The sequence below is a fragment of the Carassius carassius genome, chromosome 43, assembly GCF_963082965.1.
Source record: "Carassius carassius chromosome 43, fCarCar2.1, whole genome shotgun sequence".
Classification (NCBI taxonomy): domain Eukaryota; kingdom Metazoa; phylum Chordata; class Actinopteri; order Cypriniformes; family Cyprinidae; genus Carassius; species Carassius carassius.
The window spans coordinates 18,874,825-18,941,657 of NC_081797.1; the positions used below are offsets into that span (position 1 = coordinate 18,874,825).

The 66,833-nt window shown below is 39.7% G+C and overlaps 2 protein-coding genes across 2 annotated transcripts; both read right to left on the minus strand.

The window, feature by feature from the left end:
* Positions 1 to 28,619: 28,619 nt before the first annotated feature.
* LOC132125405 (insulin-like growth factor II) lies at positions 28,620 to 36,030 on the minus strand. Its single transcript, XM_059536788.1, has 4 exons — positions 35,820 to 36,030; positions 34,424 to 34,574; positions 32,368 to 32,549; positions 28,620 to 31,531 (listed from the first exon to the last, which is right to left on the minus strand). The coding sequence occupies exons 1-4, from the start codon at positions 35,886 to 35,888 to the stop codon at positions 31,310 to 31,312; spliced, it is 624 nt and encodes a 207-aa protein (XP_059392771.1). The 5' UTR covers positions 35,889 to 36,030; the 3' UTR covers positions 28,620 to 31,309.
* Positions 36,031 to 38,875: 2,845 nt separating this feature from the next.
* LOC132125261 (tyrosine 3-monooxygenase-like) lies at positions 38,876 to 47,886 on the minus strand. Its single transcript, XM_059536577.1, has 13 exons — positions 47,682 to 47,886; positions 46,689 to 46,892; positions 45,822 to 45,996; positions 44,246 to 44,334; positions 43,429 to 43,496; positions 43,290 to 43,340; positions 43,037 to 43,182; positions 41,797 to 41,932; positions 41,528 to 41,597; positions 41,394 to 41,450; positions 41,215 to 41,310; positions 40,991 to 41,124; positions 38,876 to 39,925 (listed from the first exon to the last, which is right to left on the minus strand). The coding sequence occupies exons 1-13, from the start codon at positions 47,763 to 47,765 to the stop codon at positions 39,766 to 39,768; spliced, it is 1,470 nt and encodes a 489-aa protein (XP_059392560.1). The 5' UTR covers positions 47,766 to 47,886; the 3' UTR covers positions 38,876 to 39,765.
* Between the last annotated feature and the right edge of the window lie 18,947 nt (positions 47,887 to 66,833).

The following is a 66,833-nucleotide window of genomic DNA, read 5'->3' on the forward strand; positions in this document are numbered from 1 at the left end:
CCCTAGTATTTTTTGTGTTTCTTGTTTTTGGACCACTTTTGTTAATATTGGCATCTTGCCTGTCTGGACTACGATTTTTGAATTCTCCCTAATAAACACTGCATATTGGATCTCTCTGTTTGTGTGTACGTTCGTGACACTACCACCACCAACAACCATGCCCACAATCATGCCATATAAATACAAACTGTCCATTACAGAGAAGCATAAACATGCAGTAGGGAATATAACCAAACTACAAGTTCCAGCAGCAAATAAGTTAATAAAGATTTATGGCTTACCGTTCCTTGATGTTATGTAACTGAAGAACAATGTTTCAAAGAACTTTTCGCCAACAAGCTAACGTTAAATAAAAAATTATAAATAAATAAATCTCTTGAACTGTAGGCATGTATGATGGTCATCATTCACTGTTTATTCAAGCATGTTGCGAAGAAAAAGAACTGCTTCTTGCAGACATGCTCAACACATGATGGGCGAGTCTTAACAACAAAGGAATGGTCTCATGTTAACTCCAAATCCCAGTTGTCATATTCTTTGCAGGTTGTAAGGTGGAGGTATTTGTGGACCTCATCCACAGCTGTGTCATCACCCTGGGTGACGTGATTCTTCCACTCCAATTCAAAGTCTGACAAAGCTCTATTTTTTGCTGCCAGTAAAGGAATATCTGATGTTACCTCTCTAGCTGACTCCTCAGTCGCATTTGCACCTGTTGATTGATAGCTCACAATCCAGCTCTTTGCATCTCTCAGTTTCACAGAACATCCGCAACTGGTTGAATTTTGGCCACAGAAATATTGCCAGTTTATGGAGTGGCTGAATGTGGACCTTGTGCCACAACAAGGTTCAAGGTTGGATATTGATCACCTTCCAACTCCTGCTGGGCTTCGTAGAAGGGTTGGAGAAAACTGACCAAAAAATCCAGAGCATCCAGGGACACATCAGCCATTCTCTGGACCGCTCCACAACTCTTTAGCTTTTCATGTAGTTCAGTATACACATCCTTGATAGACTTGAGCATGAGAACTACAGTGCTTTAACATGTTTCTCCCTTCTGCAAAACAGTCTTGGTTAATTGGTTTGCCAGACCACTTAGTTTCATGAACCGGACTACTTTCTTGACAGCCAGCTACGTTCCACCAACTTCTGGGACTGTTACTGACAGCTTGGTGATGCCCAAGGCATGTCGGAGGACCATGTTGTAGATGTGGTCCTGACAGTCCAAGCACCTATAAGGTCGAAATGCAGCAACAATATTTGAACCTTGGTCTGTTACCCATACCACCTTACTCATTACAGAGGCATCAAACTTGAGAACTGACACAAGCTTCTTCTGCAATTCCTTGCAAACAATTTCAGCTGTTTTGTCTTCATCGTGAGGGAACATTGCAGTGGTGAGTACATTACTCTTCAACTTGAAATCTGATGTTATGAAGTGGCATGTGATCGCCATGTAACTGACCTTTGCGGTAGTCATCAGTCCACATGTCTGTGGTCATCTCAACATTAACTAAATGCATCACCTCTGTTATCTCAGCAACAATTGCTTCTCTTTTTGTTGTTGCCTTTCCTTTTTCTGTCAGAAATAGTTGTGGGGTCAGGCAGCAACTTTTCAACAGACAGGCAACCAAAGGCTGCTCTGATGTTTATTAATTCCTGGGCTAACTTTATAAACCCTCCTCAGCCACTGTTTGGAATGGCTGTACGTCTTCGCAGCAGATATCCAGACACTTCAAGATGACTTGGGATCTGACATTAGGTGGCACTGGCTTCAACAAAAACTCGGACATTGATAACTGTCTGTTTGTGCTAGCAGAGAAGGTTGTAGCGCAGCCGTACTTGACATGCCATTGTAGATGAGATGTTCTTGTTTTTTTGCTGTCATGTGCAAGGATATGTTTGCAGATTCTGCACTGCACATGACCAATTGGCTCATTGTTTGTCATGGTAATCAAATCAAAACTCTTCCAAAATGCAGCTTACTCCCATCTGGTTCACGGCACCAATATAAACCCTCTGGTTCTAGCATTTCTGGCATGGGAGTCACGTGCAATAACAAGGACACTAAAGTATCAGTGGAACGAGGGTTACCTGTACAGTTCTTGCTAGTTTGCCTCTGTTACACTCCTAAATATGTAAATGCTACCTAAGTAAATCTCACTCCCATCTGGGTCACGGCACCATTGTAACCCCTCAGGTTCGACTCCACTTAATCGCTCCAAGCGGTATTAAAAATCTCAGTATCGATGGATTTAAAGTGACCACATATTTGCAGAGATCTAAACCTATAGTGACTGTTATTTTTATTTAACTATTAACTTCATTATTAAGCATTTAAGGGGTATGACCTGGTGAATTCATGTATCATATTATTCTACTCTAGACCTATTTATTACAAATTAATAACCATTACTGTTGAAAAAAAGTCAAATTCACAAAGGTTGAAATGCCAAGAGCCGAATATCAAAATGATTATTAATAGGCCTATATACAATAAGACTGTCATAATATCAGATTTTAATTTCATGAATTTTGCAGCCAAAAGAATTCATAATAACAATATTACAGCAGTTTTTTTGTTTATTTTGTATTTTCTCTCTCTTTTTTATTACTAATCAACTGCACTCAAAATATTAAAGTAGTGTGGCAACGAAAGCTATTATAGCCATAACTGTGCAAATGTGTACAAAAAGTACTTACCTTTCATCTTTAGAAGTGGTAAAGTGTTCACTTATGATTTTAATATTTTATTTAGCTGGACAGGTTACTTAATTGAGGTAAAAGAAAAACTGTCTGTAAGCAACATGGCTATATCTCTTATGGAGGTCAATCACCTTGAACTGAATAGCACTACCTTAAAAACCATAGCTCATATGGATTTTTAATTCCAAACCATAGATTCTTAAATCTTGAAATGGTTATTAAAGTGGTTTGAATGTCAAGAGACCCTGGAAAAAATGGGAACAAAAGAAAACCACAGACATGGTACAATAAAAGAGATGTGTGAGGTCTTGCACAAGTTTTTGGTTGCACCGAATATTATTAATGACTCATCCAGTGACCACATGTGTTTTGGTCTGACAATTTAAACTGAGCTGAAATATTTTCAAATACCATTAAACTACTCATTGCTATGGTGGGAAAGTAGAGGAACCATTCATAATACTTCTTAGAGTTTTGTTTGAAACATTATCAGACCTTGAACAGAAGTATGCAACTTCGGTGATTATTTTATATTTTTGCCTAAATAATGTAAAATGCTAAATAAAAATGCATTAAGAAAGTTATTAGATACTCCAAGGTTCTGTTCAGTGATAAAGATTGACTACCTTATCAACTTTAATTTGTCCACTCAAATAGTCAATATGCTGCCAACTGGCTTGAGGTTAAGTACACATCCAGAACAGATATCCCTCACTTTGGCACCTTTCACCACTCAAAAGGCATGTGATATTCAATCCAGTTTAATCTAGATTCATTTTAAACTGGGTACATAATACTAAACCTGATAGCTGATGAACTCCCATCAGCATCTTCCATGAGAAATTACTTCATTATCTCATTTGTTTCTCCAGAATACAAAGAAACCAACACTGCTCATTGAGCAACAGAAGAGATCTCAACTTTTCATATTATATTGAAATATGCCAAAGGTCTGCAAAAAAAAGCCAAATAATTAAAAAAAATAAAATAAAATAAATAAGTTCTTACTGTATGTCAACAAATTTCTCATTTGAGTTTAATTACTCAGATTTTACGAGAAACATCTGGACCAGTGTTCATACCTAAACACAACTGATAGCTCCATTAAGTCTCTGGAACTATAAAAGAGCAAACGCTAAACAATACAATATTCTCCTTGGGTCAGTTTGTGGGCACCAAAATGTAATTCATCAAATTGTCCAAGCCAACTGTGTGTCTAACCAAATGAAAATGAATGGCTTTTTAATCAGGCGATATCTAGTTCCCGCTTAAAGTTGCAAAACAATTCTTGAATTACAGTTGATCAATTTCAGTTGCACATTTTGTAGCTTAACACAATAACTCTATCAAGAAATCTACCCTTTTATCTCACCTGTTAATCAGCATAATGGTTAGACTATAAAGCAGTCAGTGATGTTTCATTGCATGTGTTAATCTGTGACCGCGGAGCCCTTCTGGCATCAAGCAACTGTATAATATCACCTTCAGTAGTTGCAGTTGAGTGAACTCGTAAACATCGCTAGCTCATATAGCTAGCTGTCACGCACACTGTAGGCATCTGCAAGAAATGTTGCAATTAAATGTTTTCGCGTCTGATGTTTTCATGCTAAGACGCCTGTCTTTATACTTCACTCCTCAGTTTTCCTTTTTCCAGAACCCATATAGATCCTTCATTCACGGCTGGTATTTTGATTGTGGTTAGTTTCATATTTCCACAGCATCATTTTTAATCATAGTGTTTTTGTGTTGATGGCCAGAACTATGGTTACTGTAAATATTTTGACCATGTTTGGCATGTTCACCTACATTTCGTTTCTCGTATCAAAACAATTCCCGGTTATTTAACCGCAGCATGGCAGGTAGACCGATAACTAATCTTGTGGTTGAATTTTAGGTCTGCGCTTGCTTAGCATCAGTGGCATGTCGTGGCCTTAAGGAAGGAGCAAAATCCACTTGAGGTCCATTTTTGTTTTATTTTTAAGATTAATCTAAATTCATGTTCCATATGGAACACCATTTAATCTTTACTTTTTAATTAACCAATGTTATCTGAGATATTATTTTTTTTTTTGCTATATTTTTTATTAGTTTTTATATTTATAGGTTATGGTGTTTTGTTATTTTTACAATTTTTTTTTCAGAAATACAGCCTATATAAGTTTTTTAATCATTTTAATTTTAGTTTTAGTTATCGTAGTACATTAAGCTAAACTAAATAAAAATGAAAAATACTGCCTTGGCAACTAGCTGAAATAAAATGAATAAATTTTTTCTATTTTATTTTTGATTTGGTTTCAGTTTCAGTAAACTAACCCTGCAACAAACAATCAACAATGCCATATTTCGTATATAATACACAAATATGTACAGATGATTGTTGGTTTTTATCAAATCTAAAGTACATTTTTTTTTACCAATAGCTATTTTTATTATTAAAATTATTAATTATACAAATCATGTTCAGACCATTAGTCATCAAATCCTAAAATAGCCTACTATAACAAATCCTTAAAAACTGGAAATTCAGTTTTGCTTCACAAGAATAAATAGCAATTTAAAATATATTCAAATAGACGGTATTCAAATAAATATATTCAAACAGGTAACAGATATTTTAAATTGAAATAATATTTCACAAAATTACAGTTTTTGCTGTATTTTTGATCGAACAAAGGCAGTCTTGGCAAGCATAAGAAACGTAACATTAAAGACGTTGTGTAATGATGCTAAAAATAACATTATTTTGTGTATTTGGTGTAATGCAAGGTGTTTACGTGATTTAAGGTTCAAGAAACACATTATTTTCCACATTATATTGTAGCTCCTCTCTGCCCCGCCTTTCTGAAATGTATTGATTTCTACAAAGCTCGAAGTTCTGAAAAGCATGGTGTGCTTTGATTGGCCAGCTATCCAGTGCATTGTGATTGGCCAAATGCCTCAAGCCTGTAATGGAAATGTTACACCCCTTACCATATGAAACACACAGCATTTGTTTACATAAACATTTGGGCAGTGTTATGCAAATCTACCAACACAGTGACAGATATGTGTTGGCATTTTAGGAAGGCATGGTAGAGCCTTAACTATTATAAAGAATATCTCTTTGGGTTTGAGACTTTAGTGTTTGTAACTTTATTTATCTTTTTTGTGCATGAACAGCTTGTAACACTCCAAAGACAAAGGAATACTTGAAATCGCATCATATGACCCCTTTAAAAAACGTTTAAAAGGAAGTTTGCTCAGTCAGGTTTGCAGTGTTTCAACCACTTTCTTGTTGGCTTGTTTTCACTTTTAGCTCTCGTATTTAAACGTCTGGGACATTTCTTTCCAATTTGTTCCTTTCCTACTCAATACGTATAGGTACACTAATTATACACTTTCTATAAGGACTCTGTGCTTCTCATCTGAGGAACTTGTCATTTGAACCTGCCATCACCTTTACATGCTGTAATTTACAATACTTGTGTTGCGTTGGGGATTGCTCGTCATCCACGCTATATTCATCGAGGCTCACGTCGAACTGTCAGTGTCTCTCACACCTCTGCTGACAACTTCATACTCTCTTTTTGGTCTTCCTTTCGTGTCTCTCTCACTAGTTCTAATGCTGGAACTGCAGCTAATTTCTGTAACCTAAAACCTGGAATGTTCACATGTCAGAATCGGCTGGGATCTCGGACTGCCCTGTTAAAATATGCTTTAATAAATGCTAGATTTCTGTATAACAAATCTTTTATTTTGAATGACTTTTTAACTTCACATGGATTGGATTTTTTTTATTTGTAAAAGAGACTTGGATCAACCATGGTGATTATTCAGCTCTGAAAGAACTTGCTCCTCCAGACTGCCTATTTAGTTATTCTCCAAGATTCGTTGGTCATGGAGGTAGACTGGCAACAATTTTCAAGAACTCCATTAAGTGATCAGTTTTTAAGACATTTTATCCATAAAATTGAGGGTATTCACTCAAATATTCAGTCTCAGAGATTTTCATCCAATGCCCCCTTGTGAAAGTGCTCGTTCACTTTTTCAACCTGTGTCGCCCTCACAGCATCATGATATTGTTTCTTGTATGAAATCTTCTGTTTGCTTTTCTGATGTTTTACCTACAAATATTTTTAAGTGTTTTCAGCTATGAATCCAGTTGTGACCACCATAGTTAATAGTTAATTGGTGAATGGGGTGGTACCTACTAATTTCAAACATGTTACAGTACAGCCCTTGTTAAAAAAAAAATAAAATAAAAAAAATAATCAAAAAGTCACTTGGATCAGCATGACTTGAACAACTATAGACCCATCTCTAAACTGTCTTTCATTTTCAAAGTTCTAGAAAAAGTCGTTTACCATCATATATCTTCATACCTGAGTGATTTTAGTATTTTTGACAAATTTAAGTCTGTGTCATTGTTCATGAATTCGCTGTCTCTCTCTCGGCTTGTTTAGTGTGCAGGTGTGTGTCTGTGGGTGTGGTCCTTGATCACGAATGATTAACAGCACCACCTGCGTCCCATTGTGTGCAGTAACTGGTGTCTCATGTTGTCAAATCATTGTGGTTTTTCCCTGTGTTCTGTTCTCCTGGCTGTGTTGGACTGTGGATTCCTCCTTCTTTCTTCGTCAAATCTTCTTGTTCCCTTCACTGGAATCACTAGCAACTTCACTGGGATATACAGCAGTGGATCACCGAGGATCATCACTGTTGTCCACCGAGGTCCGTGCGTCATCCACCATCAGAGCTGATGGTCCACTGGAGGAATGGTGACATTGGTTAGATGGCTCAGGGGGTCATTTTATTCCCTTGCCTAAATTACCCTCCGCCAAGGAGACAGTGGTAACTGTTTTAGATCACGTCATTCATTTACATGGCCTCCCGACAGATGTGGTTTCTGACAGGGGTTTGTGTCCAAATTTTGTAAATTACTGGGGGCGAGTGTCAGTTTATCTTAGGGGGTTTCATCCCCAAAGCAATGGACAACGTGAGAGAGCCAACCACGATTTGGAGAGAGTGTTGTGATGTTTGGTTTCCAAGAATCCTTCCTCTTGGAGTCAACAACTCTCGATGGTGGAGTACACCCAGAATTCGTTACCAGTGTCATCCACGGGCCTTTCTCCATTTGAATGTAGTTTAGGTTTAGAAGAGCCCATGAGACTCTGCTCCAGGTGCGGGCGTGCACCAAGGCCAAGTCCGATCGCCACCGGTCAAAGCCTCCCGTATATGTCGTTGGTCAAAAAGTGTGGCTTTCTACTAAGAACATTCCGCTCCGATCCGTATCTAATAAATTGGCTCCTAAATTTATTGGACCGTTCACTGTCACCAAAATCATTAGTCCAGTGGCAGTCTGCCTCAAACTTCCTCCTACGTACAGAAGAATTCATCCCGCATTCCATGTGTCAGAAATAATACCTGGGTTTCATTCACATATTAACCCGCCGGTCCTTGTTCCTCCCCCGCCACATCTCGTAGATGGGGAACCCACTTATTCGGTTAACCGGAATATGGATTCTGTACTGAAGGGGTACTGTCACAGTTCATGAATTCGCTGTCTCTCTCTCAGCTTGTTCAGTGTGCAGGTGTGTGTCTGTGGGCGTGGTCCTTGATCACTAGGGATGCACCGAATATTCGGCCACCGAAAATCTTCGGCCGAAAATGGCCCAAAAGAGCATTTTCGGTTTTCGACCGATAGACTTTTATCACCGAAACAACACGGCCGAAATGTTGTTGAAACAGAAACCGCGACCTGCACGTGCACCTGCATAGCACAGACCACGAGCTCCCCGCGACATTCACTTCACACCAGTGAGAACATTCTCTCTCTTCTTTTTCCTTTATTCGCAGCACTAAAGAGTCTCCTAACAAAGAGATTGAGACGGACCACGAAGTGAAAACAAAGAAAAGTACAGTCTTCTAGAGTCTGTTAGCACACGTCTCACTGAGATCTTTTCGGATCCTCTGCACTTCATCGTGAATGTGCTTGATCCACGTTATAAAGACCATTACTTTGATGCAGAAATAAGGCAGCGCGCACGAGAAATGATCCAGGCCGCGCTGGATGCGGAGAACCCACGTGGAGACCAAGAAGCGCCAAGCGCAGGAGACAGATCAGAGCGCACAAAAAAAGACTCGTCTCTGCACCAGATGAGGGGCATGCACCCTCGTTGTCTGATATGTTCAGTGGAATTCTGCAAGAAAGTGTCTCAAATAATAATAATACGTTGGCTATTTTGTTCTTAGGCTACTATATATGTGACATTTTATATATATATATATATATATATACACAAACACACACACACACATATACATACATAATATCAGATTGTAGCCATATTTCTGCTAGATTTTCTGCTAGATTTCTGCTTTAATTTGATAAAAAATGTTTATTTATGCCCTGGCCCTATTTAAATACACTCTCTCAAATATTTCTCAAATGTCAGGCAGATGACAAGCTCAACTGCTCAACAGCTAGATGGTTATCTGTCTGAAATCCCCATCCCCAGAAGTGATAACCCTCTAGCCTATACTGGAGAAGTAATGCACTTTCTAGTCCTACAGAGAAAAATTTCAAATGCACTTTTTTTTTATGAGAGAACAGTTCATTTTAAAACCTTTCTGCAGGCCAGTAGGCCTGTACATTATTATTTAATATTCACATGAGTGGGATACATTTTTAGTTTGAATTTTATTTTATACTGTGCATTGTTGCAATGTGCTTAATAAATATTTGCATAATTTGTAATTATGTATTTTTATGGGTTTTTTTTTAATTTATGTAATTGTAATTATCTTTGAAACTTTAATATTAATTTATGCAATTGCAATGTCTTAATTTTAGTAAAGTTAGTACACGGTCATAGCAATAAATGCAATGGTACTAATAATTGGCATAAGTTCTTTCGGTTTTGGTTTTCGGCCTTGGTTTTCTCTTTTTCGGTTTTCGGTTTCGGCCAAGAATTTTCATTTCGGTGCATCCCTATTGATCACGACTGATTAACAGCACCACCTGCGTCCCATTGTGTGTCTATTTAAGTGCAGTAACTGGTGTCTCATGTTGTCAGATCATTGTGGTTTTTCCCTGTGTTCTGTTCTCCTGGCTGTGTTGGACTGTGGATTCCTCCTTCGTTCTTCGTCGAAGCTTCTTGTTCCCTTCACTGGAATCACTAGCACCTTCACTGGGATATACAGCAGTGGATCACCGAGGATCATCACTGTTGTCCACCGAGGTCCCTGCGTCATCCACCATCAGAGTGTCACGGCCGGGATCCAATGAGGCACGGAGATAGAACCAATAGAACCAATAGCAGAAAAGAAAAAAATGGGGAACAGGCACCAGAATGTAAACACAACACAGAAAGACCAGGAGGGAGGAGGACCGGAGGAGGTTCAGGGGGAGGGACAGAGGGCCAGACTAACAGAAAGGAACAGGGACAGACATTAACACAAAAACAAAAGGAAAAAACAACATGAAGCCCCCCAGGGCGGAGCAGAAGACCACCACACCCTTGTGGTCAAGGCCAGAGTCCTCCAGGGCGGAGCGGAAGACCATCACAACCGTGTAGTCAGGGCAAGCGCCCCCCAGGGCAGAGCAGAAGACCACCATGTCCGTGTGGTCAGAGCGGATGCCCCCCAGGGCAGAGCAGAAGACCACCACGTCCGTGTGGTCAGAGCGGAAGCCCCCCAGGGCGGAGCAGAAGACCACCACAACCTTGTGGTCGAGACCAGAGTTCCCCAGGGCGGAGCAGAAGACCCCCACCACCATGTGGTCAGGGCGGAAGGCCCCCAGGACGGAGCAGAAGACCACCACCCCCCTGTGGTCAAAGCGGAAGCCCTCCAGGGCGGAGCAGAAGACCACCACATCCCTGTGGTCGATGCACAAAGCCCCCAGGGCGGATCAGAAGCCCACTACTTCCGTGCGGCCGGATCAATGGGAGGACGAGACTCTGGTAATTCCATGGTGTCTCTACTGGACTCCAGAAGATGCTGGCCTGACACTGCTCATGAAGATCATTGGTGACTTGCATTTGCTCATGAAGATCAATGGTGACTTGCCTTTGTTCATGAAGATCAGAGGTGACTTGCCTTTGTTCATGAAGATCAGAGGTGACTTGACTCAGTCCTTGAAGATCACCGGTGACTTGACTCAGTCCTTGAAGATCACGGGTGACTTGACTTGACTCTGAAAGGTCAACGGTGACTTGACTTGACTCTGAAAGGTCAACGGTGACTTGACTTGACTCTGAAAGGTCAACGGTGACTAGCCCTGACTCTGGAAGGTCATCGGTGACTAGCCCTGACTCTGTAAGGTCATCGGTGACTAGCCCTGACTCTGGAGGGTCATCGGTGACTAGCCCTGACTCTGGAGGGTCATCGGTGACTAGCCCTGACTCTGGAGGGTCATCGGTGACTAGCCCTGACTCTGGAGGGTCATCGGTGACTAGCCCTGACTCTGGAGGGTCATCGGTGACTAGCCCTGACTCTGGAGGGTCATCGGTGACTTGCCCTGACTCTGGAAGGTCATCGGTGACTAGCCCTGACTCCGGAGGGTCATCGGTGACTAGCCCTGACTCCGGAGGGTCATCGGTGACTAGCCCTGACTCCGGAGGGTCATCGGTGACTAGCCCTGACTCCGGAGGGTCATCGGTGACTAGCCCTGGCTCCGGATGGTCATCGGTGACTAGCCCTGAATCTGGAAGGTCATCAGTGATAAGCCCTGACTCTGGAGAGTTCCCTGGCAAATGACTCGACTCTGGAGAGTTCCCTGGCACCTGACTCGACTCTGGAGAGTTCCCTGGCATCTGACTCGACTCTGGAGAGTTCCCTGGCACCTGACTCGACTCACAGGCACCTGACTCGACTCTGGAGAGTTCCCTGGCACCTGACTCGACTCTGGGGAGTCCCTGGCACCTGACTCGACTCTGGGGAGTTCACAGGCACCTGACTCGACTCTGGGGAGTTCACAGGCACCTGACTCGACTCTGGGGAGTTCACAGGCACCTGACTCGACTCTGGGGAGTTCACAGGCACCTGACTCGACTCTGGGGAGTTCACAGGCACCTGACTCGACTCTGGAGGGTCAGCTGAGACTCTCATCCTGTGCAGCGGCGCTGGGCAAGCAGCCATCTTGGGCCATGACTCTGGACAGGCGGCCATTTTGTACTGTGGTGCTGGGCTGGCGGCCATCTGGGGTTGTGGCGCTGGACTGGTGGCCATCTTGTACTGTGGCGCTGGACAAGTGGCCAATTTGGCCATTGGCGCTGGGTTAGCGGCCATCTTGTGCAGTTGTGCTGGACTGACGGCCATCTTGTGCTGTGGCGCTGGACTGACGGCCATCTGGTGCTGTGGCGCTAGGCTGACGGCCATCTTGGGTTGTGGAGCTGAACCGGTGGCCAATTTGGGCATTGGCGCTGGGCTGGCGGCCATCTTGGGCTGTGGCGCTGGAACGGTGGCAAATTTGGGCATTGGCGCTGGGTTAGCGGCCATCTTGTGCTGTGGCGCTTGGCTGGTAGCCATCCTGGGCAGTGGTGCTGGGCTGACGACCACCCCGCTGGAAGAGACAGAAGTGGCTGGGGCATCCCACCGAAGCCGAATTCCCAGAATTCCAGTGTCTCTAACTGCGCCATCTCCTCCTGAGACACTGGATCATCCAGCCCGCCATTAAAATAGTCCTTGAGGGCCGCATCGTTGTAGCCCATGCCCTCGGCCAGGGACCAGAACACCTGAGCCAGGGCACCCACTTCATTGCCCTCTTGGCGGAGGGCGATCAACCGAAGGTACTTGGTTCGCCGCTCCGCCATCTTGGCTGGGGAATGGAAAAATGACATACCAGTGGTTCCTAGTGTGACGGAGTCGTTCTGTCATGGCCGGGATCCAATGAGGCACGGAGATAGAACCAATAGCAGGTAAATCATTTATTAAAGGGTAATCCACAGGGGTAAACAGTCCAGGCAGGGTCAAAACCAGAATATCCAAACAAAACATAAACTAAACAAGAAGACAAGGCAAGGGCACGAACTGACGGACATGAATAAACAACGACTCCATGACACATACTAAGACAGACCGGGTTATATACACAAAAGGATAAGGGGGAAACAGGAGACAGGTGGGGAACAATCAATTAACTAAACAAGGAGGAAGGTGACCAAATAAGGAGACAGGAAGTGATAATATGATAAACACCGTGGGAACTGAGGACACCTAGTGGAAACCCAGGGAACACAACCCAGACACTGTGACACAGAGCTTGTAATCGTCGCTACTCTCCTTCTGTGTTTTAAGCTTCATTGTCTGTTTGTCTGACCATATATATATATAATATATATAATATTATATATATATCTTGTCATTAAATCGCCTTGCACTTGCATCAAGTCTCGGAGTCGTGATTGTCTGGTTTCAGGGAGCTACATATTACTGAATCAGCTTTGTTGAATGTTTTAAATAGCATCTTACTCACTCTGGATGCTGGTTCTGGCTGTATTTTAGTTTTGCTTAATTTAAGTGCAGCATTAAAAAGTAGTTAAAAGTAGTTTCTTTCAGCTAAGATCTATTGCCAAAATCAAGATGATGCTCTCTAAGAAAGATCTTGAAACCGTTATTTGTGCTTTTATTACCTCAAAGTTGGATTATTGCAACTTTTTATAGAGAATGGGCAACTACGTCATCGCGCAGTAGCAGCGGCCATCTTTTAGGACACGGCTGTGGTAACTCCAAGTCTCTTGAGGCCCATCACCAGTTTACTAATGGTTGGGTTCAGGACCTGGAGATTTACAAACTCAACGACCAGAAAATCGTCAATAAAGGTAGGTAATCACCACGCACCAGACACACCTCACTGTCACCATACTAAACGTAACAACAACACTGCAAGTTAAATTCTGCGTCGTAAAGTTATATATTTTCATTTTTTTACTTAGGAAACATTTTGGTTAAGTTGTTTACTTTTATTTAATGTAATTTCCAGGCGAAACGCTTTTGTTGTCGTCGTTGTTGTTGTTTTTGCACTGTTCTAGACTAGTTTCTGTACTAAATCAGAATCAGGTTTATTATATAAACACAAATAAAGAACTAGTAAAGAGATCAAAAATACATGTCTACAAAAAATACACTGGAGATTTGACTATGAATTTACAACTGTGTTTGACTATAAATTTTTCACTGGTGTGTAAATGTAAAGTGAAGGCTATTTTAATATATATATATATATATATATATATATATATATATATATATATATATATAATATACATATAATTCATTTTATGCTTATCAGTGTTATTTATGTCTTAGGTGCAACAGTGGAGAGAGCACAATGCCAGGGATACAGACTCGTATGGCTGCACAAGTTCGTGTGGACACACAACAACACTTTCAGACTTGTCACCTCTACTTGAAATTTTACATAATAAAAGTAAGGCTGTTTGCCTTTCTGGAATGGAGGGCTACTACCAAAATTATGCAGACCCTGTTAAGCCTTGTGTAGTCCCAAAGTCCCTACAGCACCTTTGTGACCCGGGGAAGGATGGATCTGAACTGTCTGTCCTGCAGCAGCATTGTGAGGGCCTCACAAACATGGCAGCAGTAACAGAGGCACAGGTGGTTGCGGTGGAAGCTCTGACAAGACGGCAGCATCGATCCCCTGCCTGGTACTCATCAAGAGCAGGAAGAATAACAGCTTCCAACATCCATGCCGTTGTGTCCACCAGTGTTGCCAGACCAGCTTTGTCAACTGTGAGGAGGGTGTGCTGCCCCAGAAAAACAGCATCCACAGCTGCCATCAGATGGGGGATAGACCACGAGGAAGAAGCAAGGCAGACCTATGACACAATGACAGCTTCCCAGCATGATAACCAGAAAGTGGAGCAATGTGGGTTTATCATAAATGCCACTACACCTGAGCAGCCTCCTGGGAAGTCGTGGCCTAATGGTTAGAGAGTCGGACTCCCAATCGAAAGGTTGTGAGTTCGAGTCCCGGGCCGGCAGGAATTGTGGGTGGGGAGAGTGCATGTACAGTTCTCTCTCCACCTTCAATACCATGACTTAGGTGCCCTTGAGCAAGGCATTGAACCCCCAACTGCTCCCCGGGCGCCGCAGCATAAATGGCTGCCCACTGCTCTGGGTGTGTGCTCACAGTGTGTGTGTGTGTGTTCACTGCTCTGTGTGTGTGCATTTCGGATGGGTTAAATGCAGAGCACAAATTCTGAGTATGGGTCACCATACTTGGCTGAATGTCACTTCACTCACTCACTCACAACTCTGCATCCTTCAACCGTATTACAGCAAGCTCACACAAAAAGGGCAAGAACACAGACAGTGCGGAATACAAACCAACTCTGGTGCGTTTGCAGAGGCCCTGAAGACCAGGACGACATGGTGGCTTGCGACAATGAAAACTGCAATAAAGTGGTTCCACCTCAGCTGTGTCGGACTCAGTCAGGCCCCTTCAGCTAGTGAGCCGTGGCTCTGTGCCTCATGCACACAGAACTGATTGAATACTGAACAAACACTTCGTTGTTCAATAGATTGTGAATAGTTTGTAGTACATAGTGCCTTTTCTATTATGACATGTTTTCATTTCTTGAATGTTATATACTGTTATATTTGCACTACATTGTTACTGTGCAGGTCCTGTTATAATTACTTTTTTACTTACCATATTTACTTCAACATTGCACTAAGTTCAAGTTGTTATTTATTTTACCTGTTATATTTGCAAAGCACTACATTGTTACTGTGCAGGTCCTGTTATTTATTTTACCTGTTATATTTGTACTACATTGTTACTGTGCAGGTCCTGTTATTTATTTTACCTGTTATATTTGTACTACATTGTTACTGTGCAGGTCCTGTTATAAGTGCCTGTTATTTATTTTACCTGTTATATTTGCACTACATTGTTACTGTGCAGGTCCTGTTATAATTACTTATTTACTTACCATATTTACTTCAGCATTGCACTAAGTTCATGTTATGTGACACAAATAAAAAGATTTATAATTGACATAGTTTTCCATCATTTATAATAATAATAGTAATAATACATTTTATTTGTGGGTGCCTTTCATAGCACTCAAGGACACCTTACAGATTAAAACAGTTAGAATACATTTCAAGGAGGCAATACAATAAAAAAACAAGACAATGTAAAGAATAAGAAAAAATAAAATAGAGAAAAAAGAAGCAGTTAAACATGAAGCTGTTTGAAGGTGAAGTTATGTGGGGTAGGCTAAATAACTCTATTAACTTTAAGAACACATGGTTAACTTTAACACATGGTATGCAACATATGCAGTTCATAAGGTTTATGGCAAAGCTGAAAAATACTCCATTTGTTGTACGTTTTCCACGCCGATCGTGAGAACGATTATGACAGTTTACAATGCAACATGCGTTCACCATTCTGTCGTTTTTCTAAACTGAATTAGCCTACTTCTAAAATATACCAATATACTACCGCAAATACTAATATTACTGCTACTCTACGCTTCTCCCGTAACCTCCGTGTCCTAAAATCCCACAATGCCTTGCGTTACTGTTATCCGCTCACGTCACGATCCCGAGCTCTATACCCGGGTTTACCTAATTCAACTGAAAATCATCTGCAGCTAGTTCAAAATGCAGCAGCCAGGCTTATGACTGGGACTAAAAATTGTCAGCACATAACTCCTGTACTTGCCTCTCTCTACTGGTTACCAGTTAGGTCCCGGATTGATTTTGTTCATAAAGCTTTACAATGTCTTGCCCCTCAGTGTATCAGTGATCTTCTTGTCCCATACAAGTGCTTCAAGATCGTTACGTTCTTCCAATAAGCTACTTCTCTCTGTTCCTCGTTCACATTACAAAACTGAAGGTGACTGGGCCTTCTCAGTGGCTGCTCCCAGACTCTGGAACCGTCTCCCTCTCTACAGTATATTAGATATTCCCCTTCGGTTTCTTCTTTTAAACCTTCATTAAAAACTTATCTGTATTTATGTTTTGAATGATGGTTTTTATATTTTAAGGTTTTGATCCAATGTGTTAATTCTGTTTCAGTATTGTTTAAAAAAAATTAATACCCCTGTATAGCACTTTGGTTGAAACTTGTTGTTTACAAATGTGCTCTATAAATTAATAAACTAAACTAGTGTGCACTCACTGAAAACTAATGTTCAAGAGTTGTTTACATTATCATTAGTTCATCCACCAGTTTGAAAAACTCAGAATGTCTGCAAACATCACAGGCCAACATTATCACATTAGCAGCGAGATCACAGCTCAAAAATGGAGGAACCACTTTACGTTCGATTGGACCGTATAAGATTTTTCTCATCCAAATTTTCTTTTCACAAGCCACAACCTCTCTTGCCTCTGGAGAAATACGCCTCTGCTCAGCATGTTCTTTCTGGTTGCACCTTACAGCACATTTTGACTCAAAACTGCTGATTAGGTTACTAGAAGTGTTACACACCTGTTTATCACAGGTGCATACTATGCTCAGGGTACCTGTGAAAGTGACACATCCCCACATAGGCCCTAATGGCCCATAGTGTCTGTTGCTCATCTTATTTGGAAAGTGTCCTTCACATAGAAAAGTTGCACAGATTCTTTGTGTTAAAAACAAACGGTCACTAATGAACACATGTGGGCAGCCTGAACCACTGTAGTTTCTTTCAGCATGAGAGTCTAGCCTCTGATAAGACTTGGCCAAAGTGCAGACTCTGAGAAACATTACTCGTGGTTGGTCGGATGCACGGGATGCATTGGAGTCCCAGCCAACTATTGAAAGCAGATTGGCAACATCTGACGAGTTTTGGCAAGGCCAGAAAGGCCACCGTTGGTTTTCTTGGTTAAGAGCGTGGCCAGGCATTCCTGTACTAGCAACAGCTCCTCTAATTACTCCTGTCTGAAAGGAACCAAAAGGGGGTCACTTCCTTGAACTGAGTAAACTCTACAAGCTTCCATGTTTGTTTTATGCTCTTCCGCTTTGTTTAAACATTAAAGCATCTAAATTTCATGGTTTTGTTTCTGCTTCACTTTTTCTAAAGGGCCTGATTTCATAATGAAATCAATTTCACTCCACATCCCAGCCAATGCTGTGTTTGTTATAGCAGGAGCAGCACATAAAGACGAGATTGTATTTCTTCTGTGCTCAACAAAGCGATCTAATTGTCTGCTCCTAATCAACCAGTTTTGTGAGGAAGCCTTTCTAATTATGTAACCATAGTTTCTGACTTGTAAACAATAGATGGACATTCTGTATTTATGAATTATCTTTAAGACATGGGGTGTGACATTAATGAAAGTAGTTGATATGGTGCCTTCTTTACGGGTCATGCCCTTGTAAATGATACAATTGGTTAAATACAACAGGCTAACTGTAAGTTAAGTACAACAGGCTTACTATAAGACCAGTATATTTAAAACACCAGCCTTTTACCTGAACCAGTGGTCAGCAACCTTTTGGGCATGAAGTACCATTTTTAATTTTTCCGGTTTACCACTGTGCCAACAACCCCAACAGCCCCACCCTTTTCAATGCATGCTTTATTTATACAATGCACATGCATTTTTAAATGTTCAGATAAAAATCAATATTTGATTATCTTGCGAATAGTTTGATGCATTTTTCATATTTTTTTTCAAAAGTTTTTATATTCATTATCATTATTATTTTTTATTAGACTTCGAATAACAAATTTACAGTGTGACCATACTGAACACCACTGTATTTGTGTGTGACAAGGTCAATGGGCTCTATATGCATGGGACATAACTTGCGTATTTCCGGTTTAATCTCAGGCCGCTTAATAGCTTCCGGTCCATATTCAGCCATAGCGTGAATGCGTTGCCAGCTGCAATCTATTGTCAGTGAACAATTAATATCAACTATTATATTTATATTTATATTTATAAATATTTATAAATTGTATTTTTGAGTATATAACACAGTAAGTATGCCACAGTAATACAGGATAATGCAAAACTTATTTAAGGAAAATTCCATAAAGTTTAAAGTTTTTCCCACTATTGCTTGCTTTGTCCCAGCAATATCCCTGGATCAAGAAAATCACAATAAGTGGTTCTACATTGGGTAAGACCTAATAATTGACTATATTACCGAACACACTGTATGCCTATTGTGAGCAGGGTCGCTGTGGTTGCCTGTTTATTTAAAACATCTTTTGTGGGTCTGGGCAATTCATGTTAACTAGTTAGTAGATGAAGAACTAATTAGTAGAAAAGTATATGAAAAAATTACTATTTACATGTCAATACATACATTTTTAAAGAAACCTTCAGGTTCAGTGTAGACAAGCTAACCTGCATTGTTATTAGATTTTTTTGGTGTGTATTTTCTAAAAACATGTCTCGCATCCGATCTAGATTTGTGATTTTCACCCAGTGGACTTGATTTGGTGAACCTTCATGCCACAACATGGTTCATGTCACTAGAATAGGGAGTGCATTTGGAATAACAAGTAATTCTTGGTAAATATTGATATTGTATTGTTTGTGACAGAGATAGAATATAACTTTTATTTACAATTATTTCTCTCTCTTGATGCAAACATTACATGCATTGTTATTACACAACACACTTTGTGTTTTTATTTGTACAAACTGTTACATAAAGTATCAATTGAAATTATATATATATATATATATATATATATATATATATATATATATATATATATATATATAATATTATTTCAATTGATATTTTAGCATCCCCTAAAATCAATCAATTCAAGTAGCACTGCAAATTGTAATATTTGCAAAGCCAAAGATCCAAGAGGTGGAAGTAGTGTTTTGTCTTCCAATATGACAAATTTAATCAAGCATCTTCAGTAGCATCATACAAAAGAACACAAGGAGTTCATGCAAATCAATTAGAAAAAGGATCAATCATTGCAGCTAATCTTGACAGATCCATTTCAGATGCAAGATAAACTTTCAAATCAGAACCCTAGCTCTAAAAATAACAGAAAAGATCCTGAATTCATTGTTATAGATAATCACCCCCTCTCTGTTGTCGAAAACACTGGTTTCCGTCACCTCATGGAACATCTGGATACGCGATATAGTTTGCCATCTAGAACATACATTTCCAAGACCGCTTTTCCACCAGTATTTCAATCCAAGATGGCTGCGCAGTCAGTCGCAGCGGCTGCTCAGGGTCCTAAAAACTGTGTTTTAATGTCAGTTAGACTTGTCTCCTCATCCTCAGAACCATAGAAAAAAAACTGCACTGCAATATTTTTATGATCGCCAGCTTCTACTGGAAATCAGTAGTGCATGTAACTATCACCCATCACCAGTGACAATGGAGAAGCTGAAGCCTTTGTTTACTGTGGAAGCCAGACCCTGAGACAGCGGACTCGCCTACTGCTGATACCCACACAAGGAGGTGCCGCAAGCAGTGTGAGAGGGGATGCTAACGCGACAAGTGCGGAGCCATACGAGCTTGGCTAACCCTTACGAAAATTAACCATGATTAAATTATAGTAAAACTGTAGTAACCATGTTTTTTTGGCGTGTTGACCATTGTGATTTGTATAACCACAAATTTACTACAAATACCATGGTTAAACTATGGTTAATATAGCAAAACCATGGTTAATTTGTGGTTGCCATGGTTTAACTAGAGTAACCATGGTTTTTTGGTTTTATTTGTAGTAAAACCATGGTTAATTTTCATAAGGGAATGGCTAACCCCACAAGACCAGCTCTCCCAATCTTGAATGGCTAACCCCACAAGACCAGCTCTCCCAATCTTGCTGTCAAACGTATGCTCACTAGAAAATAAACTGGAACTAATTAAACTCTACACAGACTACAGTGCTTCGTGTTTGTTTTTACCGAAACGTGGCTAAACAACAACAGACTTGGCTATTCAGCTGCATGGGCTAACCTGCTACTGAGTGGACAGAGATACAGCACTGTCTGCTAAGACTTGTAGAGGCAGCTTGTGTGTGTTTAAAAAACTGCTGATCTACTGTGATTTTCACGCACAACCATTTCTAGGGTTTACAGAGAATAGTCCAAAAAAGATAAAATATCCTGTGAGTGGCAGTTGTGTTGACGAAAATGCCATGTTGATGTCAGAAGTCAGAGGAGAATGGGCAGACTGGTTAGAGATGATAGAAAGGCAACATTAACTCAAATAACCACTCGTTACAACCAAGGTATGCAGAATACCATCTCTGAATGCACAACACGTTGAACCCTGAAGCAGATGGGCTACAGCAGCAGAAGACCACACCGGGTGCTGCTCCTGTCTGCTAAGAACAGGAAATGGAGGCTACAATTCACACAGGCTCACCAAAATTGGACAAAAGAAGATTGGAGAACTGTTGCCTGGTCTGATGAGTCTCAATTTCTCCTGCGATAATCAGATGGTAGGGTCAGAATTTGGTGTAAAGAACACGAAAGCATGGATCCATCCTGCCTTGTCTCAATGATTCAGGCTGGTTGTGGTGGTGTAATGGTGTGGGGGATATTTTCTTGGCACCTTAGTACCAATTGAGCATCGTTTAAACACCACAGCCTACCTGAGTATTGTTGATGACCATGTCCATCACTTTATAACTACAGTGTACCCATCAGGGTGATAAAGCTCAAAACATCTCAGACTGGTTTCATGAACATGACAGTGAGTTCACTTTAATCAAATGGCCTCCATCATGTCAGTATGGACCAAAATCTCTGAGGAATGTTTCCAACACCTTGTTGAATCTATGCTACGAAAAATTAAGGCAGTACTGAAGGCAAAAGGGTGTCCAACCCGGTACTAACAAGGTGTATCTAATAAAGTGGCCAGTGAGTGTATCTGTATTTGTGTTTGTTTTTTTTTTTATTATGAAGATGTTTTTTTAAGTGACTTGATGACAGATAACGACCACTTATAATTGTATTATATATGATCAAATTTGACCTTTTATATGAAATTATTTATTTGTAATTGTTTGTAATTGCATATTTGTAATTTCTATTCATTATGTCTGACCTATATATGAAAAGAGTCTGTGGTTTTGAGACATCAAATAAGGCTTTACTTATTCAGAAAAATAGGTAATTATTTTGTTATCTTTACTTTTCTTTTTATTAGTTGCTGAACAATAATTTAAGATAAAAAAATATTATCAGAATGCATCTGTAAACATTTCACTAACAGATGCACTTTAATCGCAAAACAAAAATAAATACATTCATTTTTAATTGCAAATTTAAGAAACAAATCCTAAAATGTATTTGAATATACATATAACGTGACGAGTGGGGCGGGGCCGAGAGCTGTGGGAACGGAGCGAGGCTGGTGGATTAATTGGAAAAGAGCGACACCTAGACCACTCACCAGTCTAGAAGTCCACCGGAGGAGCTCCGGAAGGATAAAAAGAGGAGTTATGACAGTGAAGGACGGGAGAAGAACAGGGACGGGTTTTATTTTGTGTTTTGGTTTTAATTGTGCGTGGCAGTCGTCCGCAAGGGGCTGTCGCACTGTTTTGTGTTTATTTTATCATTAAAATTTTATTTGAATGTTTACTGGTTCCCGCCTCCTTCTTCCTGTGATTACGAATGTCTTTACATTGTTACATACATATACATATATATATGTATATATGGATAAAGATAAATTATGTTTGATAGGTATGATAGATAGGTTATCTTATTTCCATTACAACAGACAACTGGCAACTTTGAGATAGAATTTCCATGTAACGTTTGTATAAAATAGGCTATTTATTCTGCATGTTTTGTCTCAGATCCTTTTCAAATGCCGACGCTGCCAGGCATGCAAAAAATGCCCTGGTACAAGAGGTCGAGAAGATGGACTGAAGAGGTCAACTAAAACTATTGCCAACTATTGCAGAAAAGGTTTCTCATGCAGAAGCAAGTGGGTCAAGCGGACACACAAGCAAGTCCACCTTTATGATGATGTTCGATGAGAAGCAAGAAGCAAGAAGAACCAAGAGTGCTCTTCTTCAAATACTAACGTATATGACAGAGAAAATTATCCCTTGGTCTGAAAACCCATTGCATTACTGGGCAGTGAACAAGCTTTGTTTTCCTGCTACTGCATCAGCCTTTCTCTCTGGCCCCCATACCAGTATTGAGAGTGAAAGACTTTTTACCACTGCCTCCAACATTCTAGATGAAAGAAGGAACAGACTAAAAGCAGTGAAAAAAAATACCCCAACAACTTCATAGCAACACCTTGCAATCACCTTCATATTCACCACCCAGTTTATATCTCAAAATTGCAACCAAAAACTCAGAATTGCAAGGAACAATTCAGAATTTTGAGATTACAGCACACATGATTCAGAAGAAAAAAAGTCAGGATTGCAAGATGTAAACTTAAAATTTCTATATAATTGAATTGATATGTTTTATTGATGTCAGCCTGATGGAATATAATGAGAAATGTATTACCGGCCATTCGCAAAAGTTCACTGAGTGCACGTGATCGTGATAAACCTTTGGAAATATTCATTCATGTTGAAAAGACACTGTTCTCCAATTGAAACCTATTGTAGGGAAATGGAAGTGGCTGTTAATATTTAAACCCCCACACTGCGTTAAATTAAGCAAGCAGGTTAACGTCTTGCAACATTTAACATTTCTCTCATCCTCTATTGACATTCTCATTGAGACTTGAGGTGATTTATCGACTGCTGCCATCATTATAGCATGTTATAGATGAAAATACTCACAAACACACGCCAGGTTGCCTACCACCATAGTTCACTAGTTGATTGGTCACACACTAGTGCTCTGTGCATTAATGTTCAGCCTCTATGTGCAGCTAAAAGGAAAGTAAAAGGCTTCAAGAAAGAGCTAGTACTCCTTAGTCAGCTGTTCTGGACAGTAAACGGCCGACCGCAGAGAAGTGCCACGCAAAGAGATGGCAGAATTACATGAATGAAAGCAGATTCATCTTTAAGGTTTATTGCACATTAAAAATGACCGTTTTTCATGTCACTTCTGCTTCTCTTACTAATTAATAAGTTTACAAGCAAGTCATTTAAAAGTCATTTAAATGTAAATAAGTAAATAATAATGAAGTGAAATAAAGAGTGGCCATTCCACATCCTAAAGGGGTAAGGGACGTCGGCAGTGGGTAAATAGTGGAACAGAGAAGGTGGACCAGGTGCCCTTGGCGAGGGGAGGGGGTGCCCATAATGATATACTGATAATCTATAACATTAATATGGCAATATTAAATGGATATATAGTATGCTACTAGGAATAATATTGGCAAGACTCAATTTTACCACTGTAAAAATGTTAAATGTTCCTTATTTGTCTAGCAGCTTGTGCCATGCCATGTTGGATGTCCCCCTATCAAAAAGGAAAATGATTTGGTCTTTTAGTTTGAGAATGTCAGATGCAGAAAAGGAGTCTTACACTGAAAAACATGAAGCCTAAATCAGGTTGAAAAAAAGAGTGGAGAGAAAGGGAAAGAAAGCTGCAAACGGGTAAACAACTTTTGACTAAATATTTTTATTGTTAGAGTATTGAGATCCTTGTGAAAGCCTGCTTATCCATACATTACCCATGGTGACCCACTTAGTGATGGTTTTTTTCCCTTCATCACTAACATCACTAAGTGGTCTTCAACGAAACCCCCCAGCCAAGTTGATGCCTCAAAATCCACCCAAGACAAGTACCAGACTTGATCATTTGGGATTGCAACATCTAGTCCTATTATATAAGTTAAGTTTTCACCTCAATGTCATACTGTTTTTTACATTATTTTTTCTGTGGCACACAAAAGTGTAAAACATCCAGCTATTTCAAGGGGAATCCATCATATCTGGAATTTCATCAAACAATTTCCGCATACATATTTCACATAAGGATCAGTTGGTTTTAACAGTTTGAAAGTAACTCCTTTGTGAGTTGCACTTTATACATCTCTACACTATTAACAATAGATAATGGACCTTTTGTGCTTGTGAAATTTCACCTCAGTTTCCCTAATGTGACCACTTTTTATTAACACATTTTCCAGAAGTTTATAGCATTCAAGCTTGTGTTCAGTTTATAGGTGATTGTGATTTCACCATGCGCAAAATGTTTCTGGGTCAAAATTCTTGTTGATCCTGGAACAACATTCCAAGCAACCATTTAGAATTGAGGGACAAGTTTACAGGAAATGTCAGTTTTAGCCTTAGAAACAGAGTTAGGTGCTTCTATATCCTTGTTATTCAACTATAATTTCCCTCTGATTTTAGGGATATATTATGAACCTAACCTAAAACCGTTACACTGCTAATTAAGATTTTTATCAGAATGCATCGGTAAACTGTTTACTTAAAGTTGCACTTTCATAGCAAAACAAAATAAATACATTAATTTTTAATTGCAAGTTTATGAAACAATTCATAAAATGTATGTATATATATATATATATATATATATATATATATATATATATGTGTGTGTGTGTGTGTGTGTGTGTGTGTGCGTGTGTGCGTGTGTGTGTGTGTGTGTGTATAAAGATAACTGATGTTTGATAGTTTAGGGGTAGGGATAAGGTTAGGTCTAAGGTTAGGTCTATGTCTATGTCTTACTTGGCAAAATCATGGTGACCCAGTTTAAATTGTGCTGTATTATGCTGTAATGACAAAGTGGAATTGGTTTGGTGTCATAACCAGCATGGATATTATGAAATGTATTTCCATGTTTGTGTTGCATGGAAAAATAAAAGCATATGGGTTTGGAACGACACATGAGGGTGAGTAAGTAATGACAGAACTGTCTGTCTCAGGTTAAATGGTCTTTTAAAAGATTACATTTGGTGTAATAAATGATTTTGTGTAATTAATAAGTCACACGCTGTGTCGGAAGGAATGACGGAGACTTGAATGACAGAACAATCTTTAATAGAATCCAATATGCAGGGTTAGGCTGAAGGCTAGTGAAAGGCTGTTGACACACGAACATGACGTTTAGACCAGAGAAAGACAGACAGCACAGACCGGGACTTAAATACATAACTAAATGAGGGTAATTGACAAGACACACCTGCACCAAATTACTAATCAACAAGAGGGAGAAACTGGGTCACAGGGAGCACATGGGGAGAAAGTCCATAAGCGTGACATATCACCCCCCAACCCCGTAAGGCACATCCTTATGCTATAGGCTCAGGAGGAGGATGGGCACCCGAGAGGGGACCAACAGATAGAGCCATGGTGGAGCTGACAGAGGTGGAGCCAGGATGGACAAGATAGAGACAGGAGGGGCTTGAAGCAGGCAGAGCCAGGTGGGATCCAGGCCACATACGTAAAGATGACCCATGTTGGAGCCGATGGAGGGAGGAGTCATGGTGGAGGATGGGCTGCCAACTCCTGGGGGGCGACCGAAGGAGGTGGATCAGGTAGCGGGGGAGCCCGAGGAGGAGATGGAGAGCTGACGAGCCAGGGCATTGGGGAGGATCCAGAGGGCCAAGGCAGAGCATATGGCTCAGGCAGTGGAGGCAGGGTTCCCGAAGGCTACAGTGGAGCTGGAGCGATAGAGGACTGAGGTGGAGCTGAAGGGAAGGAGGAGCCTGACAGGGACAGAAGGATGAGGTACAGCCGGATGAGTTGAGTCCTGCTGGCGATGGATAGTTAACAATAGACCAAGGCGGAGCCAGAAGGACAAGGGAGCCCAGCAGAGCCAGTGAACTAATGGGGAGAAAAAGGAGCTAGGAGCCATAGTGGGGGCTGCTGGGTCGACGTGCCGAGGCGGAGTCTGGGACTCAGAGACTGGAGCCAGAGGCAAGTAGTGCACCCACGTGCTTGCTTTCAAACAGATCGTGGGCTGAGGGTGAGCAGAGGGTCTGCCATATGACAGCGGTGGAAGTGGCAGGAGTGAGAGGGTGGGTGGGAATTTTTGAGCCTCCAGGGTCTCAGGAGCAAACGCCCTCCCTGAGGCGAACTTGGGAATGGAAGCCCTTCTGTGCTTGACTCAGGGACACGAGCCCTCTCAGGCCTAAACTCAGGAAGAGAAGCCCTCTCTGGGACTATTTCAGTAACAAGCACTCTCTGGGCCAATCTTGGAAATGGAAGCCCTTTCCGGGCCAAAATGGGGAACAGGAGCTCTCTTTTGGCTGAACTCGGGAACAGAGTCTCTTTCTGGGCTGGACGGACGAACAGGGGCCCTTCTTGGGCTAGACTCGGGATCTGTCGCCCTCCCTGGGCCAGACATGGGAACAGCAGACCTTTCTGTGCTGGATGTGGAAACAGGAGCCCTCCCTGGGCTAAATTCGGGATCTGTGGCCCTCCCTGGGCCATACAAAAGAACCGCAGCCCTCTCTGATTTGGATGTGGAAACAGGAACAGAACCCCTTTCTGGGCTGGAATTGGCAACAGAAGTGAAAGAGGGCTCAGATGAAGGAGAGAGGAAAATGGCCATGTCCAATTATATATCTCCCAGTCTATTAGGTCCCCTTCAAAGTCCAGCAGTCCCAGAAACACAATAAGCTCACCCTCAGCCATGGTGCAGTGTGCAGAGCTCCTCTCTGCGATTTCTTTCCATGGCTCTTTTCCTCATAGCGGACGTTGTAGCTGGCTCTTGCACCTGGTCTGACATTACTTGCAGCCCTGGGATGATCCTCAGCTCTATCGATCCGTTCGACGATTGCCTGTCTTGCCAATCTCTTGATTGGTTTTCTTCTCTAGTCACGTTTGATCTCGCGAGTGTCTGTGAGATCACGTGTCACTGTGAAATCATTCCTTCAGTCATCAAGTGTGTGGTCTCGTGGTCTGGTCAAATTGTCTAGTGTGTGCGTTCAGAGGATTATAAAGCTAAAAATCGGTAGAATTTTTTTCTTGTCTGTGGTCTCCCATGGTTTTAAAATCTGTAAAGATAAAAAAAATCATCTAGTGCGCTAGATTAAGCATGACAAAAGATCTATTAAAGCTGCTTTCTACAATTGCTTATCTTTGATTATTGCACCTTTGCAGGATGAGGTCATGATCGGTCATGTCTAGAAAGTAACCATCATTCAGTTACATTCAGATACTGTTTACTTGGAGTCCAACAGCAACACTAGCCTACACTTAACATTTGCAAATCTAAAGAAAGAGGCTTGTCATATAAACACCACGTCATGATCATCTTTATTTAGGTAGGCAAATATAGTAGAGGCCCAACATTTGAGTTCTGGGATTCTACTAGTCTACTAAACATGAAATGAATTACATGAATTACAAACCATTATTATAATGTAAGAATAAAAATATATATTTAGGTCACTATTAGATCAAATGAGCACATTTGTAGCAAATAAGTACAAGATGCTCTTTTGAACATGATAACATCAATCATCAGATTCTCCACAAACTTGGATATCAAAGATGATGATGCATCTGCCAAAAAGAATGGAAAAGCTCTGACATCTCAACACAGAAAACATTTTATTCATCAATAAGAGTGTGTGACATCAGAGAGATGTTGACAAATCATTATTTCATGTGAAAGTGGAGATGTTAACGTGAAGGCTGCTATTTACAAGGTTTACAAGAGTTTGAGTTAAACCCCATACTTTCAGAAAAAAGGTACAAAAGCTGTCACTGTGGTAGTAATATTTCAAAAGGTAATAACATACCATTTAGGTACTAATAAGTACAATTTATTTATATATTTGAGGTCCAAAAATGCATCTTTTAGAATACAAAAGTGTGTCTTTTGAAAAGGTACAGCCTCAGTGACAGCTTTTGTCAGTTTTTTCTCAAAGTGTAGTGTGTGACGCTGTTGTGCATCTGCTCCCAAGTGTTTGCTCACATTTTAGTGCATTTTATTTTCCGTTGGAACACTTTTAACGCAGATCGGCCAATGCAAGAAAAGATGCTAAAAGCATCAGGGAAATTCTGTGTAAGCCTTAACATCTACTAAATGATTTACAATCCAACCAGGCAATAAAAAAACACACTTGCACATGACTGAAACATGTTTGATAAAATGTTTTTTATTGATATTAAAAATGAAAGTACATGAATTGTGCATTTCGGATGTCCTAGCGTGCAGAGGTTAAATAAATTAAAATACACAAAGGCTGCATGGGCTACTGATATTAAACCCTTACCAATGAAAGACAAAAGATCCCTTCATTTTTAGTGCAAAAGGATATGTTTTCCTTACACACCTTTTTCACATGGAAAGTTAAGTAACTAGCAAAGAACAATAGTGGATGCACTGGATAACAACAGAAAAAATGGCAATGTCTTCAGAAATAAGGGATGTTTGAATAATAAAAATAATTATAGTAATTATAATAATTGCACTGCTTCATCACACCTGATATGAATCAGATAAATATAAGATTATCAAGGCAGAGGGATGCACTGCAGGCACTTAGACCTTTAAGTTTCAAGGTACTAAGTGATACTATAGTATCATTTTATGACCTTAAAGTTGGGACACATAGAATAATCAATACTGACTTCTTGTGCTTGGCTATGAAACTGCAAAAAAAAAAAGGCCTTGTATAGAGTTTTCACATAAATCCGCTGATATTTCCTGAGTATTAGGGTAACTAAGTACGGTAGCCCTTCAACAACTGAGATGAAGATATATGGAGGACTTGAAAAAACACCCCAACCGAAAGGAAATAAGAGGATTTAGGACACTTGTTGTAAGACGGCAAGATCAAGGGGATGTATAAACAGTCCACCCTTTGTGACATCATAATGGATCTTGGTGACATCATATTGGTTTTGTTTTTTACTTTGATTTAATGCTGCAGTTCAATTACTCAGCAACAATAGAAAACATTAAACAAGGGACAACAACTTACCATCTTCCTTCAGGCTATTCTCGACCCCAAAAACATGGGTTTCTTTTGTGGATGACCTTAGAGAAGCCAAAAAATTACGATATGGCTATGAAAATGGCACTAAAGTGGCTAAAACTGTAGTGGGTTGTGTACAATCATGGCATATAGAGATCGGGTTATCCAGATCCTTTAAGTTAAATACAAGTTTAGTTTTTTTGTAGTTGTTATTGTTTTTTATAAACAGAAATCCATTTGGCAGATTAAAAAGCCATGCGGGAGGGAGAGAAAGAGAGAGTCTTCCGAGTATGTGCCTATTTTTGTATTACAACATGCCTAAAAGATCCAGGCTACAGCTGCTGTTAAAATATTGATTTTAAAATAGCTCTGTGGCGAACCAAAAGGAAAAAAAAAAAGAATTTTTTTTTTTTGGTACAAAGCATCTACAAAAAGCATTTACATGTAAAATGGGTAAAATAAGAGAGAATATAAAATAAAATCCATCAGTTGAGCATCAGTGCTATGTATATTACTGTATTTGGACCGATTTTAATATATCATTCTATAACAAAATAAATAATGCCTTTATACAGTGCCCATATTTGTACTTAAACAAACAAACAAAAAGAAGCTTGGCGGCTCATTACGCAAGATACAGCTCAGACTAAAAGAATATTACATGATGTCCCTGGAAACTAATTATAATATATATTTTCTTATTTTTTTATATATATATTTATATATATATTCAAGTATTTGTTTTCAGGCAAAAGCATGTGAATACTACGAATAAAAGTTAAAAATATATGTTAGTTGACATTATTGCGTTTTTTCCCTTTGAATTTATAGTTGTGCCTTTTTTTTCAGAACTGTAAAATAACGTACAAAACACAAAGCCTATTTTGCAACCACAAGAATGTCACGGTACCAGAAACCAAACTGAGCTTTTTTTTCTCCTTTTTTTCACTCACGAAAAAGAACACAGAAAATACAAACATCCCACTTTTTCAAGGTCACAATGTCTTCCTGCAGTGCAAAGCAGGGGTTTTGTGCAGCCATGCTCGAAAAGAGACAAGTTCTTCACCTCCAGGGATTTGAACATGATCCCTTCAGTTTCCCCACACTGGCCCTTCCTTTATTGCGACAGCAGAGCTGGGACCCAATGCATACTTCGCATCTTAAGTACACGTCTGCATGCAGCAATATCCCTCGTGCTCTTGTTTTCTCTTTCCTTAAAACGGAAAGTATAATAAAGTTTCAATGAAAAAAAAAAACGTGCTTTTCAACCCCTTCTTCTTTGAGGCCATTCCCAAAGCTAGCACCATGACATTTTTTGAGCTACGCGTTCATAGTCCATAAAAAATAGTGCCTTTTATTTACTTAACAAGAACTTTGACGTAATCCGTGGCGATGTGCAATTCGCAGACTCTTCTCTGCTTTTCATTTGTGATTACAAGGTGCTGGAACAGGAATCTAATTTTTCAACAATTCCTTACAGTGTGGATGTCCCTTTATAGTTACAGGTGCAAACTAATATGTAAAATGACTAAAAGAGAAATACTTTTGTCTCGAAAAAATGCGGTGGAATGGGTTCTTTCATGCTAGCCCAAGCTGTTCCTAGCGCTTCAATGTCCTCCGAACCAGCGAAACATTTAGCGCTCCGCGGCTTCTTCGTTCTTTCCTTTGCTTCTTCACCTGAATTGTGTTCCTCTCATTTGTGATGTGCCTTTTTGTTGGTGAACAAACTGCAAGAATAGAAACTGGAAGAGCGTTCGAGCATGTCTGGTGGGGAAGGAAGAAGGGTTGCTGAGGACTGCCACAGATATGACGTCAGAGAGAAAAAGCTTTGATCCCCTAGTCTTTTTTTCATCGACTCTGTGCAAAAAGGATGGGCGGAAGCTTGCTGGGAAGCGTGATGAGAGGCCTGTGGTGGTGCAGTTGCTCTTGGGCCCTGATTCTCTCCACCTGCCGCCTAAAGTTCTTGGCCCGCAGGATTGCGGGGACGCCCCTCCGTAGCCTCTGGGCGGCCTTTCGTTGCCACATGTCGTATTTGGAATATTTCACTGTCACATGTTTTCTTGGGACCTCCTGTTACAAGAATAACAATAATGTTAGGAACTGACTATAGAGAAAAGTCAGAGTTCTCACAGATTCTACTGTATGATCTCTAAAAATGAGATTCAAAACCCTATAAAACTCAAACTTCTCAACTAAAACCGTAAATGACTTTGCAGATATTTAGTCAAAAATGGCCAAAAATCCTTCAACCACCAAGACAACTTCAGCATCCACTTGAATTTCTCTTGCCCAGTTATCATATTCTTTAGAGAGTTCTTTCATCAGTTACTCACCCTCACCTTTTTAATCCGTACAGTGAAACTCAGTGGGGTTCATTGTTGTTTTGGACCCCATTGACTTTCTTTGTATGGACAAAAAATGCATTAAAATACCTTCTTTTGTTCTCCACAGAAGAATGTCATAAAGGTTTGGAAGAACATGATGGTGAGGAAATGATTAATTTTGGGCAAACAATTTCTTAAGCATCTATTAACCATACTAACATAGAGCAAAACTGGAGAATGAGAAGTAGGGGGATTAAGGCAGTTCCATTTGTCCCCAGTGTACAACCATCTAGTCAACATCCAGGCCATTTTGAGAGACTGGTTTTGTAACCCAATCCAAGTGTGTGATGTCAAATCAACAGGAAAATGTCAAACTATGTATAAGACTTCTTCTATCATATCATTTTCCACTTGGTCAGCAGTTCTGGAGCAATACTTGCTTACTAGTTCCTTATTCTGGCTCACTGTTTTCTTTAACCCACATGCCAGTATGCACAAGTTCAGCAGAAAGAACAGGACGATCAAGATGGTGAGCGTCAGAAAGTGCTGGAGAGTTTTTGTTGTTTCTCACGACCAACTTACATGTTTAAATGCGGGCATCACCGGGATGACCTGCAGGGTTGTGGCTGAAACATCCCTCTCTGACTTGGCTGGTTTAGCGCAGTACTGTTCTAGAAGAGCTAGGTTACAACTGTTAAAACAACACTCCTCCACAATCCCACGATTTTGAGAACGTCGACTGTTCGACCTGCTAGTTGGTCGACCTGCAGAGATACAAATGAAGATCATGAGTTCAAGACACTTTAGTATTGTTCTGGTTACATTTCAGACAAAATCACTCAATTCTGTCATTATTTACTCACTCTCAATTCTAAACATTTTTTGTCCAGGCAATGAAAGTCACTATTGACACCATTGACTTTTGTTGCAAGGACAGTTCCTCTTTTCCTCAAAGTATCTTGATCTTCAGAAGAAAAAAAAGATATGCAGTTTTGGAAGGATATGAGGGTGAGTAAATGTTGACAGATTTTTCTTCTTTTGAGTGAACTATCCTTTAAACTGTATTGCTTGTCTCAGTTTGCTGGTGATGGTTTAGATGGACAAGTCAGATGATGGTTATGTTGGGTTTGGGGCTTTTGTCAAGATGGGAGGACAGCTGACAGACCAGCTAACTCTACTGGAAAGGCTTATTAAACAAGCCTAAGCAGGTTTGCTAGTCTTAAATCTACAAGCCTGGCCAAGTTAATCTGGGTGTCCAACTAGTCATCTAGCCTGACTAGCTGAAAAGCAAAAAAAACAAAAATAAAAACATCTAATACCAGCTAACCACCATAAAAGCCATGCTGGAAGACCATCTGACCATCTTAAACCAGTTGAGACTAGCAAACCAGCTAGTCTGAACCATCATCGCAAGAAAGAGATTTGGCTTAAACTGTCTAAACAGCCACCATCAAACATGCAAACACATTCAACAACCCTACTAACAAGTCAATGTAAATCAAGCTACAGTGGCCTGATTCTATTGTGAAAGTAGATTCATTGTGTTTTGACTGGGACGCATCTGCTGTGTATAATAAAGCCAAAATCATTGGCATAAAATGGAGTCTGTTTATTTGTTTTCTCGTCCGGACTGATCTTGTTATACCATCTAATTGAGCTGTTCGAAATCGGTTTCGAACAATTTGCCGGCAGCACGGTACCAGGAACGGAAGATCGAAAGCCTACAAATAAGCCAGTGAACGATTTGAAGGGCAAAAGTCTTTGCTTATGTTTGGATTAGTAAATGGTGGATATCCTTTGACCTTGTCCTTTGCCAGCTCAGCAGAGATAAAGAGAGCATGAAAGAGAGGAAGGGGGAGGGGTGGAAGAACAGACTTGGCATAAAAGAGTGAAGATACAGGACACAGTAATGGAGGAGAGACAGCTGGTCCGGGAAAAGGAAGGAACTATTGATTTTCAGTCAAATATTATGCGAACGATTTGTGCTTCTCACAGCTGAGTTCTTGATTGTAGGATGGGAAACACTGAACAAGAGTGGATCTGGTGGATAGAGGGAGAAAAAAATCTGTGCTGGCCCAAATTGGATAATGATCTTTCGGGGTAGTTAGACTTCTGCGGCCAAAAGAACACAAAGGCCTTGTCTGTTTGTCAGTGCTAGCGTGAGGAAGATGTCAAATATTTAAAAAATTGTGCTCTCGACCCCCTCCATGCATGCGAGAGGTGTACAACCAGCAAATGTGTATCTGATGTATCCCATTAAATGTATTGGTTAATATCTGTTACAAAAAAAAACAAGTAATGAAGCTGTCTCAATCCATCCAGCCTTGTAAGAGGACAAACAACTCTTTTTTTTTTTTTTTTTATTGAGTGTAGCCTGGGAACATTTCTGGAGAGGTGAATGGAATGCCACTTGGGTACTATTACTTTCCCTGGCGGAATGTGCAAGTAAACAACCAGGCCATTGTGGCTCATTTAGCATCCCTTTCATATGCAAGCACAGATATCGTGATAGAATGCGCCCAGTCAGCACAAAATGCCGAGACTTCACTCGTAACTCTGGTCATTCGTGACATACAATTGGCAGGCTTTCCAACTCCTAAGCAAAAGCAAAGAAAATACAAAGTGTAAATGTACATACTGAAATAGAATCCTCTGTCTTCACACACAAACTGTAGTGCATCCACCAGCTCTCCGCCACATAATGTTTCAGCTGAAGCCACTTCGAAGGCAGACAGGGTTAAAAAAAGTATGCATATGGGCATTCGTATGGACCAGTACATCTTTATGACCTGTGGAGATAACATGTTTTAGTTAGTTTAGACAGTTTTAACTTGTGCACATCATTTCAATATATAAAGCTGCTGGGTTGTTTTTTGTTTTTTTTTTGTTTTTAATGAAGATCCCATGTATACCTGAACTCAATAGGCTACTGAACGTTTTCCTTAAGTAACTATTATTAGCTTCCTCAAGGCATTGAATTCAGTATGCAATCCTTCAGTGTGTGCATGCATGGCCATCGATTTTTCAATGATATGCTTGATTACATGCTCAAAATGTTTGTCAATGTACAGTATGGAAAAGCATGTCTTCCTGACCTGGAAAGCATGCATTATAGTTCACAACAGGCATTTTGTCAAAGTAGGCTATAAAATGCACTATTTGTGCAATATAATGCAAGAGTAAGAGCTATATATCTGCTGATCAATAATACTAAACATTTTCAACAACATTGCAGTGTTGTTGGTCAGATCTTGAGGAACTGTAATTTGTTTCTACAATGCACTGATCTCTCCTATGCAGTTCTTAATACATTCTGAGAATTTGTATGTATGCATGACCTTCAGCTTTTTCAATTATGCATGTCATTTTAAACCGTAAACATGATGCTTTAAGGTAAACCTGCAGATCAGTTATCCTCAACATCGTCCGCGGGTATCTGTCATTTGTTCATCCAATGCATCAAATTCGCAAATGCAATTCTTCAGATACACTGGAATTCAACATGCATGCATCGACTTTTTGATTATCTGCTTAACGTTTGAAGATGAATTGTTATCCAGGAGCTTGTATCTCATCCTTTACACTCTTACACAACGTTCAACAAGTTGAAAGACTGCTCAAAGTACCCAGTTTATTCCTCACAGCTCAGCATATCATTTCCTTAAATCCAGCTCATCTAAACTGCTGTCGCCCCCTTGTGTAATTCCTTTCTCCTGTGCGCGTATCCAGAATAAAGTGCCAAGTCAGTTTTTATTTGGAAAGCGCTTTCCAAAATACACACTTGTTGCAAAGCAGCTTTGCAGAAATGCATAGGATCAATGTTTACAATGCCTTATAGACCTTCTTTAGAAGTTCAGCGCTGTCAAACTGTAATCAATCTAGAGTGACAAAAATATTTCCAATGCATTACGCGAACCGCTCGCGCAAGAGAAAATGCGTCTAAAAATCTTAGCGTTTCCGATCATGTCAGTTTCTGATTTACGATTCTTTTTTTTTTAGGATTCCGTGAAGGTTGTAAATTTGACGTTCTTTACCTTATTTGTGACACTGTTTGTTCTCAAGCAAGTATGGCAAAAAGAATTATGTTTTAGATGGTCCTCCATGTCAACCTAAAAAAAAAAAAAAAAAAAAAAAGAAAAGAAAATGCTGTGCTGTTTTATTTGGTTAAGAAGGTCGGTTTAGTTTCCACAGTTGGTGCTAAGATGGTGTGTGGAGCTGTCCAAAAAATCAGGCGACAGGCAAAAGTTCTCTGAGAGAAGTATTATATACCCAAACCCGCCCCTTGACACCCCCTCCACCCCCCGCCCCTCAGGCGCGCATGTCCGCGAGAGGTAACACTCGACGCGGTCAGTCAACCTCCAGCAGTCCGGACGAGTTCCCTGCTGCTGTTTTCCAAGAATTCAAGATCACAAAAAGGTGAATGAGCATTACAGAATATGTCATAACACCCTATTTAAAATGTGCAACATGTTCTGTGCGTTTCTAAACTGTTACCACGTCAAGCAAGTAGTAATTCCTTAAATGATTTGAACAATGTAGACTAGAGTATTCAACCCAAATAAATAAATAAATAAATAAATACATGTGCGATTAAAACAGGAAATAAACAGGAAAATAAGTAATACTGTAAAATAAAACGAATGGAATTAAGTAAAAAGTGAAATATTTCAGAAATGCACACTTCATCAATATCAGTGCATTATCAGCGTGTGTGGGCTAACTAGCAGAGTTCCTGACAGGACAGTCGATGTGTAAAATGTTAGAATGGAAAGTGCCCCAGATGATAAGAAGAGAAGATTAAACGCTTCCTGCCGTCATTTCCGCTGATATCCACCTGCCTTATCGATCCTGACGCGAATGGTGGCTGTAATGATGCTAATTCACTTTACAGGCTGGACGTTCAGAGCACTGAGAGGATAATGAAGAATTAGCTGGACTTGAATTGAACTTAACCGTTTTGATTGAATTACTTGGAAATGTTATCCATCACCTGGCAAAGCAATAAGGGCCATTATTTGATGCAGATGTTATTCTTCATGGACAATAGTCTCCATCTGATATGAAATGCAGGGCCAGAATGTCTACTACTGCCTTACTAGAACACCTCTTACAATTGTTTTAAATCAGCATTATCATGTGATCAATTAATGCATGCATATATATATATATATATATATATATATATATATATATATATATATATAGGCTACAGTCAATTAAATTGTTAGTCGTTTTGAATGCCATTGCATTAAAATTTCATTGGCTGTTTTTAAGATATGCATTTTATTAAAACATGTGCTTGGATCTACAATGAATATTTGATGAAAACTCATTTTAGGACTAGAAATCTGAAATAAAATGACATTTTTAATGGATTAGCAGCTCCTTTTTCCAAACCAAAGCTGGTTTTGCTGCTAAATAGCGTGAAGTCTGTGAGAAATTACAGAATTTGCAAAAGTGTGACTCCTTTTTTGTGAAAATGGCGCCTCTGCTGGTAAAAAAAAAAAGGGTCCTGCTGCTGGCATGAATTATCAATGCACTCTGTTACTGGAAGCACCATTATAAAGGTGCATTAAACCCCTCTTCCTCTGTCTCCTATTATCCATCAGATGAGGGAAGCAGGAAACCCAAAAGATCTGTAGGGCCTTGCAATAAATCATTCACAGCATTTTCATCTTAGTCACATTGCCACGTACAATAATGGATAGAATTGCCCGTGATACAGGACCAAACAGTCCAGCACAAGTCATTACAGGCCATCGATAAAATGCTCAGGAGACTTTGTGAAGGCTAGAGCCGGCATTATCTAATAATTAGCATGAATAGCTTTTTGTTTTAAACTCAAGTGACCTCAGTTCAATGGTTAAAATGATGTAAACTACAATCATCAGGAATATCTCAGTCTTAGTTAGAGGAATATCCTACACCTACTGATTTACTACGTGACGTATTCCACTGTGGGATTCTTTCCGTTGTCGTAAAATGTATTTAGTGGTCGGTTGCGTATTCGAATGGCAGATCTTTCCCACTAACTAGATCCAAAATCTGAATCCTTATCCCATTCCTAACCTCATGACATGACCCTTACAAAAGCCCTAGTCATTATGCCGTCCTGTCCGCTCACCCAGAAAGTGCTGGTGTTGAATGCCTCATGCTTAGACTACCATCTGGTGGTGGTTGTTTTCTTTCAAATAAACCATTTGTAGTTTCAGTCAGATGAGTTCATTCACAATAGCCATCTAGTTTTCTGAACCCAACATTCTCAGACTTATTTTTCATGTAAAATGAATTAATGGAAGGGGCGCCTGAACTTAACATCAGAAAGTCAACCACAAGTACAGTTTGGGATATTTTTAAAAACATTTCTTTATATTGGCACATTAGAGCCACTTTAAACACAGTTTTCTTTTTTCTTATTTACGCTTAAATAATAAAAATTTAATTTCCATTCTTACACCATTGTTTGCAGAGATGGAATAACATGCAAATTAAATTTTGTGTCTGTAGGCCTGTATTATTTCATGAATGACTCACTATATTCAGTATTAATTAAGTATTTTTACCATCTGTAAGAGAATACATCAGCTCAATGCGTTGATGTATTATTTTAAGAATATATTTGAAATATTGATACATTCAGATTTTTTATTGATAATACATATTTAATTATATATTGTACATATTTTTTTATTTATTTTAGTGTAGCGCTTCATCTAGTGGTATTTCATAAATAACTTCTGGCTTCAATAGCTTTAATGACTTGATTTACACTGGGTAAGATCTATCAAAAAAATTAAATCATAATAATATGTCGTATTAACACAGTTTTTTTTATTCACAGAGTGATCCATCAATCCTGCCAAACGATAGTTCAGTAAAAATGAAAAAACAAAAAGTTTCAGTTTCCATTGACCTCCATTTATTTATTTAATATATATATATATATATATATATATATATATATATATATATATACAGTATATTTGTCCAACCAAAGGCATTTGATAACTTTTTTTTACATGTGCCCAAAAGATAGTTTGAAGAATGTTGGCAACTAAACAGATTTGGTTCCCATTGACTTCCAATTTATTTATTTATTTATTTACTTATTTATTTGTCCATATGCTAAAATTAAAAGAGAATAAAAACTGTTTGGTTACCAACATTTAAAATATTTTCTTGGTAGATATTTTGAAAGGCGTCGGTAACTAAACTGTTCGGTTTCCATTGACTTCCATTATATTGTTTGTATATAAAATGTAAGTCAATACATGATAACCAGAATTGTTTGGTTACCAACATTTAAAATATCTACCAAGAAAATATTTTGAAGAATGTTGGCAACTAAATAATTTTAGTTACTATTGTTTTTTGTCTATAAAATGCCAATGGGTCAACAAGAACTGTTTGGTTACCAACATATAATATATCTGCCAAGAACATATTTTGAGTAATGTTGATAACTAAACAGTATCGACTACCATTGACTTTCAGTGTGTTTTGGAATATAGAATGGGAACCAGAACTGTTTGGTTACCAACACATAATATATCTACTTAAGACTGTCTCTCTTCTGTTGAACTTGAAAGAACATATTCTAAAGAATATTTGTACCCAAGCAGTCTTGGTTACCATTGACTTCCATTATATGGACGAAAAACCCCCAAACAATGGAAGTCAACAGGAGCCCGAACTCTTTAGTTACCAGAATTCTTCAAAATATCTTCTTCCATGTTCCACAGAAAGTCATACAGCTTTGAAATAACATGTGGAGGTGAATAAATGATGACAGAATTTTCATTTTTGGGTGAACTATCCCTTTAAGGTTTCTGGAATCAACTAGTGATGTGAGGTTTTGAGGTTGGTACTCAAGCGTTTTAAAAGCAACAATGTCTGTAGCAGCAGATGTAGACATAAACGCACAGCATAGCGATGAGACTGTCACATATGAAGCACAGAGAAACAGGACAACTGACAGAATCAAGCCAGCACATTCAGGGCATCCGTGAGATTCTTCAATTCATCTTTAATGGTCTCCAGCCCCTGCTGGATCTTCAGTGGGTTATCCAGCACTTCTATGCTGTCTGTGTACGGGTCAAACCGCACAGAAAATGGTCTCTTGATGCAGGTCACGTATGTTCTGTTTTAAAAGCAAATGAATATAATTATTGTCATACAAACAACTGTAATAATTTCTCTTCAAACAATTAAGACAAATAAAAATGTATAAAATGCATAAATCCTTTTTATTTTATCTTTGCGAAATACGTATAGAAAGTTTTAATAAAATAATAAGTAAAGTAAGTTTATGTAGTCATGTAAGAAGAAGAAGAAGCCACATTACAAGGCAATTTAAAATTAATCTAAAATATACCACTTTCTCTATATATCCATAAAAATGTGAGCAAAAGTCTTTAATTAAAAAGAATCGTTAATTAAAAAAAAAAATTAATGGACATGTTATGCAAAAAAAATTTTTGGTAGTTATTTGATTGCAAACAAAGAAGTAAATGCAAATGTATTTAATAAATATAATTTAACACCTTTTATATATATATATATATATATATATATATATATATATATATATATTTTTTTTTTTTTTTTTTTTTTTTTTTATTATTTGTGCTTTATATGTTTTAATCATCATGTATTACATAAGACCATTAATCTTTTATTATATATATATATATATATATATATATATATATATATATATATATATATATATATATATATATATATATGAGCACCTTTTATAAATAAATAAAGTTGTAATTATTACATTTCAAATAATTATCATAATTTGTTTTATGGAGTATTATAATCATTTCCAAATATATTTAGACCCAAATTAATACATATTGTGACACGTGTTACAATATATATATACACACAGATACATTTTTTTGAGAATAATTGTAATTATAATTGTGCACTGTTATGTTTAAAAATAATTTGTTAAAAATAATGCTTTATCACCATACATTACATATAAATCACTTACAGTACTTTTATTTTATTATTATATTTTTTTACCACCTTTTATATATGAATTCATAAATAACAGCATTTGTTTTATGAAGCATGTTAATCCTAGCCAATGTTTCAAAAACAATTTTTAACATTTATTTTCACTGATAGCTATTTATATGATGGCCGAACCCACAGTACTGACAGCAAAAGATTATTAGTTGCAGCTCACCTCAGTTTCTCTGTAGCATCTGAGAAGCTTTCAGACACAAAATAGACGGGCTGGTAAGTCTGATCCTGGTATGGCTGAACAGCTACAATGTCCGGGTCAAATTCCCGTCGCTCTGGCTCATCTGAGAGAGAATGCTGAGAAAATGGATGACCGTAAATGTCAAATGCTTTTACCATAAAAATCAGCAAAATAATTGATTTAAAAAATGACTGCCTGCCACTCACCACCAGCTCGCCATAAGACGAGAGCAGTCCTGCTCCATATGCTTTGACCGTCCCTGCCTGCTTACACAGTCCAAACTCCACTGTGAACCAGTACAGCTAAAAACACACAGCAGGACAGACTCACACAGTGCTGTGACTAGAGCAGCGTTTCAGAAAGATGTGGGATGTTTCATACTTACTGTTGACAGTTTCTCGATATCTTCATCAGAAGCTCCAAGAGAGGCCAGACCAATACTCTGAGAGAACAGAATTCGCAATACAGTTCGAAATTGTACGGAAATATGAGATATGTAAATACACTTCACATTTTTACCTGAGAAAACTGTGCAAATGTTCTGTCAGCCAATATCGGCACATGTCCAAGAAGTTCATGGACACAATCCCTGGAGAGGAAAGCATTCACTTATTGTGATTATTTGTGACCGCTGTGCCATTGTTTTCATAAAGTGAACATTACTTTACTAAGCAGATAGCCGATGTCTGGATGTAAATCAAATGCATAATAAACAGTTGTCATAAACGTAGACAGTGTGACAGGAAGTGTCTTCATAAACGTAGACATTGTGACAGGAAGTGTCTTACGGTTCAGGCGAGTGCATGGGGGAGGAAGCGTGCCGTATGTATTGTGTGCACTGGAACACACGGAACGCCAGACTGGCCAGAAAATCCCGAGCGGAGAGTAGACCTGCCACTGGACGCAGCTGAAACCCTGTGCGCTCTTCATACAGCACAGAGAGAGAGAGAGAGAGAGAGAGAGAGAGACTCACCACCAGCATTCAGGGTGGCTTCCAGAGTGTTAGTATGTGGTTGCTAGGGTGTTCTAGATTATTTGTATGGCATTGCTAAGCAGGTTCTCTGAGTGGTTACTTTCACGTTCCTATTACTACATTTTGTTAGGGTGGGTTGCTTCTGGGTGGTTGCTAAGGTGTTCTGTGAAGATGCTAAGGTGTTCTTTGTTGTTGTCAAGGTGTTGTTATGTAGTTGCTCAGGTGCACAGGCTCTAAGTGACTGCTATGATACTGCTATGCTGATGTTCTGAGTGGTTACTAAGACAGTGAAATACCATTCCAGCAGTGTTCTGAGTGGTTGCCAGGGTGTTGTAGTTCCTTTGGTGGTTACTAGATGTTCGGGGTGGTTGCTATGAGGACGTTCTAAATGTTCACAACAATGGTGTCCTAGTTGGTTGCTATGGCATTACTTGGTTGCTGTAGTGTAGCTCTGGAATTCAGGGTGTTGGTGTGTGGTTGCTAGGGCGTTCTCGATGAGTTGTTTGACATTGCTTTGCCAGTTTTCTGACTGGTGGGTTACTAGGGCGTTGCTCTCTGGATGTTCTGGCTGGCTGGTTAGGGCTATTGGTAGCAAGAGTGTTCATATGTTGTTGCTAGGTGGTTACTAATGTGGTCTGGGTAGTTGCCAATGTGTTCTAGGAGTTTGCTAGGGTGTTCTATGTCATTGCTAAGGTGTTCTGGGTGGTTGCCAGGGTAGTACTGTAGGATAAAGTTGCTAAGTGGTTGTCCGGTTACCTAAGTGTTCTAGGTGATTGCTAGCATATTCTGGGGTGTTACTAGGGTGTGTTATGTAGTTGATGGGTGGTTGCTGTGGCAATTCTATGAGGTTTCTAAGTGTTCTAGATGGTTGTCAAGGTGTTGCTAGGTACAGGTTCTGTAGTTTTAACATACTGCCACTGTTTTCTGTTACTTTTCTCTTACTGGCAGTGCTTATGAACATTTCTAGTAACAAACGTGATTTGTTGTAATAAATAAAATGCTGAGTGACTCATGGGTTGTTCTGTTTTCTGGCTGCGTTGTAATAGGAATGGTACCTTTTAAAAAGCGGGACACATCCTCCAGCTGAGGGATGTTATCAGGACTGTAGCCGCAGTGTTTCTCCAGTAAGCAGAAAGCCTCTAGATGTTCACTGCAAGCATGGGTGGTGTACAAATCCCTGAGGGTGGAGTAGACCTCACGCCTGCACACACAATTGGTTGCATGTGAGAAGTCTGAATAAAAAACACGGTGTGAGGATCTCTGGCTGCGTATCATCTTGGGTTGTTTGTTTATTTCAGTTGAACACACCATGTTTCGATCTCCTCTTCTGTATATTCCACTCTGGGAATCGGTTCTCCACTGGAAAGAGAGACAACTGTCTGTCAAATATCTGTGCCAACATGTCCAGACAAGCAAATACTGCATGGTAAACATGGTTGCAACATACTGTTTGTATTTGAAGGCAATGTCTCCAATCATCTTCCGACGTTTTCTGTAAATGGGGTCAGTGAATCCCTGCAAAATAAAACCACAAACCAGTGCTTGTTATAGAACATTTTGAGGCTTTTTCACTCGTTTCCTGCCAGTGAACATAGCTATCACATGGCCAATTCAAGTTTAATTCCTACAAATTTTCTACCTCGTAAAATACTAATGATTTTTCACAATTCGTATGAATTCATACGAGTGAGGCTGTACAAATTTGTACGAATTAGCCACCTTGTCAAATATGTACAAACTGTCTTGTGATCATGTTGCATTTAAAGAATTTTCCATTTTTGTGCAACTTTTCACTGTTTTATATTAGGAGGCGCTATTATGCATCGTCTGAAAGAGTACTGAATCTCTGAAACACAGAGAAAAAGAAGCAAAAACAAGCAATCGCATATATAAACAGATGAATATGTAAAATAATGTGATCATCAAACAATAAAAAGCATAGAAATCAAAACTGCCTAACGTAACCGAATCAAATGTCGACATGGGAAGGTTTAGGATTTGAATGTATGAATGCATGCATGAAGCTGGAATTAAATGATTTGCTCAGGCTCTGTTCTTTCTTTTGACGTATTCATACATTCTCAGATATTCATACAACAACATTTTCTGGGAGCCATGAAAGTTTTGTCAAAATTATCAAAATTGCGGGCAATCTTTTTAAAAGCGCTGGCAGGGAAAAAGTTAAATATGAATTACATTACAAATTTTAGGTAAATGAGTGTATATTTATTATAGAAGTAGAGAAGAGCCAATCCAACACTTACTGGATGATCCTGATCCAGATCCGGATCAAATTTGGTGATGAGATGATGGCATTTATTCAGTTCAGCGATTTTTCTTGGAAACCAGTGAACTGGAAAATGACAAAAGTAGAAAAGCTAAGCATAACTGACCATCAGATAAGCAAAAGATAAAACAGAGCAACGTTCTACTTTAATAGACTCCATGCATAATAATTAATCCATCCATTTATGACCTCAAGGTTAGATTATTGTAATGCTTTATTTGGAGGTTGTTCTGCACGCTTAGTAAACAAACTACAGCTAGTCTAAAATGCAGCAGCAAGAGTTCTTACTAGAACCAGGAAGTATGACCATATTAGCCCGGTCCTGTCAACACTGCACTGGCTCCCTATCAAACATCGTATAGATTTTAAAATATTGCTTATTACTTTTAAAGCCCTGAATGGTTTAGCACCTAAGTATTTGAATGAGCTCCTTTTACATTATAATCCTCTACATCCGCTACGTTCTCAAAACTCAGGCAATTTGATAATACCTAGAATATCAAAATCAACTGCGGGCGGCAGATCCTTTTCCTATTTGGCGCCTAAACTCTGGAATAACCTACCTAACATTGTTCGGGAGGCAGACACACTCTTGCAGTTTAAATCTAGATTAAAGACCCATCTCTTTAACCTGGCATACACATAACATACTAATATGCTTTTAATATCCAAATCCGTTAAAGGATTTTTAGGCTGCATTAATTAGGTAAACCGGAACCGGGAACACTTCCCATAACACCTGATGTACTTGCTACATCATTAGAAGAATGGCATCTACGCTAATATTAGTCTGTTTCTCTCTTATTCCGAGGTCACCGTGGCCACCAGATCCAGTCTGTGTCCAGATCAGAGGGTCACTGCAGTCACCCGGATCCAGTACGTATCCAAACCAGATGGTGGATCAGCACCTAGAAAGGACCTCTACTGCCCTGAATGACAGCGGAGACCAGGACAACTAGAGCCCCAGATACAGATCCCCTGTAAAGACCTTGTCTCAGAGGAGCACCAGGACAAGACCACAGGAAACAGATGATTCTTCTGCACAATCTGACTTTGCTGCAGCCTGGAATTGAACTACTGGTTTCGTCTGGTCAGAGGAGAACTGGCCCCCCAACTGAGCCTGGTTTCTCCCAAGGTTTTTTTCTCCATTCTGTTACCGATGGAGTTTCTGTTCCTTGCCGCTGTCGCCTCTGGCTTGCTTAGTTGGGGTCACTTCATCTACAGCTATATCGTTGACTTGATTGCAAATAAATGCACAGATACTATTTAACTGAACAGAGATGACATAATTGAATCCAATGATGAACTGCCTTTAACTATCATTTTGCATTATTGACACTGTTTTCCTAATGAATGGTGTTCAGTTGCTTTGACGCAATGTATTTTGTTTAAAGCGCTATATAAATAAAGGTGACTTTGACTTTGACTCACATTTGACCTCTTTAGTGGTTTTTGCATTATTGACACTGTTTTCCTAATGAATGTTGTTCAGTTGCTTTGACGCAATGTATTTTGTTTAAAGCGCTATATAAATAAAGGTGACTTTGACTCACATTTGACCTCTTTAGTGGTTTTGACATCCTCTGCGCTTCTCTTGAGAGAGCTGACCAGTGTGCTGACGTCTGAGAGGTGCACCTCACACTGAACGTAATACTCCAGATCCTCCAGACCGTCCTTCGGTTTTCGGCTTGGTCTGGTCTCAAGATGGTGGATCTTGGCTTCAAATGTCTGTGGTGTTCAGTAGTTGAACAACAGAATAAAATGTAAAAGAAAAATACAAGGAATGAATGCAATAGCACTTGTTTGTTTCATAATGTTCAGTTTATTGTATGTGAATGCATATGGATATATGTGTGTGTGTGTGTGTGTGTGTGTGTGTGTGTATTGACAGATGTGTACATATATGTCTGCATATGTCTAGCTTTTATTATTGTTTCTTGTAGTCTTATTGAATATGTTTTGAATATCTGATTTAAATATTTGAGTATTTTGCAATTTTTTCTTCTCTTCTACATATTTTTAAAAGTATTTTATGTTATAAATTAATACATACATTTTAGATGTAGATCATTTATTTATTTATTTATTTAGTATTTTATGTTACTCAAGAGCATATGTCAAGAAAATAATAGTATTCTTTTTCATATTAAGATAAGTACATCAATTAATAAATGAATCTTTTAGGTTTCTGCATTTTGCTCAAGAACATATGCAAAGAAAAAATATTCTCCTACATATTAGCAGACTAAGTAGTTGTCAGAAAAAGTAGCCCTAGCAATTTATGTATATATATATATGTATGTATGTGTGTGTGTGTGTGTGTGTGTGTGTGTGTGATTCTTATTTGAGCACATTGGGATATTTACTAATATAGAATCTCCAAGATAATTTTTTTTACGATTTTCCTCAGGAAATCTTACCTCAAAAACCTTAAGCGTGCGGGACAGCGCTGGACTCTTTGAACTCCTCAGAGAAAAGAAGAGACTGAGCAAGGCTTTTCCATCGGTCTCCTCAAACACGATCTGCTCGCTGAGTCCCGCGGACTCCGCCGCCGCGGCCGCCGCCTCGCGCTCCTTGCGCGCATCCTCGATCAAACTCTGCCGCCTTCCCACAAACTTCTGAGACTGTCACAGAGAAGAGCGCGATTCATTTAAGAACACACATTACTATCCATTTCAAACATCAATCTAGACCAGAAATAAAAATCATAATATAGCCCTGCTTACCTTTTGGACATCTGATGGAGGTGATTTACACCTCCAAAATCGCATAAGAACGTCAATGCAGTGTATGCAATCCTGCCATATAGCTCAGACTTAATTGCTTATGATCCAATGATACAGCCATAGACTACTTTCCACAGCTTTTGATCACCGCGTAATGCTGTGCGTAAATCTCAATGGAGAGTCCATTTACGCACAGATAAACAGTGATCTTGTAGGGATGGAGGTGCATCAAAAATGCTACACTATTTTTTAAATAATATCCGAAAAGTTAGTTCACAAAATATTACTCAACTGTATGCATTTAATTCCATTATATAACATTAAACTAAATGGCACTTGCAAACAAATGCGAGGCTAACATGAATTCTATAGATTTTTTTTCATAGGCTAACAAGAAAAAAGCCACTTGGTTCGATGTCTTGTTTTCTAATGAAATAGAATTTTAGATGATGCAACATACTTAATTTTGGGATTACTGTATTTGCATACCTGTATGAATTGTCATAAAAAAGTACATTTATTTCCATGACGAGACTCCCGTGGAGTTTATTTTATTTAATTTATTTTTTTTTATCATAAAATATTTCGAATTTGACGAGGAGGGTATTTAAAATTATTCATTCTTTTTTTGTATTCTTACTTCTAATGCTATTAACATGGGTGAAGAATAGAGTTGAAGACTCTTACCGTGATGGAATCGGAGCGCTCGAGCTCAGACGCAGCTCTCCGGATGCTCTTTGTGGAAGATGTGGAGCTGCTTGAATTCGGCATGTCTGAACGGATGAAGGGATCTTGTGCTCTCTTGGGACTGCAGCTCACTTACTTCCATCAGCAGCTTTCTTTCCCCCTTATTTATAGAGATGATTTATCCTGCCTGACGTCAAGCTGGCCTCCGTCATTGAACATCTTGAAGCTCCTCACACCACTCTCGTTCATAATTTGATTCCGACTTTGCTATACGTAACTGTCTGTTTACATTGCCAGCGCATGTCTCACTAAATCATCTGCTGATTATCAGTGTATGAATGAACAATCTTCACTGTAAAAATGTGGTTACCTGCATTTGTTAGCTTGTAAAGTTCAAAATATTGTATTACTTCCTATAAAACTAATTAAACAACTATATATATCATTCATAAACTGTAAATAAACTTCAGAATCTCTCTCTCTCTCTCTCTCTCTCTCTCTCTCTCTCTCTCTGCGTGTGTGTTTCATAGTGTGCGCGTGTGTGTGTGTGTGTGTGTGTGTGTGTGTTTTAACTGTTTAGATTGTGCTGAAAAGCATAAAATATATACTTCAAATTAATGTATGTGGCTAACTTTGCCCAGTGGATTATGTTGATGTTAAAATATGCAATATAGTAATTTCCATGTAATAGTTCCTTTAAAAACAAACAAAAATGTTAAATACTGGACGTGACTTCATGCCACAAGACTGCTAACGTATGAAGTTATAATTAACACTGGATTTATTTAACATGCATTATGTACCATGTGTTGAGTTCAGTGTAAAATGCATTGAGTAAAGAAGTTAATATACAAGACTTGGTATGTCCTTGTGCTTTGGACACAAACTTTCAATAATAAAAAAGTTATTTGACCCGTGTTATGGTCTTTTATTCATTTAGACTATTTGAATAATATAAAAAATCCACTGTGAGACACCAATGTGTCCCTGAGCAAGACACTTAACCTCTAGTTGATCCAGAGGCGTGAAACCTCTGACATCTATATAGCAATTGTAAGTTGCTTTGGATAAAAGCGTCAGCTAAAAGTAAATGTAGATAATAGGCCTTGTGTTCAGTAAACAAAAAAAATTTTGTTCTGATATTTTTTAGGTTAACATGACTATTTATGTTGTGACAACTTGTGATATTAAGTTATTTAAGTTGGGTGGACTTTAGTCCCCGTTTGTTGAGTTTACTCAAAAAAGCGCTTGCGATAAGTTGCCTTATTTTTTTTAAGTTGACGCAACTTTTTTTTTTTTTTTAACAGTGCAGTATAGGGTTTACTGTATTTTCATAAATATTGTGACATTTTGTCAAAAGGTCAAAGATTAAATATGCTGTTATTTGTTTTACTTCAGTGTGCAAAAAGTGTGCGGTCAAAAATAAGAACATCATTTTCAGTTAAATTTACATGTTAAGTTAACTTAAATATATAAGTACACTTTAAATTAATACCAAGTTAAGTGAACATAATCGTTTAAGTACATTAAATAAACACCAAGTTTGGTGAACTGAGTGATTTAAGTACAGTCTACAAAAGCGTCAAGTTAAATAAACTTAAATATGTAAGTTTTGCGAGACTCCATTACTCAATAAATTGAGGCAACGAGTTTACTCAATCAATTTAGTTCAGTCAACTTATTAGGGTTTTCAGTGTAGAGAATGACTGACATAAATATTATTTATTTTTTGTTAATAACATAATAGTTAAAGCCATCCCAGTTATATTTAGTGTAATATTCAGAAATGTAGGCTGGTTGATTGATTGGTTGACTGATTGATCGATTGATAAAAAAAAATAGATTTGTCAGCCATTCGGCATCATTAATATATATATTACATATTTCTACATTATTTTATATTTACCATCTGAAAAATGTAAAACCATCTTGAGTATTGTTCAGAAATGTATATTCATTCATAAATGCATTAATTTATTTATGATGGTTAGAGAGCCAGACTAGTTACCAGAAGGTTGCCGGTTCAAGTCTCTGTGCTGGCAGGAGTTGTAGGTGGAAGGGAGTGAATGAACAGCGCTCTCTACCACCCTCAATACCCATGGCTGAAGTGCCCTTGAGCAAGGCACTGAAGCCCTAGTTGCTCCCCGGGCGCTGGATATATAGCTGCCCACTGCTCTGGGTGTGTGATCACGGTGTGTTTGCTTCTCACTGCTGTGTGTGTCACTTGGATGGGTTAAATGGGCTGCCATACTTAGCAAATGTAACGACTTTCACTTTTCTTTAAAAAAAATTTGATTTGCCACCAATTTAGAGCTCTGCATTTCAGCCCGGGCTGATGGGCCATACTTTTCTACGCTCCTAGGGCAGGTCTTCGGGCCAATTATCACCTCATAGTTCAGACGCGGGCCGGGCCTCAGGTCAATTTTAGGCTTCTCCTAATTTTTATGTTTTAGACATCCATCAATTATTGATGAAGAAAAAATGATGTGCTGGTGAAAACAATACCAGACCGTACTGCCACTGTCAAGAGCGGCTCAACAGAGTTTATTGTCCCGCCGGCAGCAGCGTATGGTGTGTGCCGTCAGTGCAGCTGAAGAGTTCTGCATTCAAATGCACGCAACAGGCTAAAGCTTGTCACCAAGCACAGGTGTCCAGACATTTTTTCCTACCCGTCAGATCGTCCTACCAGGGTTTACTGCGCATGCACACATCAACATTGTGTCCCTTTTCTCATGCTAAACAACATTTAATGTATCTGTATTACTGTAAGGGTAGGTTTAGGGCTTTTGGTTTTCTATAGCTGTATTAGGGCTGCTCCGATCACGATCAGCCGATCGTTAATGCGCATCTCGTCAGTAAAGCCGGTTCTCTAATCAGCGGTAAATTCCCTCAGGTGCGTGATTTCGATCGGCCGATCATCATCGAAGCAGCCCTAAGCTGTATCCCTTCTAGCTACAACCGTGAATATAACATAATTACTTTATTTGCATTACTGTAAGGTTTAGGCTTGTGGTAGTTGTAGCCATTAATAAACCATCATTTTACAGATAGCATTTTCCGTTGTCGAAAAGTCAGGGGTAAATATCAGAAATGTCAGGGGTAAATAGTTAAAAAATAGATAAATAGATTTTTTTATTTTTTGTAATAAACTAGAGTTTTGAAGTTGCCAATCCTTGGGTGCGTTTCCTAAAAGCATTGTTAGGCAACTATGGTCAAAATTTCTGTCGTTACCAACATACTGCAGTTCAACGTTTCAGTTTCCCGAAACCATAGTTCAGCTGTGTAGGCTGTAAGTTGTTTCCACTGAAAACAAATGCAAGCAATCTCGCTGGCACCTCCTTGTCCTGCAAAGCATTTTCACTTTAGCTTCAACGTGACACAAACCTTTTTCTAAATTAACTTACCATATTTTTCGGACTATAAGTCGCACCTGAGTATAAGCCTCATCAGTCCAAAAATACATCATGATGAGGAAAAAAACATATATAAGTCGCACTGGACTATTAGTCGCATTTATTTAGACCCAAGAACCAAGAGAAAACATTACCGTCTACAGCCATGAGAGGGCGAGCAGCATTAGAGCACCCTCTCGTGGCTGTAGACAGTAATGTTTTCTCTTGTTAATTTCTCTCAGTTCATGTCAAATTAATTTTGATAAATAAGTCGCACCTGACTATAAGTCGCAGGACCAGCCAAACTATGAAAAAAAGTGCGACTTATTGTCCGGAAAATACGGTAATAAAAAAAAAATTATAAAATGAAACGAAATATAATAATTTTGCCATTACATACAAAACTGAACTATTTTAATAGATGAAACTGTAGTATAAGCCATTTGGGGAGAAGAGAATAAAAAAGACAGGTCTTGCTCGAGCCGGTAATTCTGATAAGCTGTTCGACACAGGTCGGGTTAGGGCCTATATTTGAGGCTCATGCATGGCTCTTCACCAAATTAGCATAATTAAAATTGTTATTTTTTTAATTTGCAGTGTACAAAACAGCTAAAAAAGAAATGTTTTGTGACATTTACAAATTCATTGAAATTTCCATGACAGTTCATTTTACAAGAACCACTGTTCCACCTCCCTTTTTTAAACCTATAGACCATACAGCTCTAGTTACTCATCTATAGGTCTTAGATACGTGGCATTTAATTTTTTTAATTAAATGACAGTCAGCCTGGAGCAAGCTGTGGTTAAGGGCATGGTGATGATGATAAAATAGGACTACTTTAGATTGAACCTCCCAACCTTTGTTATAGAAGCCCAGACCCTTAAACATTATCCATTCACCCTGAGGGTCTAACATTTATGTTACATGACATGAGCCAGATCTGGTTAATTTTAAATGTAATCAGTTACCCTGTTGAATACAAATCAGTTTTCAACTTTGTATGGCGCTAAAATGGTACGCAATTCTGAACTATACATTTCTTATCAAAATAAAAACAGCAAAAGAGCTCTTCTAATCCACCATAAAAGCATTCATGTGACGGACAAAATGTCTTCACTTTCAACAAAAGTCAAGTGTGGAAAATTAAGTCACTTTATCAGCTCAACCGAAAATCCATTGTCATTTTCCTCAGCAAAGGTAATTGTGATTAAAAGCTGCCAGTTGTTTTCTGTCTTCTACCTAAACATCATGTGTTCTTTCCAGCCGTGAACAGTTTGATGTGTAAATTGATTAAAGTCACCATGTACAGAGCCCTCCGGTCCAGACGCTAAAAGGATTACCAGCAGTTTCAGCCACATGTGCAGCAACAGCTGGAAAAGCGCTTGGGTGCTGGGGGTTTGTAAGATAAAATGCTAAAGAGTACTTACGTACCCTCGGGCCATGCGCTGGAAGACTGTCCTTTACTGGGAGGGGCAGAGGACAGGAAAAGATAACGCATGGTGACATTAAAAGAAAGCACACTGATTTTATGCACTGTTCACAGTCAGTTTGAGGATGAAATGCAACTGAACTTGTGCTTCTCTGATCTCTAATGATCTCTACATAAGAAGACAGTGGATGTTGATTTGGATAACAGGTCTAACAGGCATTTAAGTGTTTGCTATTTTCATACTGTGGCTTTTGAAAGTGAAGAAAAAGAAAAAACATAATGAGGGCCACCTATTTTCATCAATGAATGTTGAAAATATGTAGTTTTTATAATAAACAACAGCATTTAGTTCTGGTCCTCAAATCAGTTCTACCTGTTTGTGTAGTCATGTCAGAAAGATTGTATGTAGGAGTTGAATGCACATAAATGGCACTACATTGTAACTACATTTTAACGGTAAAAGACTGTAAAAATGAAAAAAAAAAAATCCAATTAAATGGTTAATGGTAAGTTACCCTACTACATACGGTGAAAAACTGTATTGGACATTACATGTAATCCTATGGTGGTATACCGTTTTTGTATGTGGAAAAAGAACATATAATTTACAGTGAATAACCGTAAATTGACATTCACAGAATTCTCTGCTTTACATTTCAAGTCTGGTGAAATCATCTTCCTTATTGTACAGCATTTTACGGAGCCCCGCACATGACATGCAAGAAAAAATAAATAAATTGGGCGCACAATTTACTAATTCGTTCCCTCAATGTACTAAAACATGCTCATAGTTACTATTGCGTTCCCTCGATTTACTATTGCGTTCCCTTGAATTTGCTTAATTGTGCGCAGAATTTAGCAAATCGAGGGAACTAATTAGTAAATCGTGCACACAGTATATAAATAGAGTGAACGAAATAGTAAATCGAGGGAATGCAATAGTAATCGTGTGCACGTTTTATTACATTGAGGGAATGAATTAGTAAATCGTGCACACGATTTAGCCTAATATTTTTTCCTGCATTTCATGTGCGGGGCTCCGTAGCATTGTTACACAAATGCCTAAAACTTTTAACAGTACTATAGCTTTGCAGGTTTTCTTGAAGCATCTTGGAGACGTTGCAACAGTTCTTCTGGATTGAGTCTGTCTCAGTTTGTTCTGTTTCTTCATATTATTCCAGACAGACTGGATGATGATTAGATTAGTTCCCTATCAAAAGCTACTCTCGATTTTGCACTCAATAGCTCTAATGAGAACATTCTTTGTTCAACCGGTTGTGAAGCATGTGTGTCAAACACGCCAAGAATTGGCTTAAATAACCTCAGCAGGTGACGTCGCTGATAACGTGCACCTGCAGGTTATAAATAGACGTGAAAAGGAAAGATCCTCAGGTTTCTTTGTCTTCAGAGGCCGCATTGTGTGTGTGTGTCACGCTGATGAAAGTATTAGCTTAAAAGGAAGTATGTTGAGAGTTAAAAAAAAAAGGAAAAAGAAAGTTCTAACTATTCTTGCTGATTCTATAGACGGTTTCAACGGCAACAACATAAACAAACGTTACTGCGCATGCGCGCTTTTGTGGACCTAACTTAACTTCCGGTAGACTTCCAAATAGAATCAATAACAACAGCCAAGTCCCTCTAGAGTAGATATTTTTTGATAACAAACAAAATATGTTTGCCGCGTGGATCAGGCGGACTTAATGAAAATGCAAATACATTCTTTGCAAGCAGGAGATGTTTTAAAGCATAGACATAAAGCGCGAGAAATAGAGGTTTCCCCAGTAACAGCTGTAAACAAAGCAGAGCTGGTACGCTCACACGCTGCTTTATCAGGCATATAACATGCAAGTCTTCCTTCAGAAATACAGTGATATAAAAGCACCTGTGCCTCGTTTTGATATTTAAACATATAAATGTAAGGAATTATTATTATTAAACGTGTAGTACGTAACGTTACTCATGTTTATTCAACTAAGCCTTTTTGAAAATCGATCGAGTTTTAAAATAGTGGCGAGTCTCCAAAAAATAAATAAATGTATAGGAAACACATCCCGCAACACAACCACCTGACCCCAACTTCAGTCTACTCATCACCTTGACTTTAACTGCGTTTGTACAAGGCACTGCAGCCAGACCGATATACACTACACAGACCGGAAGTAAACTTAGGTCCAGGTGCATGCGCCCGATGAAACTGTCTATAAGAGATGCGTGCCTCGCTCTCCATGGCCGATCTCTGAAATCGCATGTTTATTGTTTGGAAAAAAAGGCTGCTTTCGCGTTCTAGAGTGGCAGTTGTAAGCACCGTGGTTCACTTCCTATCCGTGCTAGGCTCTTTGCTCTCATCAGGAATGAGCTGCTTCCCGCTCATTAAGATCGCGCTCTGATCTGGAAGATCTGACGGTTCTCGCACCCACCTCCGAAGCGTGCCCAGGCACTTCTTCGGATTGGGCAGAGGCTGCTGTAGCTCTAGCTCCTGTTGAAATGGACATTGAGAGTGCTCTCTCCTAGCGCTCCTCTCGCGATTATAAGGACATGAGGAGTTAGTTGGTGACTAGTGCAGTGACCAGATTAAAGCCTTAAAATCAGATTTTGTACATTATGATTTCATAGTTGAGAGAGATGCTAGCTGCTATCTCTCCCCTATTGGAGCAACATCATTTAAATAAAAATATAAATTAAAAAAATGATGATGAGAGGATGATGAATAACAAATATATATATAAAATATATATATGAAAAGACAGCAATTGTTCCCTGCCAAACGTACTGTAGCAACATCTACACTTGGATGGAACGCCATGGGTTCTGCAGGCGTATCAGGCTGATCTAAAAAATCTGAGTGCCAGGAGGCGACTTTTAATATGTTTCTCACTCACTGTGCTCAAGTGTCGGGGCTGTCAAAAAATAAATAAATAAACAGTCCCGACCCGATCCAGCTCCTCTGGGGTAGGAGGTTCAAAGAGAGAGTTTGGCGAGTTGTGCGCCCCCTCATAAGACTGGGGAGCAGCTTGTAACACTTGGCAGCCGCAGATGGAGCTGGACTAAAGTACGGTCATCACGACCAAATCAAGGGCCTTAAGCTGTGCCCAGGACAAAGGGTGTGTCCGTGTTGTCATCGCAAGATGCTAATGACAGACGCTTCCCTCATGGGCTGGGGAGTGGCCTTAGTTGGCTGTCCAGCCCAAGGGATCTGGAGAGGTCATCTTCTCGAATTGGCACATCAATTGCCTCGAAATGAAGACTGTATTTCTGGCCCTGAAATACTTCCTCCAGCAGTTGAGAGGCTACCATGTCCTAGTGCGGGTGGACAACACATCTGTAGTCTCATACATAAATCGCCAGGGCGGACTGCAGTCGCGCCACTCGAACGAGTTAGCGCACCAGGTTCTGCTTTGGGTACAGGACAAGTTCCTGTCCCTTAGGGCGATTTACATTCCTGGGCATATGAATGTGGGAGCAGACTTGCTGTCCAGACAAGCTGTGAAACACGGGAAATGGAAACTCCACCCCTAAGTAGTCAAATCTGGGAAAGATTTCAAGGAGTAGTGCTCCAGGTGCTCTTCAGATTTACTTCCACCGCACTAGCCAGTGGCGTAAGTCAGAGCAGCTTTTCATATGCCATGGGGGCCGCAGTCAGGGGTGCGGCTGCCACCAGGCAAACAGTTTCACATTGGGTGAGGGTTGCTATTGCCCTAACCTATGAGGCGCGTGGTCAACCTTCGCCTCTAGGAGTTAGTGCCCATTCAACCAGTTGGGTTGCATCTTCAATGACTTGAGCAAGAGGTGCGCCTTTGCAGCAAGTGTGTGATGCGGCTGCTTGGTCCTTTCCGCACACATTTGTCAGATTCTATAGTTTGGATGTCGATGCTACTCCGTGCTCGCATGCCCTTGAGTCCACATCCCAGAGTCGTGTCTGAGACCTCTTTGATGTTTGTGCGCACACACTACACAACCTTGGGGGTCCAGACACTTACAGTGTGGCGGCGTTGGTATTCTCGTTCCCATTAGCGCTATTGAGCGCAGCATCGAGAGTAGCTTTTGATAGGGATCGTCTCGGGTTACTTGACTGTAACCCTGTTCCCTAAAAAAGCGGGAACGAGATTCTACGAAATTCACTGACCTTGGTACCGAAGGGGCCAAAGGGTGAGTACATCGCTACTGGAGAAGGCCACGCTGCTGTTCCACCCAAGTTAATGGAAGGGATTTCAACCTTCAGAGAAAGATTGCTTCAAATCTTCCCTATTTGTTCTTTCAGCTGTGGCAAGACAATGGGGAAGTGAGCCTAGGAAAAGGTCGCTACGGAGACCATATCCTACCCGTCAGGAGGTGACATGTGGGCAGAGGCTGCTGTAGCTCTAGCTCCTGTTGAAATGGACATTGAGAGTGCTCTCTCCTAGCGCTCCTCTCGCGATTATAAGGACATGAAGAGTTAGTTGGTGACTAGTGCAGTGACCAGATTAAAGCCTTAAAATCAGATTTTGTACATTATGATTTCATAGTTGAGAGAGATGCTAGCTGCTATCTCTCCCCTATTGGAGCAACATCATTTAAATAAAAATATAAATTAAAAAAATGATGATGAGATGATGATGAATAACAAATATATATATAAAATATATATATGAAAAGACAGCAATTGTTCCCTGCCAAACGTACTGTAGCAACATCTACACTTGGATGGAACGCCATGTCGAACGACATATGGGGTCCTATGGAAAACGCCACAACCTGAACATCGTCACAACCCTGTGGCGCTGCAATTGTCGACAAGCCCTGGCGTGCCACAAAAGCTACGCTTAAGGTCGTAACCTTCCCAAAGCCCCAGCGCAAATTCACTGACCTTGGTACCGAAGGGGCCAAAGGGTGAGTACATCGCTGCTGGAGAAGGCCACGCTGCTGTTCCGCCCAAGTTAATGGAAGGGATTTCAACCTTCAGAGAAAGATTGCTTCAAATCTTCCCTATTTGTTCTTTCAGCTGTGGCAAGACAATGGGGAAGCGAGCCTAGGAAAAGGTCGCTACGGAGACCATATCCTACCCGTCGGGAGGTGACATGTGGATATACCGATATGGACTGACGCAGGGGGCAGTACTACATATGGAAGGGGTCTCTGAGGCAGGTCCTACCTTGGAGTAGGGATGGAACGGCTGCCAGAAGAGACTGACAGAACGGGTCTGTCAAGGGAAGACACGGGTTTGCCAAGAGGCAAACCTTACCGTGGAAGAATACCCATATGGGATTACCCATAGGGAACCAAGCCATATGAACACCTAGCCCAGTACAGGGGCTGACCGGAACTCCGGGCATGCTAACACCAGTACTGGGCCTGGCGACAGACTGCTCCGCCAAGTCTGACTGCCGAGGGTGCTGGAGGATGCTCGACCAGGGTATGCCAACCGGGGAACTCTACTGGGAGAAGAAAGGCGCTCACATCCCCGTGTTAGGGGGAATGGCGCAGCAAGCGTGACACCCAGCCAGCCCTTCCCGCCAATTACCTGTTACCCAACACACGGGAAGAAACTGGCTCCACACGGAGGTTGTAAAACCTCGCAAAGGTGTTAGGTGTCGCCCAGCCCGCAGCTCGACAGATGTCTGCCAGAGAGGCGCCGTGCGCCAGTGCATAGGAGGAGGCCACACTCCGTGTGGAGTGGGCCCTCACCCCCAGTGGGCACGGCTCGCCTTGGGAATGGTAAGCCAAGGCGATGGCATCCACTATCCAGTGGGCCAACCTCTGCTTAGAGACAGCCTTCCCCTTCTGCTGACCTCCAAAGCAGACCAGGAGCTGCTCAGAGCTTCTAAAGCTCTGGGTGCGGTCCACGTATATGCGAAGCGCTCTTACGGGACACAGCGACGCCAAGGCTGGATCTGCCTCCTCCAGGGGCAGCGCTTGCAGGTTCACCACCTGGTCTCGGAAGGGAGTGGTGGGAACCTTGGGCACGTATCCAGGCCGGGGTCTCAGGACAACGTGAGAGTAGGCCGGCACTCTTCAATCTTCACTTACCGAAAATGCTTGGAGGTCCCCGACCCTCTTGATGGAAGTGAGCGAGATCAGGAGCGCTGTCTTGAGAGACAGGAACTTAAGCTCGACTGAATCCAGCGGCTCAAAGGGACCCCTCTGAAGTCCCGCCAGGACAATAGAGAGGTCCCAGGAGGGAATCAGGGGTGTCCTAGAAGGATGTAACCTTCTGGCACCCCTCAGGAACCTAACGATCAGGTCATGCCTCCCCAGGGACCGGCCGTCCACTGCATCGTGATGGGCTGCAATGGCAGCCACATACACTTTCAGGGTGGAGGGTGACAGCCCACGCTCCAACCTTTCTTGCAGGAAAGAAAGCACGACTCTGACCGGGCATCTCCGGGGGTCTTCTCAGTGAGAAGAACACCAATTCGTGAACAGACTCCACTTCAGAGCATAGGCCTGCCTCGTAGAAGGGGCTCTAGCCTGAGTGATAGTGTCTACCACCGCTGGGGGCAGATCACTTAGGTCTGCCGCGTCCCATCCAGAAGCCACACGTGGAGGTTCCAGAGATCTGGATGCGGGTGCCAAATGGTGCCAAGCCCCTGAGAGAGAAGGTCTCTCCTCAGGGGGATGCGCCAGGGAGGGGCTGTCACGAGGAGCATGAGTTCCGAAAACCAGGTCCGGGTGGGCCAATAAGGCGCAACCAACAGAACCTGTTCCTCGTCCTCCCTGACCTTGCACAGTGTCTGTGCGAGCAGGCTCACTGGGGAAATGCATACTTGCGTAAAGCCCGAGGCCAACTGTGTGCCAGTGCATCTGTGCCCAGGGGGGCCTGGGACAGGGAATAGTACAGCTGGCAGTGGGAGGACTCGTGGGAAGCAAACAGGTCTACCTGGGCTCCAGACCTCCAGACCTGGGCGACAGAATCGACTCCAGATCAGCTGGACCGTCTGGGGATGGAGTCGCCATTCCCCGGGGAAAGTGAGCTGTCGTGAGAGCGCGTCGGCTGCACGATTGAGCTCCCCCGGGATGTGGATAGCGCAGCGACTTGAGCCACGTCTGACTCCAGAGGAGGAGATGGCGGGCGAGTTGAGACATGCGACGTGATCATAGACCGCCCTGTCGGTTGATGTACGAAACAGCCGCAGTGTTGTCCGTGCGGACCAACACGTGCTTGTCCAGCAACAGCGGACGAAACCGTCGTAAAGCTAGATGCACTGCCAGCAACTCCAGACAGTTGATGTGCCAAAGCAGTCGAGGTCCTGTCCAGGACCCCGAAGCTGCCTGCCCGTTGCATGTCGCGCCCCAGCCCGAGTTGGAGGCATCTGTTGTGACAACAACATGCCGGGACACTTGTTCTAAGGGCACGCCGGCCCGTAGAAAGGCAAGGTCCGACCAGGGGCTGAATAGGCGGCGACACATCCATGGCATGCAGGGCGGAGGCAGCTTGGCCCGCGGCACTGTAAGCCTTGGCAGCGAGCGCGGCCGACAGTTTACAGGCCTTGGGCCTGTAAAAATTAAAAATTCTAATAATATATATTCTAATAATATATTTTCTTTACTATTACTTTTTATCAATTTAACACATCCTTGCTGAATAAAAGTATTGATTTTATTTAAGAAGAAGAAAAAAAAATTACTGACCCCAAATTACTGACCAGTAGTGTATATTGTTATTACAAAATATTAATATTTTAAAAACATAGCTTTTTTTTTCTTTTTATTCATCAAAGTATCCTAAAAAAGTATCACATGTTCTGAAAAAATATTAAGCAGCAGAACTGTTTCCAACTTTGATAATGAATCATCATATTAGAATGATTTCTAAAGGATCATGTGATAATGATCCTAAAAATTCAGCTTTGCATCACAGAAATAAATGATAATTTAAAGTATAATACATTTAAAAACAATTATTTTAAATTGTAATAATATATCAAAATATTACATTTTTTCTGTATTTTTGATCAAATAAATGCAGGCTAAAATTTTGGTCTGTACTGTACGGGGTGGTGTTGGTGCAGTGGATAAGACACACATCTTTGGTGTTAGAGACCCGGGTTCGAATCCACTGTGAGACACCAATGTGTCCCTGAGCAAGACACTTAACCCCTAGTTGCTCCAGAGGTGTGCGACCTAAGACATATATAGCAATTGTAAGTCGCTTTGGATAAAAGCGTCAGCTAAATGGATACATGTAAATGTACTGTGTATATATGTATACAGTACATTTTATTTATATATATATATATATATATATATATATACAGTACATTACATATATATATATATAACAAAAATAAAAGTCCAAGTAATGGAAAAAGATTCAATCTGAGATTCAAAGCTGTAGTCCAATACCACTGATTATCTATATAGTTTACAAAAACATATCTTGGGAACATATCCGTGTTTGCTCTGAATAACACATGGATATTAACAGACGGATATAGGCACAATGGTAATCCATGAACCACCTGATGCGCTGACTCACTGTCGTTCACGGCCCATTTCCCCACACTGCAAATTGAGTGTCTTTGTTCTAAATGCCGTACCGAACTGTGGCATCACTTTGGCATTCATTGTGCACTGCTTATTCATTTTTCCCCTTTTCTGTAAGTTACAGAAGAACCCACACCGGCATAGGGACAACAATTATCACAATTATGTATTGATTGGATGTTAGCCTCCTCCCGAAGGGGCCCGCAGCATAATTGTTAGACTTCAGACAGAGTAATTGCAGCACTCTCACAGCTGGCCGATTATTCTTCATCCCCCACAATTCTTTTCTCTTTCCTTCATTCGTTCTTTCTCTCTCTTTTTTTCTTCATTGAATGTTACCTTTTATCTCAACAGTGGTCATTAAATACACAAAATGGGAGGGACAACAAATAAATATTCTATTCAATGTAATCAACTGTATTACTTATTAACCATAACAATGAGTATTTTTAATCAAATGCTGACAATAACGCATGAATGTGACAGGTTTTATTTAGTATATGAGGTCTGCGAAACCTTTGGGTGACATATCTTGCTGTTAGGTTTGTCTTGTTCACTGTGGTTTAAATGTATAAATCATGTTTCCTGATACACCAGTTCTTAATATCTATGGAACACAAGGCTTGTGGCACCTGTGGATTGTGCTAGACATACTTTATTGAGGAAACATTACTTTAGCAAATTGAATACCACTCCACTAAAAATTGAATTATTTACCATATTTAAAGGCAGCTTTGAGGGTTTAAAGGGTTAGTTCACCCAAAAATGAAAATAAGGCCATACATTACTCACCCTTAAGTTATCCTACATAGGTGTATATGACTTTCAGACGAATCCAGTCAAGAGTTATATTAAAAATATATATTGTTGCAGTGAGCGGGTGTTGCAGTGCTTCAGTTCAAAAGAAGTTAAATAAAAAGCGTCCATCCATTAAAGAAAATCTCACATAGCTCCGGGGGGTGAACAAAGGCCTCCTGTAGCAAATCGATGCGTTTTTGTAAGAAAAATATCCATATTCAAAACATAATAATCACTTTAATCTAGCTTGTGCCAACAGTTGTACACGAAAGCAATTCCTGGCTGACGACATATAAGGAAGGCATGGAGATTTTAGGGTTAAAATTAAAATGTATTCATCATTTGTTGACCCTCATGTTGTTCCAAGCCTGTGTAACACAAAAGGAGACATTTATTAGAATGGCCCAGGTGCTCTTTTCCATAAAATGAAAGTGGACAGTAAATTTACTACCACGACTAAAAATTGAAAAAAATTACTTTAGTAATTACTTACTAAAAAATTGAAAATAATTAAAATACTTTTAATATTGTCAGGATTCTGGACTGTCTGTGTCGTGTTTTGCCCCTGTTTCTGTTTGTCGTTATTTGGTCATGTTCCTGTCCTCGTTTGGTTTGATTATGATCCTATGCATCTGTATTTCCCCAGTTATCCATTAAATTTAAGTCTCAGCCTTTGCCTTCAGTGTTTATTGGGTCCACTTGTTTCTATGTGTTTTTGCTCAACTCCTTTTGTGGATTATCCCGCATTTTCTAAATTAAAGACTTTGAATGCGGTTCTGTGTCTCAAACGTTCTTCCCACAGCAGTGTACTGTGACAAATACAGTCTTATAAGTATTTTAAGACACTGACATAGCTTCGTCGGAGGCTAAAATGAATCTCAAAGACCATTAATTTACTGTTTGAACATCACCCTGGGTTATCAAAAACTCTATATTTTACCCTATGACCACAGAAATCCTATAGGTTATCAGAAATTTGTCTCTGACAGCAAAATTGTTAACATTGGACCTGGAATAGTGGAAAAACAGGTGTACCTTCATGGTGATATTTATCTACAAATCGTGTGGTTTTTGCATAAGCGATTGTAACAATTTGTTCAAAATTGCACACTTGTATAATACTTACAATTTCTCATTAGAAGCACTTCATGGTTTGTGAACTGAGAATGTTTATTCCTGAATAAAATTGAATCTAAACATACGGTTGCAATCAAGATGCAAAATTGCGATCTGAATCAAAGTTTTGTTTTAGATCTATTGAAAGTGTTAAAATAGCCTTTAAATTGAAAAATCGTAATGTATCAAATTTATAAATTAGGAAAGAATCTTACTTGAAAAAATGGAAGGATGGTTGGATGGATGGATGGATGGATGGCTAAATTAACTTTTGTTAAGCAGAGTGCAATGAAAACTTATTTTTGAGCAACAAAACCATATCTGTACTATGTGTTTTGCTGGTTATGGTGTGGATGTAATTACCCGTTGGCATAATTGCACTTCAATGTGTCAAAATACAGCTGCCAAGCACAACGGTAATCAGAGTGCACCTCCGTTAGTTTTTGCACATGTAATTTGTCAGAGGTGGTTTTAGCCATGACTGCGGTTGTGTCGTGACAGCTTAAAATCCCCATAAGGACCTTGTAATTGAGTTTGATGCTCTTTAGTAACTGTAGTGTTTATTTGGAGTGTCTTTAAAAAATGAACATTCACATATTGAGAATACATTGATAGTTCACCCAAAATTAAAATACTGTCATCGTTTACTCTCCCACAAGTTGGTCCAAATCTGTATGAGTTCCTTTCTTCTGCTGAATACAAAATAAAATTGTGAAGAATTCTAGTAACCAAACATTTGCCCATTCCTATTGACATAGTATTATTTTTTATTTTTTTTTTCATACTATGTAAGTCGATGGCTACCAGCAGCAGTTTGGTTAACTGCATTCTTCAAAATATCTTCTTTGATCTTCAGCAGAAGAAAGAAACTCATAGAGGTTTGGAACAACATGAGGTTGAGTAAATTAAGATTTTTTAATTTTTGGGTGAACTGTACTTTTAATGCTCATTATGTACATGCATGAATGGTTCCAGTTTTATCAGTGAGCACTTAAGGAAACAACACAGTGTTCTTGAAACATTATTATGGAGTAATGTGTACTATGTAATTCCTTTTCTGAAACCTTTCATTTTGACTTTAATGAGATGATACTATTTTTGTCATTGAATTGCCACCTATTTTGAGTATAGCCAAAGTGGAATATTATATTTAAGCATACTTAGAGAAAAGCCCACAACAGAACATTAAAAACAACATAAATGTTTAAAATAATGTCTAATACATGTATATATTAAAAATGTATATAGTTAAGAAGTTATGGTCTAATAATTGTTAAAATAATGTAATAATTAGGTTGTATTTTATTGATATTAATAATTTATGTTAGAGACTGGACATATTCTATGTACTTCATGTACAATGGAAGTACAATGTGTCTGTTTTGTTGTTGTTTTATTTTATTTATTTATTTATTATTATTATTATTTTTGTTTTGTTTGTTTGGACATGTACAACTTATTAATTCATTTATATGTATTTCATTAAACTGGTAATATTTAGTTAAATATTATTAAAGTTAGTTATACATAATTGTATGTTCAATGAATTTTGATTTTTTTATTTATATGTTTTAAGCTGCATTTCTTGTACACTGAATAAAAATAATTTTCACTTCAAAATTGGAAGTAATAACAGGAACGGCAAATAACACATTGGCTTAAACATGAAATACATCTTGGAATTATTATTATTATTTACTGTACCATGACATTTTGGATTACCTTGGAGTAAAAATGTATTAATTAAAAAAAAAATAATAATTTATACCACAATATATCCATATTAAAGTATGGTATTATCATCTGATACTGTATTTTAAAAAAATGCTGATAAAATAACTCTTCTAACTCCTCCCTCAAGGACAGTTTCCTTTTAATTCCATAAGATTAAATAATTTACAGGGATTTGCTTTTTGCCTCCAGTGCCACTGGTGTGTCATATTTTATCAAGAACAGGGTCTTCGCAAGTCATATCAACACAAACAACTCATATGCACCATTATATGTCGATCAAAAAAGTTATTTAGCTTGTCTGGGCCCATTCAAACTTTTGTTTTGCTGTAGATAGTAGTCGAGTACATTTATGTTGTAACTTAAACCCAGAAGACACATCAAATGTATTGTAGTCATTATAACCGCTCTCACCTGAGGGGATATTTTGTTCCAACAGCTCTGCCTCCCCTCTCCCATTAGTCCCAAACCTTCTCCACGAGTGAGTGTGTTATTGAATTAACATCCTGCCGCAGGCGAAGATGAAGCTGGATGTGATAATTATGAACACCCTAGACCCAGAGACGCACCTCCTAATTAAACTTTGACATTTTCTTGCCACTGAACACACACACTGTTTTCCTCAGTCTTATCTCCTTCCTCTTGCTCTTTGTTCTCAAACCAGCTCTTATGATAACGGGGGAAACAACAAGAAAATGTTCTTTAATACCTTTCTTGAAATGTTAATGAGCTGAGAAAATGTTTGGCATAATTCACAGAGATAAATCCACAGCACTTAAGTACAGCAGGAATTTATTTTGCTGGTGAGTTTTACCCTGGAGTCATGAACTGACAGTAGGCACATTTCCATTACAAATTTGCGCAAATCTTTGCCGATATTTTATAAATGTCGATAAATACTGTAAAAATATTGCGAAATGAGGGCGTTTCCATTAACCGCTGTTATGCAACTAAATATTTTTTTTCCTATCGCGTTAAGTCATGGCAATGGATTTTGATGGGATTTTGACAGATTTTGGCTGAACTAGCCATTATATTTAATAGAAGGAGGTGTATATACATGTATCTTGACAGAAGCAGTGTGGACAGCAACTTCTGGGATGTGCGTGGCGCGACTGGTAACACAAGTGTTAACTCGAGTGGCCACGATCAGCTGCGGTGGCCGTTTCAGAGCCTTAACATGCTGCAGACACGCAGTATGCAGTGTAAATAGTCTAAGCATTACCTGAAAAACCACCTTATGCGAACGTAAAAACTATTTTGCGATATGGGCGTTTCATTACCAACCATCATGCTGTTCCAAACCAGTATGTGTTTCTTACTTCTCTTGAACACAAAAGAAGAATGTTGAAGACTGCTGGTAACCAACACTGGGTTTTACAGTATTAAAAGTGTCCATATATGCGGAAGTCAAGTTCCCTTTCAAGAGAACTTCAAACTACGTCCTCTCGGGGTCGCTATGGGGGAACGCCTCGTCATGACCCGTGTCTAAAGCATACATTGGAAAAACACCAAAAACATGTTGGCTGGCGACAGCCTATGACGTCACTACCAGTGTGACTACAGTATAGTATAAATAGGCACCAGGAGAACACTTCATCTCTTCTTTGTCTTCATTGACTGTTTTGTTTGAAGCGTACAGTGTTTAGGAGTGCATATTTCTCGCCAGAGGCTTTGCTCTGATACCTGCAGTTCACACGGCTCACGTACTGAGGGTGTGTGTGTGTGTGTGTAGTGAAAACCAAGCATTCAGCTCTCGAGGGAGTTGGATGCACTCTTCTGTGCTCATTGTGATGCATTCGCGAGACTACTGAGGGGATGTGAGTATTTCACCATTTACCCAAGTTTGTAGACAACATTTGCATGAGTGGGTTTGCCTACCGTGGGAATAGTGAGTAGCAGCAGCAGTTTTGCTCGCGCTTTATTTCTGTGGTACTCTAGTAAGTGGGCAGAGCATGTTTAGCTCCCGCAGGAGCTGAATACATGCTGCGCGTCGCGTCGCGGAGAGAACATGGAAAGGATCTGACAGGAAATTTCTCCCTATCAGTAATTTTCTCTTGTTTATGCTGCACTCCGGCTTGAATTCTTTTAAAAATAAAATATAAAAAAAACTCATCCGAATCCACAGATTCCAGCATATGTGTGAGAATGGTTGTGAGAAAGATGTCACCTGTTGAAGAGAAGCTGCCATGCTATCTCTCCTTGGGGGAAACATCTTTTGTTAA

Excerpts from the sequence above, each read along its gene's own strand:
- LOC132125261 (XM_059536577.1), bottom strand. The coding sequence starts at position 47,765 with ATGCCGAATTCAAGCAGCTCCACATCTTCCACAAAGAGCATCCGGAGA. Across the intron at positions 45,997-46,688 it reads GCACGCTTAAGGTTTTTGAG|ACATTTGAAGCCAAGATCCA; the intron begins GTAAGATTTCCT and ends TGAACACCACAG. Across the intron at positions 41,125-41,214 it reads CGTCTTATGGCGAGCTGGTG|CATTCTCTCTCAGATGAGCC; the intron begins GTGAGTGGCAGG and ends CCATTTTCTCAG.
- LOC132125405 (XM_059536788.1), bottom strand. The coding sequence starts at position 35,888 with ATGGAGGACCATCTAAAACATAATTCTTTTTGCCATACTTGCTTGAGA. Across the intron at positions 32,550-34,423 it reads AGACAGAGGATTCTATTTCA|GTCGACCAACTAGCAGGTCG; the intron begins GTATGTACATTT and ends GTATCTCTGCAG. Across the intron at positions 31,532-32,367 it reads TGATGCCCGCATTTAAACAT|GAGGTCCCAAGAAAACATGT; the intron begins GTAAGTTGGTCG and ends TTCTTGTAACAG.